The following is a 57,242-nucleotide window of genomic DNA, read 5'->3' on the forward strand; positions in this document are numbered from 1 at the left end:
TTACCTTGACCTTGCTATAGGGAGAGGGCTAAAATAGGCTTTGCCTGCTGCCCAATCCCATTCACTTTTTTGTGAATAAAATTTTGTATAAATAAAAAACCCAGAACGTTAACTTCGCTAATCTCACCGTAAAGGAAACAACAAAAACATGCGACGAACCCACACTCTTCAAAAGAAATGAAAACACCTCAGTGCGTTTTCATTAATCTTGGGAAATTTGAGATTTAACAGAATTTTTTTGGTTTAATCTCTGGGAAATTATAAAACCTTGTCATATATGGAATCTATCAGGTCGGAGGGGAAAAATCGGGGATTACTTTGCATCGGATATGATTTGAACTGCAAATAAATATAAGCAAGCATATAGACTCCCTCACCCCCCCCCCCCATATCATTTCATTTCATTTCATTATATTCATGTATTTGTATCTAATTCACATCGTTTAATTAAGGGTAGTCGGAGAAGTATTCTTTATAACTTTGTTGGCACGGAAGCGTGATTTCAAGTTACAACGTTCATCTGGTCAGCATTTTATCAGCGGAAATATCCTATTGTGAAACTGCCGGAATTTTGGCATGATATAAAAATTTAACTGGACCATGCTCAAGTGCATTCTTGTTTCACAACCCTATCATTATAATTCTACTATTATCAGAAGCTAGGATGCTACCAAGTGTTTTTTTTTTTAACCTTAAAAATCCCGAGTTTCGAGAGTAAGCCTGTGTTATATGTATTTGTAAGACACTCAATTTTACAAAAGATAAAGGTGAATGCCTTCCTAGACCGGAGTAAGTAGCGCAGGAACATATATCTTCTTCAGTTACCGGGATGACACCTTTAGTTTCACGGTAATCTGAATCGACGCACATTAAAGTGGTAAAGAAGACACCGTATCAACTGGCGCAAAACGTTTTCTTTGTAGTGCCTATATAGAAGTAGGTCTGCCGAAAACAAAACACTATTCGAGTAACAAAAATTAATGCACTCGTTTTATTTATGTTAATACAAGCGTATCTTAATTCAGAACTTTCGATATTTAACAGTATTAAGAAAGGGCAGGGTGCTTAAGGAGCAGTCTATTCTAGAAACAAATTAACAATCATGGCAGAAATGGTATGACGCCAGATTAGTTGCATAATAATTCGGTATTTATCATTCATTTAAAAGTCTTATCTCGATCTGAAGGTCTTTCCAGACTAACTCCCTTCGCACCATGGATATTCCGTATAGTGAGTCTTTTTATTATCTCCAATCTTTAAAAGTTGATTTTCTTCAAGTGTTTGCTTTAATCTGAAAACATAACACTTAATGCGAGAGTGTCCATTCAGAAAAGCCCAATCCGAGAGCCCGGTTTCTTGATAGTTGTGGGGCTATCAATTCAAGTACTAAGTTTACAAGCATTCTTAGCAGAAAACAGAATTATGGTATGCCAGTTCTGCAGGTTCACAAAATAACAAATTAAAAAATATGCTATTTATAAGAACTACACGAGAATTGGCTTAATATCATGCTTTTTTTTTAGAAGTGCAGATAATCCAGATATATGCGGTTTCAACCACTTGTGAAAAGTAGAATACAAAAGTTGTGGACACAAAGTACCTACACTAACTACAAAGTGTAGCAGGAAAATATACTCCAGCTTCGGTGAAAAGTTAACTCAACAGGAAATTCATGAATAATAATGCTTTCTAAAGAAATGTTATGATAAACTGACCAAGTCATTTCTTAGTATTCATCGACTTTTTTGCGGGTGGTTTAAATTATACCATTTCCTTAAAATATATTGGTAAAAAGCCAAACTAAACAAATGCACAGTCGAGTACCATATTTTCCGATAAAAATGAGGTCAGAGGGGTGTGACAAGTCAATCTATGTATCATTTTAAGGTTTTTATGGCACACATATCAATAAAAGTTTGAGAGAACTTTAAACAAATTGAACATAGCCTTTGTTTTGTTAGTGAATAGTTAATCTGTTTATGGGTGGTCGTTATGTTCTTCTTCCTGCTTTTAATATGTCCCCTAGACATGTCTATACATTGACAAGGTGCGACAGGTTTCAATCACTTTCTCTGATTACATCGAATTATTCAATGGAAAGCACCACGGACATGAGCAGAAAAGAATAAAAAGCACAATTTGAAACTTTGCAGAGCATCTCAAAGAGAGGCCATTTTATAGTAATCAATACAGAATTCCATCAAAGTGGTACAAACATGATTGTGATTGAAGAAGCACCGGGAATGAGGAATGCGGCACTACAGCGTGACGGACATTCCTCACATAGAAAGGTAGCCGAGCATGGCACATGGCATGAAATCTTCACTGTGTTTTCGGCACGCACCTAATTAACAGCAAAGTTAATGTACATCATGTACTACATGTTTTTAAATTAAAGCTTAGCTTCTGAAACAGATTATTTAAAAGAAAAAAAACAGCAAATAAAACATAAACATTGTCTTGACTTTGCATGATCCCCAGTGTGGCCTTGAATACGCCGGTATGTTGCACGATAGGAGTGTCTTACCTGTAAAACACCTGTCCTAAATGCTTTAGGTAATCCCAAAAGTTCTCCTTGTGTGTTTTTGTGAAGATTCACCGATAGTAACAAATTATGACGCTACGATAGTACTGTAGTTACTATATATCCAATAGTGGTCAATGAACTAATGAGATACGTAGTGCCTTAATAGAGTAACATTTCCTTATTTGGAAACTAGAGGGCGCTCTTGAAATAATATGGTGGTCTATACGGATACAAACTTGATGCTAAATTGCCGCCATGCTATAATTTTTTTTTTACTTGTCACCGCTATTTTGAATTTGAAATGCCGTACAAAAGCATTTGGAAATTTTAAATTTCTGCCAAAAAGATACATTATATATCTCTACAAGGAAGGTAACTCTAACATGTGCCCATTTACTTGCAGGTGTAAAACACATGCATTTACTCCTGGTGTCATGTTGACTGGCGTTTTTCATACAAATCATTAGGCCATTATTTTCAAGATTGTTCAAGGATTTTTACGTTCGGCCGATCATGACAAGGAGCACACGGCGGGTGGGACCGATTGACAGATGATGCTTACTCCTCCATGGTACCCGATCCCACCTCTGATGTTTTTTAGAGGTCCGTGTTTGCTATGCTCTCAATTGCAATTAGTATTGTTTCAATGGACTTTTGATTTGATTACTGTTCATTATCTTCATATTTCATGCATTTGGAAATTTTGTGTAAGTAAGTATTAAGTTTGCAATAGGCCCGTATAACGCGGGGGAAGGGGGAGGGGGCGCCCCCTTTTTTCTGAGTATAGTAATTTGCTATTGTAAATTGTCCTGTAGATGCTGGTTGCCCCCCCTCCCCCCACACTTTTTGTAGTTGTAAGATTGAGCACCAGTCTGATTAAATCAAACCTCCACTAGCTCCTTTTTATTTTGATTGTCGCTTCACGCTACAATCAAAATAAAAAGGAGCTAGTGAAGGTTTGATTTTAATCAGACTGGTTGAGCACTGGTAAATTCCAGTATTTGGGTAGTAAATTAGGTTTCTTCTTCTTATTTTTCCTTGTCAGATAATTTTGAGAAAGTTTGTCCCCCCCCCCCACTTTTGGTTAGTTTAATTTTTTTTTGCTTGTCAGATTTTTTCTAAGCATTCGGTTAATATTTGGCAGTGTGTGTGCAAGGGGGGGGGGGTTCTAATTTTCCTTCAACTTCATTTTTGTATGAACATGTACCGAGAATATCTATTTCTTTATCTGTCCTTGTAATTCCCCTTCTCTTACTACATTTATAAAAGAATAATACATTCTTTACTGGATTTCTGAGATTGATCACTGTTCGTTATCTTCAACCTTTCCATTTGAAACCACTGATACAAAAGAAGGTTGCTGCCCTTTCTAATATATGAAATGTTGCAAATTTTAAAGTTGCATAATGAGTCAAAACCATGTGTTTTTTTTTAATAAAATTGTATCACAAAGCAAAAGATTTCTGTGAAATATGAATAAAGCGAAGTTCTGACTACTCAACTGCACTGTAAAGCAAGAAAAAAACTGCAAAAAATAAGTGCCGGAAAAACAAATGTTGTATCTATCCCTTTGTTTTTATCGTTAATGTCAACAATGTAAAGGTCACGCGTCCTTTATTTTTAGCGTGAAACTTGTAAACAGCATTGAATTGGGGCAAACAGAAGTAAGGAATAAGTTATGATCATCTTTTTTGAAGATTGTATCAAAATTCTCAGTTATCCGACATTTATATTTATGGAATTGAAACCATGGTAAATTCTTCAACTTTTCAGCGCATGCGTATAATAAAGAGGAAGATTTGTGATGGGTTATACAAAGATTTTTTTACTTTTATTTTTCTCCATGAAATTAAAATTTTTTAGGTTCTGAAACCTGTAATTTTCTGAAACCTAATATCTTCAAGAACTGAACAAAATTTGCATGTGTCATGCAAAAATTCTACTGTTGTCAATTTTCTCGTTTGTCCGTCACAGTGTCACTTTAATAGAAAATTTCATTATCAATTTTACTATGCGTTCACATGGCTGTAGATTTACTCAAATGGAAAAGTAAGTTTGCACATAGTCTGACTAGATCTAAATTTTGCACTAGGAGTAAAACTACTCATGTGCATTCCTCCCCCCCTTTCACATCATGTGCGCAAACGTACACCAGGCTGCATTTGCACATTTGAAAAACCAAATGCACAAAGTTTGTCTGCCTCTTCCCCAGGATTAATATTTAGGTCAAGAAGTTAAAAAAACGATATGATGCATTCTTCAATAATTTACTCAGCCTCGCTTTCCATGGGACATGAATCCTCAACAAATGGGACATAAATTTCTTCGCTTAATAAAATCATTCAAATAAATTGCATCCAATTAAATGTCTCAGAGAAAATGGATCTCCTAACATAGTACATAATTGTACACATTCTAAAAGTATGACCCAATATTTACATCCAATGAATATTATTTCCTTTATTTCTTATGAAAACCATTGTCGTTTTTCAATCAGGAAACACCACTAAGCAAGCCACCTGCATTGAGCAACGGCTCTTCCATCGATTATGCATACATTGATATATACACATCTATAATACAATATTTAACATATTTAACTTTACTTTAAATGTTTTAACTATCAACTATAAAAATGTCTTCCTTTTGTGTTAGTACAGGAATTAATGTCGCAGCTACTGCAGAAAACAAAATGTGTTTGTGAAACACTGGTGTCTCCGTATGGCACCTAGCTTATGGCGAAGGTGAAAGTTTCTCAAATGCAAGTAAACTCCAAGGTCAAGAGATAAAAAATGTCGGTACCCATAGAAAGGTCTTGTCTCAAGGAATATACCTATGAAATATGAAAGCCCTAGCTCTAACTAATAAAAGTTATGGTCATGGTTAAAGTTTTTCAAAAGTAGGTCAAACTCCAAGGTCAAGGTCATTTGGTCAAAATTGTTGGTACCCAAGGGAAGGTCTTGTCACAAGAATTAATTAAATATAAATATGAAATATGAGAGCCCTAGCATCGACTGCTCAAAAGTTATGGCCAAGATTTAGTTTTTCAAAAGTTGGTACCCAAAGTTCGAGGTCAACGGGTCAAAATTGCTGGTATCCAAGGGAAGATCTTGTACAAGGAATACACATGTGAAATATGAATGCCTTAATACTAACTGTTCAAAAGTTATGGCCAAGATTAAAGTTTTTCAAAAGTGGGTCAAACTACAAGGTCAATGTGAAAAGGTCAAAAATATTTAAATCCAAGGAAAGGTCTTCTCACTAGAAATATATAAGTGAAATATGAATGCCCTTATATTAACTGTTAAAAAGTTATGGCCAAGGTTAAATTTTTCAAAAGTGGGTCAAACTCCAAGGTCAAGGTCAAAATATTTATTCCCAAGGAAAGGACTTCTCACTAGGAATACAATTGTGAATTATAAAACCTGTAGCACCAACCAATCAAAAGTTATGGCCACGGTTTAAAATTTATAAAAGTGGGCCAAACTCTTTGATCAAGGTCAAAAATATTAATACCCATGGAAAGGTCTTGTCACGATGAATACAAATGTGAAATATGAAAGCCCTAGCTTCAACTATATATATTCAGAAGTTATGTCCAAGGTTAAAGTTAGGTAAATTTTTGCAAAATTGGGTCAAACTACAAGGTCAAGAAGTCAAATAGGTTTGAACATAAAAAATTAAGAAATTTAAAAATTATTTATATTTTTTTCAAGAAGAAAATTGCTATAACTGACTGGCATATTGTCTGTAAAATATCACATATATAGGGTCATTCACCATCAGACATTCCTCTGGGTTTACAGAACTATATCGTTGTTAAATCAACAGAATAATTCACCGACTTTCTGATAAGTTATACACACAAACGTGTAATTATTTACTTAGAAGATTTAACAAGTGATTTGAGGTAATGTTGCAACAAGTGATTTGAGGTAATGTTGCCTGTGCTATAAATGCACATTTTTGAAGTTGTGAAGCCCTGCCCAAAAGAATTTACAAAATCAAATTCTACAAAAAAGATGAAAACCTAATGTAAATAGAACCCCAATCATTTTATATTAAACTGTAAAAGATTTTCATCTACGGTACTAAATTAAAAAATTAGTTCTTCGAACTTTATTTGTTGTTTTGTGGATGATGTCTTAAAGAATCACGTCAACCAGTTGCAGTAACTGAAAACGTGCACGTGACCTGTTGCGTTTCCAACCCAGAGTTTGCCATCACGATCTAACCCTAACGAACACGGTCGTTCTATTCCGCAATCAGTGTCAACTAGGAACTGAGAAAATTGTCCATTAGTGTCCAGCAAGGAAGCTCTTGTCACAATGAATACACACATGTGAAATATGAAAGCCATAGCTCCAACCAATAAAAAGTTATGGGCAATGTTAAAATTTTTGCGGACAATCAAATTTTTTTTCGAGTATCCTATTTCTTTAGATAAGAATAAAATCTAAGAAAGACACCATAGTGGATTACAGCGGACAGAAATGAGTCATCCGAGTGACACAGGTGACCTTAAAACAAAAGGCCCATCACTAGGACAACAATGCTGTCTCTCTTCTGTACTTTTTGTGGCCCCAGGCTAACGGCCAAATGCATTCATAATTCCACATCTCTATTTATTTTTACAATTAATTCTGCTTCTGTATTCTCCAGATTCTGTATATTCCTATTGAGAATGAAAACCTCGCTTAACACCTGGGATCATGTTTTGAAATAAATCAATCCAATAAGACTGCAAACCCATTTTAATGAATATATAAATTTCAGCATTATTTATTGCTTGAAAAAGCATTTTTTAACAAGATTTCTCCCTACATTCTTCCTTGTAAAAGTTTAATGTCATATTTAGTCATATTTACTCCTAGTGTATTTTCAGTCCAAATGAACAACAAGGACAAACGTGAATCTAATCTGAATCTAATCTGAACATGTGTCATGTTGTAAATTTTGAATTTACCGAGTGGCAGTAAATACAAAATTTACAACATGATACATGAAATGACTATGTACAGCCTTAATGCTAATGCAAAAGAGTTTTTTTTTTCTTTTTTCAAAATTCTCTCAACCCCACAAGTTTGGTCCCATGCTAACCTTTTAGGCTCAGGAGTCATGATATAAATAAAATTAGCAAATTTAACCCTTATCGTGGCCCCACACTTGCAGGAGAGGTCATGTATAAATATAACATTATTACATATTAAAGTCAGGGGCGCAGCTTGACTTTAAATTCTAGTGAGGCAAAACCATACATGTAGCAGCAAGAGGTCTGGGGTCGCAACAGGTTCCAGCAGGTGTCATGGGAGGGGGGGGGGCGGCACTCCGACAGAAATTGGAGTTGAGGTTTTTAAAATGCAATGAAATTTCATTTGCTGTACTGGTTTCTTTATTTAAAACTTCAGCATGATACTACATGTTGTAAAAGAATGTAAAAGAGTGAATAAATATGTACACTAGAACTTTTGAAACATTTAAAGGTGAAAGCGCATCTTATTTTAAAACTTTGCTTTTATTTCTTTAAAACTTCAATTCAACATTATAGAACTGCTTAAAATGTTAAAAGAAATGCGATTAATTTTACGTATTATCTTCAATGTGTTGTTGATTATGGGAACGGGTGGTGGTGGTGAAAAATCTAGTGAGGCAGTTGCCTCATTGCCACAATGGAAGCAACGCCCCTGAAAGTATATCATTGAGGGAGTCAGTAAGATCCCAGTTAACAAAGAGCAAGCGTATTTCCCGAGGTTCGCCGAGTGAAATAGGCTTGCTCTTTGAAAATTGGAATCTTGATGACTTCATCAATGATCTACTTTAACTTTTTTTAATACCAATACAAAAATTAGACCAGTTTAAACTTCTAACTGTAATCATGTATTGTACACAGTGCCATTATAAGGTGAAATGCGAAATGGAAATATTTATCACCCAGAATACAGATAAAATAAACGAATAGATTTAATAGAAAGGCGTTGTATTCAAAATGGTCAGTATGTTTGCAAAGCAATATTCTGTTTATATAAACACAATTTTCACTGATCTGTCTCTCACTACACAATTTTTCTGACTTATATAAACATAAAAAGTAAAAAATACATGCTCTGAAGTTCTTTTCAGGTAACATTCACTCCCCATTTTCACACAACTGGCGAATATATTGACGAATACAAACAAATTATCAAGGAATATAAAACAATTTTGTAGTATATATATATATATATATATATATATATATATATATATATATATATATATATATATATATATATATATATATATATATATATATATATATCAATGCCATGCAATAATTCACCATTTTATTCTTCATTAAAAAAGATTAAACAATATTTTTATTTTTCGATATATATTTGATTTATCAATTCTGTAATATGGAAATGAACTTATTGAAAAGAAATCACAATCTGAAACACACAATGACAGAGGATAATGAGTATGGATGGCAGATACATTCTTGAATAAGATAATGTAATTGAAAGCATCACAACAAAAGCTCACAATATAATGTTTATGAAAACTTGATAAATTCTGGGAAATTGCATGTTTTATGAAAACTTGTACGTACAATTAATTCTGGGAAATTGCATGTTTTATGAAAACTTGTACGTACAATTAATTCTGGGAAATTGCATGTTTTATGAAAACTTGTACGTACAATTAATTCTGGGAAATTGCATGTTTTATGAAAACTTGTACGTACGTACTAGTATGATTACAATGTTTTGTGCCGTGTACTATATACTGCAACAAGCTATATATACGTATATAGAGATTAGTTAGTTGTACATACAAGCGAATATATATATCTTCTATTGTACATTTATATATATAGTAATCACACTTTGTGCCAAAACAATTGCTACATGTATTTCAAATAATTCATAATGTACTACAAATGCCGTTATCATCAAACATAACATTTATAATTCCATTACATGGCCATAGAAACCGGGGGGGGGGCACGGGGGCTGTGCCCCCCCCCCATAATTTTGCCGATATATAGAATACTATAGAAAACATAACTACTTAATGCTTGTGCCCCCTCAATAATAACGTCTGATGACCTTTTTTTTTGTCAAGGAATTTTGGTAGTTGATAGTGCCCCCCCCCCAACTGAAAATGTATGGTTGTGCCCCCTCAAAGTGAAATTGCTTCCTACGGGCCTGCATTATGATTAGCTCACATAATACTTGTAAGACAGACATTAAAATGTTTTTTCCCCACTGTAATCCTGGCAAGTTAATGGTAACAAAAGTTAATGGTATCGACCTTCCGCCACTACTCTACTGTTGACCGTGTCATCATTTATTATACTTTTGTATATCAACATGTATTTCATTTGGAGAAAAATGCAGATGAAGAGCTATTTATCAGGATGGAACAATTATGCTTTATGTTTCATGAAAGTACATGTAATGCCTATACCCCTTAGCATCTCTGTGTGATAGGTACTGAATCAGACCTAAAACTATATGGCCTCTATGTCGAAGTATATACGGAGCATGAATTATACTCACTGGCGGATTTAGAGGGGGGGCCCAGGAGACCCCGGGCCCCCTTTTGTGTCCCAAATATACAAAATATTTAATAATTCTTGTGTGGCTGTGGGCCCCTACCCCGACCCCAAACTGGTCGGGCCCCCCTTTTCAAGATTCCTGGATCCGCCACTGATACTGTATTCTAAATTACTCCCGACTCTGCGTGGTAAATAAAATAATATAGATGGTTAATGTACTTAACATTAATATTTATCTGAGTAATTCTGTCTTTTATAAGAATTCCGGCAATAGATTTCTCAAGTATACGTGTTTACATGATACTACTATGGCCCATTATTAAACACTTAGCAGTTAGTAGTTAATTTTTTTTAAATATACCGGTATTTCCTTTAAAATCCTCTGAATTTCTTATTGTAGTCCTATCTACTTCACTTTAATGACCAGCCCCTGGCCCCGCGATAACGTTATACGTGTAAGGTCCACTTCCGTGTTAACTTGGTAATTAGACATGGCGTTAACGACAACCTCTCCTCTTTTACTGCCAGCACTCTTACTAAGGTCCACATCATTAGCGTACAGATGTCCGAAGTTCAGGACCACCAGGTACCTGTCTTGTCCTGGCTGGGTCCTGATGTAGGACAGAATTTTCTTCGGATTTTCGTCGACGTCATCCACGTCCACAAAAGTCAGATTACTGTACGTAAAAGACGACTTCTGACGTAGCTCAGCCAGTTGTTTGTAAACCTTGAGGTGAGAATATTTAGCTGATTCCTGATTCTGTAACGAAGTAATATAGAAGGTATCAAAGGCATTGAATTTTTTTTGTCGTAAAGAATATATGCTTATTTAAAAAAAAAATACTAGTAAATAAATGCATAGGGCATGACAGATAGCCTTGTTTCACTTGGACTTGGGTAAAAATATTTGGTTCAATAGTGTCTTATCCCCTATCAATTGTTTGCGGAATAGGAGATATGTACTACTGCATTGTACTTGTAAAACATTTAATATTATATTTTTATCTGAAGGAATCAAAATCTTTCACAAAATTTGCATAAATTGGTCACACATATCTCTAGAGTCATCTCATTGCCGTTGTTAATTGTTTGGAATAACACATGCTGTGTTCATTATACCAATTTTTCATGAAAAGAAAAGGTGTCTTTAAATTGATTCAATTGCTAAGTAATAATAATGTTAACGATCTTTTAAATTTTGGTAAATACTACCACATTTTTAAGAAAAAATAATATTGATATTAAACACTATTTTCTATCATGTACTTTTACATTTACACACACTCTCTCTGTATATTTTTTTTTCTTAATTACATGTATTTGTTATTCTGATGAGCCATTTGATACTTGATACTTGAATAAAACTGCAGTCATTAAAACGCAGGAACACCAGTTATAAAATTGTTGGTGAGATAACCGTTCGGTGTAAGACATTACAGAAAGTATAGTGAATGATTACAGATATTGTATAGTAGTTCCTTACCTTAACATTTATGACTTTGTAGTTACTGTTGACATGTAACCAGGGGGTTCCATTTGAAAACCCAGCATTGAAAGTGTCATTCCACTGCATCGGGGAACGCTCTGGATCTCGTGTGTGTTCCAGGTATAAAGTCTGTTATGCAAAAATAAAATGCCATGAAGTATAGAGGAAGCTCTTAATCTCTGTTCTGTTGAGTTTCTAATGAATCAAATCGGTTACTGTACACCCCCACCCCAAAAGAAAAATTAATTAAACTGTACTGCCCCAACATACCCGGGAAAGCCCCGGATGTTGGCTTGTAACAGAAACTATTATAATAGAAACCAGAAGTAGAAATGTCATGAACATTGAAAGTACTTCAAATACACCAAGCAAAGTCACTCATGGTTTAAAAAAGAAAAAATCTGTTTCCTCTTACATTTGCTCTCTCTTTTGTTACTAATTATTGTGGCACATTGAATATTATATAAATACTGCATGTAGTTGAGTATAGCATTGAAAATTGTCACCGCAAGAAAACCGTCGGTTGACAATAGTTTTCTTGGGGTGAACATTTTCAATGTTACACTCAACTACATGCATTATTTATTATATTATACTGAATTTTTATACAAATACATATTACAGTGAACCTTGTGCGCATAAATTCTGCGCACTCAATATTTTTTGGAATATCACCCGTCGTCGAGCAATGTCGACAGTTGCTATGCTGGAGGCGTGGCTTCATTATTCAGCGGGTAATAGTGTTTTTTAACAAAAGTTTCTCGACGAATCAGATTCAACTTATTTACATGAAAGTATAATGTGATTTCTTACCTCAAGTAACTCTGTGAATACTAAATTCCGTCAGGTGACTTGTAAGATGGCATGCGCATATTTTGTAAATAGTGTAATTGTGCCATACATAATAGAGAGAGAGAGAGAGAGAGAGAGAGAGAGAGAGAGAGTAATCACGTATTTTTTTATTTTTATTTTTATACATGTCATGTATTTATGCTTGTCTAATTTTAGACCCATTCTTACCATGTTAGCTCCACCTCAAAGCAGTAAGGACAAAAAAAACCCCATAGATTTATTTTATTGTATCACAGTCTTAAATCATTTTAACACTTGAATTTTGTGCCAAATTGACAGGATTCTTTGACAAATATACAAAAGTGAAATTAGTTTAAGATATGTAAAGCAACAGGAGCGACGTACAAAAATACCAATATCCCGGCATTAATTGCAGTCATCCTTTTATGTTACTATGTCATGTTGTAAATTTTGAATTTACCGGGTGGCAGGAAACAGGTAAATACCAAATTAGTTGTCATGTTTGTAAATTTCTCTGCCACCCGGGAAATTCAAAATCAACAACATGGAAACTCGGAAAGTTATATTTCAACGAAGTACTTTATACTTGCTGTAATTCGATGGAATGTTACTTTTTTATGCTGATAAACTAATAAAATTTTGTTCCTTGTTCCTTTAAAATACTGTTTTGCTTTAAGGATAAAGAAACATTCGAGCTTACTGCTTTTTGTAGTGTAAAGCTTCAAGGAAATTAAGTAATTCTACTTCTTGTAATCAGAATGATAAAAACCTCATTGAAGTTGAGACCAGCAGGGTCCTTGGTTTCACTGTACGTGTAAAAGGTGTCCCTCATTCCTATTTCCTCCCCGTAGTAGGACGTGGGGGTCCCAGGCAGGGTCAGCAGTAACATGTTAAACGCGTCTATCGTCTCTGGACCGAACTTATTGGCCACTCTGTGGTTGTCATGATTCCCAATCTTAAATTATAAATAAATAACAAAAGTATAACTACTCAACAAATTTAAAATAACTAATGCATTACAACTCAACAAATAAATAACAAAAGTATAACTACTCAACAAATAAAAAAAAAAAGAAGAACTACTCAACAAATAAAAAAAAGTATAACTACTCAACAAAAAATAAACAAAGTATTACTATACAACAAATAAACAAACCAAAGTATAACTACTCAACAAGTAAACAAACCAAAGTATAACCTGTCAACAAATAAATAACCAAAGTACATGTATAACTTTCAACAAATAAACAAACCAATGTATAACTACTCAACAAATAAATAACCAATGTATAACTATACTCAACAAACAAACAAATCAAGGTATACCTACTCAACAAATAAATAACTAATGTAAAACTACTCAAGAAATTAATAACCAATGCATTACTACTCAACAAATAAATAACCAAAGAATTACTACTCAACAAATAAATAACCAAAGTACAATAACTACTCATCAAATAAACAACCCAAAGTATAACTACTCAACAAATAAATAGCAAAGATCATAACTATCTGATTCCTCGAGATCTCTAAAATTCAGTCGGTAAATATTGAAACATTGTGCAAACCACATAGTTGGGCCAGTAGCTAGGTTTCAGGTCCGCCATTGATTCCTTGATTACAGATTTCATGCACTGTGCATCACAGCTTGCATTAAGATATTGAATCAGGGCAAAGTTAAATGGAATGGAACCAGATTCGTAGTACTTGTTTCTGACATCATGGCTAATACCGTAAGACTCAGCTATCAGAAATCTGCAAAATAAAAAAAAGAAAAATGAAGAACTGACTTACTAGCAGAGAGACAGACAGACGGAGTGATAAGGGATTCAGTTAATTAAGAGATACTGATTTTTGAGAGTATTTAATTGAGAAATAGGCGCATTTGAAAGATATAGATAAGCTGGTTATCATCTTTTTTATTAATCATAAGCCATGATTGTTTTAATTTATGAGAAGAAAAACTACATCCATAATTCTTAGCTGTTACTTTTTTATGGTTATCTATATGTTCATACGACCATACTTGTCACTGCCGTATTCCTCTAATACTTTTCGCCAAGCTTTCAGAATTCCATAAATATCCTCAAAGTTTGTTGTTAGATTGTGATTGTCCTCTTCATTCCAAGCAAATGGGTCCTAAAGATTACGATATTTATCACACTATTAGGTATCAAACACACACACACACACACTCTCACTCACGCACAGACAAACAAACAAATAGACCAAAAAAAAAAAAAACCGAAACAAACAAGCAAAACAAAGAAGATTTTATAAACAAACAAAACATCCCCAAACATGTACAGGTTATATACATTGTGTATATATATATATATATATATATATATATATATATATATATATATATATATATATATATATATATATATATAGTAAAATGTAGTCCTACACTCAACCCTGTTTCGTTCTGCGTCACATTCTTGGATTCAAACATAAACTTTAAGGCGTCTGCTCGGAATCCATCCACCCCTTTCTGTAACCAGAACCTCATCACATTCTGTCAAAATACAGATCAAGATTTATCATTAATCTGACCTTCTTAGAATAGAACATTGAAAAGGCAACTTACACGTACATGCTTAGCATTTTCATTATTGTAAGGGGTGATCTACTCCAGATTAACTTTGTTTAATTTACAAAAGACTATGAAAAAAAAATGCAAAGTACTATTAGGACTTTTTCATATATTTTTTTTTAATTAAAATTGTGGCATAAACAAATGACACAAAAGCTACAATGTGACTTTTGATTTTGTTTGGTAAATTCCAAATTTACAAAAATAAACATGTTTTATTTTTAAAAATTGTTTTTTAGACTAAGAATCAGCATGCTACGTGTATATCTGTTTCATTTAACAAGTGCATATGTTAATACCTTGATTTATACAATGACATTTTTATTTAGATGCTATTAAAAATCAATTAGGCCTACTTTCATAATTTATTCTTTCTTTGTTAAGTAATTTTAAAAGCGTACGTCTTTTGGAGATTTTGAATACTAGAATAAATAAGTAAACCAAGAGCTACAATTTGTACATACTGGCTTCCCTTTATATGCTTTTTGTGTTGACTGTCTTGCTGTTCTGCATTTTCGCCAAAAATTGAAATAAAACGTAGATTCATACTCGTTTAATTTACATATACTGTGCATGTCATGTGATGTTATACGTTTTTCGATCGTATTTTGTCATTAATATTAATGATTGATTGAATGATTGTATATTGTTTAACGCCGAGTCGGCAATATTAGCCATATTTTGGCGGAAATGACAATAACCTTTAGTTCCTCCTTCACTTCTTCATTTCTCAGATTGAGGTCAGGCTGGGAATCTAAGAAGGCGTGGTAGTAAAACTTTTGTCTTATTCCACTCCACTTCCAGGCGGATCCACCAAATACACTCAACTTATAAATAGTATAAAATACTTATGTTCACTAAGATCATCAAAATACACTCAATTATTTAATAAGTCTTACAAATTACTTATCAATACTATTTTCAAATAAATAACTCAGCTAATGAAAAAAATAATACAGTTATCTCAACACAAGTTTATTATTTTTTATGTATAAATTCTTATTTTCCAGTATTATATCTTAAATAGCTGAAGCAATATGGAGACAGTTTACCCAGTTATTTGGGGGTCGTTTGCCCCCTGTGGCTTCACATCCTGAGGAACAGTTTAAGCCGTCATTCCACACGTAATAGTCCTTGTACTTGGCATCGCCCCGCTCACTGAGGTAAAACCACTTACTATCGTTACTGGTGTGGTTAGGGACAAAATCCAGTATTACACGCAAATCTAAAATAATGAAAATTCTTACAACTGATGCTGTTTGAGAGGAGTACCATTTGGATGGGTTAAAAATTCCTAACCCTTCTCGAATTCATTGTCTATAATAAAGGAACAAAATACCTAGCAACATCAGAGATTAATTATATATTTTTGTTCCAAAAGATTAAAGAAGGTACGATTGCACACCTCCCCTTCTGACCGCCTTTAAAAAGAAGACTGTTCTCTAAGTATATTTTGTTTTGTCGATCTTCTGCTTCAGAATGGACAGGAAATGGAGTAAAGTTGACGGTATATCCCTTTATTACTCAATCGTCGAATAGTGTTTATTGACATACCATGCAGCACAAATAAAGCAAATTTGTTTGCTATCGGAGAGGGATGACCAAGAAAAATAGTGGGTTATTGGCGAGACTGGGGAATCGGGCGGGAAAAATACACAAAGCAGGCGACGAGGTCAAACAATCTTGGTTTGGATGCTGGGATCTGATTGGTCAATTTGAGGTTGCTGTTTGTAGGTGTGCAGAGGGAATGAGATCAAGCGTTTCGTGTGTAAGATACGCAATGTGATTGGACAAATCTTGGTTGTTGTATGGGTGTTCATTGGTTCTGCGTTTCGTAAGCAGAGGTCCGCTGCACCGCGTGGTACATGTACGTATATGTTGGTAGCGTGAGGTGAGTTTGTTGAATTCTTGCTTTTATTATTTAATAGCATTATTTTAGAGTTTTACACCGAGATTTATGAAACGTCACAGCTGCTGCCTTATCTGGTCTGTTTTATGCTTAGTTTGTGCTTTTGCAATAGATGTCTCCTGTAGGTATCTATAGATTAGGTATGTCAATTAAAAATGAAACTCCCGATTCTAGTGGGTGCCTCGCTGTTGTGGAGGCAGCTTTTTAACAGTGAAATCAACTATAGGTAAATATGTTTGTACAAGTAGTTTTAATTTATCTTTGAAATGCTTGAATGTTTTTAATTTATTGATAAGTAACATGCTAGTGATTTTTAAAGTTTTTTTTTTTTTTTTTGATAAAAATTGAATGGAAACATTGAATCAAACTGACGAGTTCTGTGAACATTGTCACATATATGGCGGACGTGATGATCCCTACATTGTAATTGGTATCTACATACCACTAATCAGAAGCTCGTCAAAACAGCGGGAATTTGCCACCCGCTGGGATTGACCATTAGATCAGTGCATAAAATGATACCTCGTCTAAAGGATATCAACCTATTAAATGTAACGGGGCTGAGATATGGAACGCCATAGCTGCCTTATGTGGTTATTTCATGAGATGATGGTGCTTTATTATGTTATGCTGTGGTTATTTCATGTGAAGATGGTGCTTTATTATGTTATGCTGTGGTTATTTCATGTGAAGATGGTGCTTTATTATGTTATGCTGTGGTTATTTCATGTGAAGATGGTGCTATATTATGTTATGCTGTGGATATTTCATGTGAAGGTGGTACTTTATTATTTTTTCTGCTGTGGTTATTTCATGTGAAGGTGGTTTTTTATGTGAAGGTGGTTTTTCATGTGAAGGTGGTTTTTCATGTGATGGTGGTTTTTCCATGTGAAGGTGGTTTTTTATGTGATGGTGAATTTTCATGTGAAGGTGGTTTTTCATATGATGGTGGTTTTCTCATGTGAAAGTGGTTTTTCAAGTGTTGGTGGTTTTTTTTTTATGTGAAGGTGGTTTTTTTTTATATTTAATGTGATGGTGGTCACTCGGAACTCTAATATTTTTGAAGACTGAATTTAACTGCTATTATCTTGGAATTTTGAAAGTGAAACAAATAGTCAATGTAATTAAAATCATTTTAATGCACCATTGCTAGTTCCTCTTTTTTCCATCTAGGCACTTGGGTTCAAAATGGTGTATTTTGTGTATTATGATTTTTTGTAAGTGTGTCTGAATACACTCAAAAACATAAAAATAAAAAAAAAATCACTGAAATTAGCACGTTTAAAAAGTGTCATATTAGTCTATATAGTAAGAGTGTAGGTACAACAGTTGCCATCCTCGGAAAATCTAGGGAAGTCAGAAACCACGCCAAACTTGTTCTCGTTATTCCGGGATGCCTCTACATTTTACTTGGTTAAAAATCGTCACTTCCATTGCTTTCACTTTCAGTTCTAGGTATCAGGATGTTTTTGTTTACTGCATATTTTATACGGCAAGTTCCAATTGGCAGACGATTGAAAGGCGTTATTCAATCATTTTTAAATGTAGATTTCATCCGAATTCCTGCCCGAAACTGGTAGGAAAAGTGTAGATATTGATAAATTAAAATCAATTATGAACCGAGCCGGGCACGATGTAAAATCGAAGATTGCAACTGTCGTACTTTCACTCTTTTTTTATATAAAGTAATATGACGTTTTAAAAACTTGCTTATTTCAGTGATTTTTTTTTATTCTTAGGTTATCGAGTTAATGCAGACATAGCTAGAAAAAAACATAATACACAAAATACACCATCCTGAAACCAAGCGCCTCTGGAAAAAAGAGGAACTAGCAATGGTGTATTAAAATGATTTAAATTATATTGACTATTTGTTTCACTTTCAAAATTTCAAGATTATAGCAGTTAAACTCGGTGTTAAACTCAGTCTTCAAAAGTATTTTAAAAGAGTTCCGAGTGACCACCATTACATTAAATGTAAAAAAAACACCATCACATGAAAAATCACCTTCACATGAAAAACACCATCACATAAAAAACCACCTTCACATGAAAATTCACCATCACATAAAAAAACCACTTCACATGAAAAACCACCTTCACGTGAAATAACCACAGCATAACATAATAAAGCACCACCTTCACATGAAATAACCACAGCATAACATAATAAAGCACCACCTTCACATGAAATAACCACAGCATAACATAATAAAGCACCACCTTCACATGAAATAACCACAGCATAACATAATAAAGCACCATCTTCTCATGAAATAACCACATAAGGCAGCTATGGCGTTCCATACTGAGAGATAGAGGCAGATAGTATGCAGGGATTAACGGGGGGGGGGGGGGGTCTGGTGTGGCGAGAAAGAGAGGACATGGTGGCAGTGGGTACACAAAATTTTTTAAATACATGAGGACGTTGTGTACATGCATGCATTTGTTGTGCATATGTATACCAGTATAGATGTATGGGGCTTTTTGGAGGCATAGATAATTACTCTTCGCCCATGCAGTGGCCAGTGCATGAATTATCTAAAGCGTTGGTAGGACATGGATTATCATTTGCTTGGATTATAAACTCTAATATATATTCATTATTAAATAAGAACATATAGAAATTGAGCTAATATTATTGAAAATATCTGTTTAAGCATAGATTATTAAGTATAAACTGACAAACAAGAATGAAAAGTGCTGCACAATCACTATATGCAAGTATTTCACTATACACAAAACATCACTCAATTATCTGCTAATTTAGTGTCAGATTTCAGATTATCTTATTAGAAGTAATTTTTGGAACAAGGTCTAAGGCAAGCAAAAATTGATTTAGTTTAATTCCATAAGATGGTGAAAACAACACACATGTTTCTGTCTTTTCGCGATGAAGAGGTAAATATGTATGACTTTATAAGGTAACTATCTTTGATTTGGTTACCCAGCTTCAAATATATATGCTAGTCTTGTCCCTGTTGCAAGGGATCATGGGACAACGCTAATATCCATGCTAGTTTCCTAGCAGCTGGGCTTGCATACTGGAGATCGTAGCTCCACGTACATGTTGAACTATTGTACGTTGTCACTACGATTTTGATACCATTGATAGCTCCCCTAGCGTTTGCATGCCTAATAACGACCCTCCCCCCCCCCCAAAAAAAAATAAAAATAAAAATCGGAAGTGAAAAACTCGACTTTGTGCAAAAAGGATATCCGTGGTTTTCTTTTTTAGCTCACCTGAGCCGAAGGCTCAAGTGAGCTTTTCTGATCACATTTTGTCCGTCGTCCGTCCGTCCGTCTGTCTGTCTGTCTGTCCGTCCGTAAACTTTTCACATTTTTGACTTCTTCTCAAGAACTACTGGGCCAATTTTGACCAAACTTGGTACAAAGCATCCTTGGGTGAAGGGAAATTTAAATTATTAAAATGAAAGCCAAGTCCCCTCACAAGGGGAGATAATCAAGAGAAGACAAAAATAGGGTGGGGTCATTAAAAAATCTTCTTCTCAAGAACCACAGGGCCAGTAAAGCTGAAACTTATATGGAAGCATCCTGGGGTAGTGTAGATTCTAAATTGTTCAAATCATGACCCCCGGGGGTAGGGTGGGGCCACAATGTGGAATCAATATTTTACATAGAAATATATAGGAAAAATCTTTAAAAATCTTCTTCTCAAGAACCACTGGGCCAGAAAAGCTGAAACTTATGTGGAAGCATCCTGGGGTAGTGTAGATTTTAAATTGTTCAAATCATGACCCCCGGGGATAGGGCGGGGCCACAAGAGGGAGTCCAAGTTGTACATTGAAATTAATAAGAAAAATCTTTTAAAAATCTTCTTCTCAAGAACCACTGGGCCAGAAAAGCTGAAACTTATGTGGAAGCATCCTGCGGTAGTGTAGATTCTAAATTGTTCAAATCATGACCCCCGGGGGTAGGGCGGGGCCACAATAGGGAATCCAAGTTTTACATTGAAATATATAAGAAAAATCTTAAAAAATCTTCTCAAGAACCACTGGGCCAGAAAAGCTGAAACTTATATGGAAGCATCCTGGGATAGTGTAGATTCTAAATTGTTCAAATCATGACCACTGGGGTAGGGCGGGGCCATAATAGGGAATCCAAGTTTTACATTGAAATATATAAGAAAAATCTTTAAAAATCTTCTTCTCAAGAACCACTGGGCCAGAAAAGCTGAAACTTATATGGAAGCATTCTGGGGTAGTGTGGATTCTAAATTGTTCAAATCATGATCCCCGGGGGTAGGGCGGGGCCACAATAGGGAATCCAAGTTTTACATTGAAATATATAAGAAAAATCTTAAAAAATCTTCTTCTCAAGAACCACTGGGCCAGAAAAGCTGAAACTTATATGGAAGCATCCTGGGGTAGTGTAGATTCTAAATTGTTCAGATCATGACCCCCGGGGGTAGGGCGGGGCCACAATAGGGAATCCAAGTTTTACATTGAAATATATAAGAAAAATCTTAAAAAATCTTCGTCTCAAGAACCACTGGGCCAGAAAAGCTGAAACTTATATGGAAGCATCCTGGGGTAGTGTAGATTCTAAATTGTTCAGATCATGACCCCCGGGGGTAGGGCGGGGCCACAATAGGGAATCCAAGTTTTACATTGAAATATATAAGAAAAATCTTAAAAAATCTTCTTCTCAAGAACCACTGGGCCAGAAAAGCTGAAACTTATATGGAAGCATCCTGGGGTAGTGTAGATTCTAAATTGTTCAAATCATGACCCCCGAGGGTAGGGCGGGGCCACAATAAGGAATCCAAGTTTTACATTGAAATATATAAGAAAAATCTTTAAAAATCTTCTCAAGAACCACTGGGCCAGAAAAGCTGAAACTTATGTGGAAGCATCCTGGGGTAGTGTAGATTCTACATTGTTCAAATCATGACCACTGGGGGTAGGGCGGGGCCACAATAGGGAATCCAAGTTTTACATTGAAATATATAAGAAAAATCTTAAAAAATCTTCTTCTCAAGAACCACTGGGCCAGAAAAGCTGAAACTTATATGGAAGCATCCTGGGGTAGTGTAGATTCTAAATTGTTCAAATCATGACCCCCGGGGGTAGGGCGGGGCCACAATAAGGAATCCAAGTTTTACATTGAAATACATAAGAAAAATCTTTAAAAAATCTTCTTCTCAAGAACCACTGGGCCAGAAAAGCTGAAACTTATATGGAAGCATCCTGGGGTAGTGTAGATTCTAAGTTGTTCAAATCATGACCCCCGGGGGTAGGGCGGGGCCACAATAAGGAATCCAAGTTTTACATTGAAATACATAAGAAAAATCTTAAAAAATCTTCTTCTCAAGAACCACTGGGCCAGAAAAGCTGAAACTTATATGGAAGCATCCTGGGGTAGTGTGGATTCTAAATTGTTCAAATCATGACCCCCGGGGGTAGGGCGGGGCCACAATAGGGAATCCAAGTTTTACATTGAAATATATAAGAAAAATCTTAAAAAATCTTCTTCTCAAGAACCACTGGGCCAGAAAAGCTGAAACTTATGTGGAAGCATCCTGGGGTAGTGTAGATTCTAAATTGTTCAAATCATGACCACTGGGGTAGGGCGGGGCCATAATAGGGAATCCAAGTTTTACATTGAAATATATAAGAAAAATCTTTAAAAATCTTCTTCTCAAGAACCACTGGGCCAGAAAAGCTGAAAGTTATATGGAAGCATCCTGGGGTAGTGTAGATTCTAAATTGTTCAAATCATGACCCCCGGGGGTAGGGCGGGGCCACAATAGGGAATCCAAGTTTTACATTGAAATATATAAGAAAAATCTTAAAAAATCTTCTTCTCAAGAACCACTGGGCCAGAAAAGCTGAAACTTATATATAGAAGCATCCTGGGGTAGTGTAGAATCTAAATTGTTCAAATCATGACCCCCGGGGGTAGGGTGGGGCCACAATAGGTATATTAAAAGGGGGAAATCTGGTAAAGAACAGCATGGCCAAAGTTACTCAGGTGAGCGATGTGGCCCATGGGCCTCTTGTTTTTTTTTACCGGTATTTTTTTTTTCAATGACAGTTTTCATAATGTTAATTTTTTTTTTTTAGTTTGTTTTGTTATTTTGCTTTTTTCACTTGAAAAAAAGTCAGTTTACTCCAAGTCTCTTCCATTATAAATTGTCGTAACACAGCTTATGTTTTATGTAAGGTATAATATTTATAACATCTTAAAACAAGTTACTTATAAAAGATTGGGAATCCTGGCATTTTGTCAGTGTATACTTGTTTTTTATTTAGATGTATCATTTCTAGCTAGTTTTGTCATTTTTAATGACTTTAAAGGAATTACTTTTTGCCTTTGCTTCCTTCATCAGGTCATCAAAATCCGCCATGTTTCCGAAAATAGGATCCACTTCTGTATAGTTCTGAACATCGTATCCAAAATCACGCATGGGTGACCTGAAGATGGGACTTAGCCACACAGCCCCGACCCCTAGACCCGACACGTAGCCCAAGCGCTCCTTGATTCCTGAAAATGGTCATAAAAAGGTATTTCAATAAAGACATCCATATAACGTTATTTATTCACGAATCACACTGCTGTGGTATTACTTGGTAGTGGTGGGTATTGGTATTAGAAAGATATGCTGTGTCTCAGGACATTCAGATCTACATTGTATCTGACATACATGTACATGTGCACCAGAATTATTGAAAAAGAAATCTTTAAAAAGGCCATCTGATGAAAACACCAAAAACAATTTTAATCAGATTAAATTTGGAAACATCTCCATTTTGTGTAGATTCAAGTTTGTTTAATCCTGACCTTAAGACCCAGGATTAAGGGTCAAAATTTGACCTGGGAATATGTGCAGGAAGTAATCTATACACATCTTCTTTACAAAAATAAGTAAATCAATTTATAAGCATCCCCATGTAGTTTAAATTCAATTTTGTTCAAAGCCCCTCGAGTCTGAGATTTGGACTACGATAGACAGTCAACGTTGTGCAAAGAAGTAATTCGCATGCATAAAATTTGTGTTGGCGCAATGGCGTGTTGTGAACATCGCTCCCGGCGCGTGTTGCTAACGCGCTGGTAGTAGACTTTTGCAAATGGCCTCTTCGGGACAGTATAATAAACCGTCATGTAGACATTAACCGTCCATGTAATATGAACTGAAATGTTGAGAACTTAATTGATACATGTTAGTTGTGTTAATGATTTCGATAATCTCAATTCGTAATCTTTTGACAGGAAGCGAAAGCAGGCGGTTAATGTTGCACATATGCGTCTTGTTGATGAATTTGTTACAGAATTCAAAGAGGGGTTTAAACAATTATTCCTGCAACAGACAAACAAGAGGCCCATGGGCCACATCGCTCACCTGAGTAACTTTGGCCATGCTGTTCATTACCAGACTTCCCCCATTGTAATACCTATTGTGGCCCCGCCCTACCCCCAGGGGCCATGATTTGAACAATTTAGAATCTACACTACCCCAGGATGCTTCCACATAAGTTTCAGTTTTTCTGGTCCAGTGGTTCTTGAGAAGATTTTTAAGGATTTTTCCTGTATATTTCAATGTGAAACTTGGGATTCCCTATTGTGCCCCCCCCCCCCATCCCCGGGGGTCATGATTTGAACAATTTAGAGTGTACACTACTTGAGGATGCTTCCACATAAGTTTCAGCTTTTCTGGCTCAGTAGCTCTTGCCTATATATTTCAATGTAAAACTTGTATTCCCTATTGTGGCCCCGCCCTACCCCCGGGGGTCATGATTTTAACAATTTAGAATCTACACTATCCCAGGATGCTTCCACATAAGTTTCAGCTTTTCTGGCTCAGTGGTTCTTAAGAAGAAGATTTTTCAAGATTTTTCCTATATATTTCAATGTAAAACTTGGATTCCCTATTGTGGCCCCGCCCTACCCCCGGGGGTCATAATTTTAACAATTTAGAATCTACACTACCCCAGGATGCTTCCACATAAGTTTCAGTTTTTCTGGCTCAGTGGTTCTTGAGAAGAAGATTTTTCAAGATTTTTCCTATATTTCAATGTAAAACTTGGATTCCCTATTGTGGCCCCGCCCTACCCCCGGGGGTCATGATTTTAACAATTTAGAATCTACACTATCCCAGGATGCTTCCATATAAGTTTCAGCTTTTCTGGCCCAGTGGTTCTTGAGAAAAAGATTTTTCAAGATTTTTCCTATATATTTCAATGTTAAACTTTGATTCCCTATTGTGGCCCCGCCCTACCCCCGGGGGTCATGATTTTAACAATTTAGAATCTTCACTATCCCAGGATGCTTCCATATAAGTTTCAGCTTTTCTGGCCCAGTGGTTCTTGAGAAGAAGATTTTTTTATGACCCCACCCTATTTTTGTCTTTTCTTGATTATCTCCCCTTCTAAGGGGACTTGGCCCTTTATTTTAACAATTTAAACTCCCCTTCCCCCAAGGATACTTTGTACCAAGTTTGGTTAAAATTGGCCCAGTGGTTCTTGAGAAGAAGTTGAAAATGTGAAAAGTTTACAGACGGACGGACAGACGGACAGACGGACGGACGACGGACAACGGGTGATCAGAAAAGCTCACTTGAGCTTTCAGCTCAGGTGAGCTAAAAAGGTGAGATAATGTGAATTTCCAAAAACCTAAACCGAAATAAACTTTACAAAAGCGGTCAGTGGCTAACTAGGTCTGCATAGTTTATACAAGTTTAAAATCTAACCTCTAAGATCCCCTGTCCCGTCTCCATCAGAATCCTGGAACGACCGAGGATAAATCTGGTACACGATGCTAGTCTGCCACCACTTTAGATCCGCCTTCTCGTACCTTTTCTCGCGCAAATTTTCGTCTGAGAATGTTATCACACAAATGATAGCGATCACAGCTGCCACAGTTACAAGAATAAGCAAGAGACACTTAGTGGTCTCGCAGAATTTTTTGTTGGACGACATTATAGCAGTAAATTGTCCAGTTGATTATTAATTTAGAACTTTTTTTAATTATATGCAAGGTGTGTTCCTATTAATGGTATCCTGGTCGAGCGGTCCTGATAACGTTGTGTACACTGTCCCGTGTATACGCTCCTAAGATACATTGGAATTTTACATACTATATATACATGTATGAGCAGGAACTACCAAATAAATAATAAAGGGAACTTATGTTAGCTAAAAAGTCTGTTTAGCACGAAGAAATTAATTTATATGCCAAGAATTAAGAAAACTTCAATTTAACCCAGCGTCATCAACATAAATCTGGTTCCGGGATATATTTTTGTTCATATACTCTTTTAATTAAAAAAAGTAAAAACAAATAACAACCTGAATATAAATGAATGAAAAAAAGTGTTGATCATTATCAAGATTGAAAAATAAACTTGTTATATAAATGAGCTAACATCTTTGAAAAGTTTTGGACATATGAATGTAGGTTCAGTACATCTTATATTGTGATTGAGTTTTAGCAAGGTTCTAGTTAAATTCTGAAAGAAGAGAGATTGAAGAGTTATCCTGATCAGGATATTCTGTAGGAGTTGACCTGGTTAGCTTCCCTCTTGCTGCTTTGCTGGACATGAAATATTCGAGATACTACGATACATCTGTTGATAATGATATCAAGATGATCTCGATTGGGTGTTTTATCCTTGTGGTCTGCTAGTATGAAATGTCCAAGATCAAGTTATCACAAAAATGTCATGAAAAACCTTGACAGACTGTCACCATTTTAAATCAAGGAAGTGGATGGATGATTGTCTGTGTTGTCTAAATGCTTGTTACGGAGCAGTTGCTGAAATATTTTAAATAAGCTAAATCCTTAAAGCAATATGAGCTTCATTTTTGAGAATTTTATTTTGCTGTTATAATGTGTTATTGTGATAAAATTGTATACAATTTAAACCTTTTTGATCAATTAGACAGAAATAAAGTATCAAATTGTTTCAGAATAAAGGATTCTGTACAATCAAATATATAGTGTTATATAAGAAATCAATATTGTACAGGACAACAATAATGTAATTTTGCTTTATTCAAATTAAAGCTTTTAAATATTTCTTCCAAGGGGGGGGGGGGGCTCCCCCAAAAAATCTGACAAGCAAAATAAAAAAAACTTTTCAAAAAAAGAAGGTAATTTCCCAATATAGTCTTACAAGCAATCCCCCCCCCCCCCAAAAAAAAAAGGGGACAGCATCTAAAGGTAAATTTACTATAGCGAAACTCGGAAAAAGTGGGGGGAGGGGGATCCCCCGCGTTCTACGGGCCTGATCTTGCTGTAATGACTATGTCTTCGCAATGAATTGTGGCCCAAGAAACCAACTGCATGTGGCCAGTTTTAGATATGCAGAGCTCAATATGTTTTAATATTGTGAGAATTTGCAAATGGAAGTGTCTGTTCGAGTGATATGGTGCATTATGGGAGGGGGGATAAAAGGTAAATTTCAATCTAAAAGGGATTAGAGACAGGCGCAAGACGATGACATCGATGACCGAATTTTGTGGTTCCATACAGTTCCAGTGTGCTGCGACAGTATCTTCAAGACCGACCACCAATCTCAGGACTTTTTTTTCCCTGGGCTATGATCTTGCGATCTTGACCAAACTCTGTAATAAAAGTGTGGCCCATCGTTTCAAGCCACGGTCCGGAGTCTGCATATAGCTCTGAATGGGAGAGGATCGTACATTTTGGCCGTGGTTTGCGACGATAAGTGTGACCATAGGTTTGACTTGTTAAAGCGGAAGAAAAAAAAAAAAAAAAAAAGCAATGCCCCGGGTGAGGATCGAACTCACGACCTTCAGATCGCTCAGTGATATATGTGATTATGAGACTGACGCGCTACCTACTGCGCTACCGAGGCCTATACATTCTTCGGTGTTGAAAAATTACCTATCATTGGACTTTAATTTCACTCGGAACATATCGTTTTTTTCTATAAGCATAAGTGAAAATTGCAAGCTATTTCATCATCCAGACAGCAGAATCTAAATTTAGATTAGGGACTTTTATATAAAGCTGTATAAAGTGCTTACATACAGTATTTATACAAAATGTACTGAGGAAGGAGAAGGCTAAAGTGCTTACATACAGTATTTATACAAAATGTACTGAGGAAGGAGAAGGCTAACATGATGTGAAACTCGTTTTCGTTCACGCACATAGTGCGTTCGTTTTCTTTAAAAAAATGTTTATTCAGAAGAAACTCGGACCGTCTTGTATTTATAGAAATCATGGGGACAACGCACAGGATAACAAAAGATTTCCATCGTTTGGCGAGGACTATAGAGAGCTTCTCAGGTAAGAATTTCTTCAAGTTTTGAGCATTTTCAATTTTGATGTCTGTGCTAACCAAGCACCTGACCACGTCACACGTGTCTAAGGAGCCCATTGTATGCAATGCGAGACAACTCTTGCTAAAAAAAAATGCTTTGAACTTTGTGAGCGGAAAAAAAAAAAGAAAGAACATTACATAGCTAAAATAAATTTATCATATTTAAAAGTTCAGAGGGAAAACAAATCCAGAATGAACCTGTAAGCTTATATAACAGTCGCCGTTTTCTAAAATGCAGTTATTTTTAAATATACTTGTCTTCATTATCTGAATATTATTTTGTGTTTATGCTTTAGTATAATCTCTTAATTAATAAATTATTTTATCTACACTCTATAGATGGTCAAGCCAAGGTTGTTCTGGGGAATGACGACGAGAACGATAGAGTTGAGACAATCTTTAGATTTGAGGTGGACATTATGCCCAACGGCGGTCCATATCAAGGAGGCACTTTCAGGTTTGAGGTACATCAGTAATAATAAAGAATCGCGCAGAACAAATACCAATTTAATTTTTAATTCTTTAATTTGAAAAGAATGTATTTTTTTTGTTGCATATTTTTTACAGAGATTTAGCATAAACTGTAATATCCATATTTTCATTGTTAGACATGTTATAACATCTTCTTACGAATGTTCATGTTCACTCATTTTTGTTTCAGTTTTGTGTAGAAAATGAATGTCAGTGGCCAAGGGAACCTCCCATCATACGATGCCTAACAGATATTTACCATCCTAACATTGACCACCTGGATAGAGATAACTGCTCCAATGTTTGTGTCAGTGTCCTAGACCGTGGCATGTGGTCTTACCAATTTGACTTTGAGACCTGTGTCCAGGCATTACTCTTTCTGTTCTACGAGCCAAATTTTGATGATGCCCTGAGCCCGATCTGTTGTTCTGATGAGGATTTTCAGGAACTGGTTCAAATTTCATTGAAAGGAGGAACAATAGATGGATTTCAGTTTAGTCCAAATATAGGAAGGATAAACAATGTCCTACAGGAAATAACATGACATTATACATGTTTTTATAAATTTGTTAACTCCTAAGAATAAATTTTAAAAATCTTAGCCAGTTTTTGTCTTATTTGTTGAGACCTTGAGAGCAGATATTTTTTGGAAGGCATCTCAACCATTCATTGATCTAAATTGGAACAATTAGTTCAAATGTTTGAAAAACAGGATTCAGTGTGCAGTGAACTGTTGTTGAATGCACATGTTTCAAAAGTTTAATATGTACCTTGGTTTCCATCTTTGGGGGGATGAGTTTTATTTTCTGAACGTTGCATTTGACATTGTAATAAATTGTTTGCATCTTATTTATTATGTTGATTGTCCCAAGAACAGGGCTACCCATACATTGTTAAAAAAAAAAAGTTACACAAAAATTGTTGGCAGCTTGTCCAGATGAATTTTTGATAGCATTAAGAGAAATATTGTTTTGACCTTTCAATAGACCCCACAAAGGGACTTAATTTACTTTTGCAAGGTGTGGATTGGACTGTTGCAATGTTTTGATTGAATTAAAAAGCAGACTGAACTAGATTTTAGTTTTTGATGACACATGTGTCTTTAAAGGGTTTTTATCACGTCTCAAAATTTTTGATATGACAAAGTTTACATGTTATTAAAATCATATATTTAAAAATCTTTGCTAAAAAGTTAATATTGTTGATGTTTCAGCGAATCAAAGTTTAACAACATAAACTCTTTCACATTCAGTTGAAAAGTTTATAGTTTGTGTATCAGTCATATCGTGATAAAAAATTGATATTGACAGGTCATCAAGGCCAATGTTTTTTACGAAATTTTATGGGGTAGACAGCTGGTTAACTTTACTTTTTTTGGGTATAATCCATCTGGTCCATAAAATTCCTCGCTGCATAAACTGCGCAAAAAATGTGTGCTAGTCACCATTAGGTCACTGCGCCCCAAAACACGCCTGCTAATCGATCAGTTGCATAACCAGCAGTTATGTATAATAATCGAAAGAATCGATTTCCGGTTATGCATTTGATATGAATAATTTCAATACACAGATGGTAAGTTGACCCGATGCGGCCATTAATTGAAATTTTAATTAAAATATAAGAATGTGATTCCATGAGCAATTTATTTTTCTTTTATTTTACACCCTTATAAAATGCAAGAATTGTCGATTAGCGACGATATTTGTTTTGAAGCAAGGGCTGGTAGAGCGAAAACGTTGATTGAAAACAGAATTGCCGACTGGAATTCGTGATAATCTCAACTAACTTTAAATATCCAATGTTCACCATTAGTTTGCATCAATTACATCTTATCCATCCAAATTTGGACCTTGATATGTGTATTATTTGGCAAATATTCGAGGTAAATAACGTTGCCTATGCATGCGATACTTGAGTTGTGAAAGAGATTTCGGGTTATGCATGAGAAAAAGGACAAAAAAAATTTAAAAGTTTTTATACGATCTCCATAATTCACTTCTTAGACTTTTTACTCTTGTTAATGATTATCAAATTTTAAATATTGGCTGTAACATGAAGACGTTGCATCATATTTGCAAGCACATTTTGATTTTTTTATGCCAGAGAAGGAAAACAGAATACTGCATTGTTTTATATTCAATACTTTTTAAATACTAGTACGTTTAATCATTTATGAAATTATCAAACGTTATTTAAAGTATATTTATTTTGTGGTTTTTTTTTTTAAATACTTACGCTAGTAAAGATTATTTCTTTTTAACAAATATTAAAGTATATCCGTTTTTTCGTGTGTCACAAACTTTTTATATGCATGCTTTAGACAATTCCTGCGACTTTGAAAAAAAATCTTAGTACATTTAGTGGATGTATATTTTTGCATGTTTTATTTTTTGCGATCTCAAACTGATCGCAAAAATATTCCAAAAAAAAAAAAAAATATTGGATATACGGTAAATTAAATGTTGTTGATACCCCCCCCCCCCCCCCAACGGAAATAACTCTTACTATCTCTTTATACATTCACTTATGATGTATGAATTGAGGCTTGAGAATTATAAAACTCAAAGAGATATTGGTAAAATATTCTTTCCTACAATTTCACTGACTCTGATTGCAATTAATTTATTCTTTTACGCTTCTTCATAATTTGAACTTCTTATTATACACTATAGCAACATGCATCTATAACCGATTTTATGGTGTGCAAACCATTTTCTTTCTCTTGCTTCTTTTCGTGAAATGGACGATCTTCAAATCCTAATGGATTGACATCACCACCACGCTTTACCTTTTTACCATCAAACATGAGAATATAAGATGAGGCGTTGTTATCTTGTGCCTTTTCCAGCTCGATAACAGAATTCAATATATCCGGCTTCAGAACATAAGGAAATGCTTCACCCATGGGATTTATTCAATAAAGAATATTTGTTTTACACTGTTGTGGATGTAGCATATTTTGCCCAAACAAAACGTCTGTTCCATTTTTTAGACAAAACATAAATCTAATGAATTTTTCACCAAATAAATTCTAACCTATACCCAGAACGCAAGGAAGGGGGGGGGGCACTTTTTTTCTGAGGATAGAAATTTGCTTTAGTAAATTTTACTTTAAATGCGCTGCCTCCCTTTTTTGATGTGAGGTCGAGCACTGGCAAATTCCAGAATTTGGACGGTAAATTGTTTTCTTTTCTTTCTTTTTTTTTTTGCTTGTCAGAAAATTTTGGGAAGTAGGCCCCCACTTTTGGTCAGTTTAGGGTTTTTTTTTTCTTTTTCTTTTGCTTGTCAGATTTTTTGGGGTAAGTTGACCCCCCCCCCCCCCCCCCCACACACACACACTTTTGAAACCATTGCTACGGGCCTGTTAACAATGCCTTGGGTTTTAAAACTGAAAAAATATACACACACAATAATGTGATGTAAATAGTTCTATGTGTGAAGAAATAGAGACTTAATGTTAGTGCAATTATTTTTAAAATAGTTTGTACTGATTGTAACTGCCCCCCCCCCCCCCCAACAGATTTACTTCAACAATTAACAAATCTTTTTTTTTTTAAAAAAATCATCTTGTTTGCAGGAAAATCCTTTACTTTTATTTTTAAAATTTTGGAAGACTAGGTTAAAATTACATCATGTTTAATTTTAATTATAAAGTTTGAAACTGTTTGTCCTTTATCTCATGCATAACCCGAAATTGCTTTCACAACTCAAGTATCGCATGCATAGGCAACGTTATTTACCTCGAATATTTGCCAAATAATGCACATATCAAAGTCCAAATTAGGATGGATAAGATGTAATTGATGCAAACTAATGGTGAACATTGGATATTTAAAGTTAGTTGAGATAATCACGAATTCCAGTCGGCAATTCTGTTTTCAATCAGCGTTTTCGCTCTAACAGCCCTTGCTTCAAAACAAATATCGTCGCTAATAGACAATTCTTGCATTTTATAAGGGTGTAAAATAAAAGAAAAATAAATTGCTCATGGAATCACATTCTAATATTTTAATTAAAATTTCATTATTGCCTGCATCGGGTCAACTTACCATCTGTGTATTGAAATTATTCGTATCAAATGCATAACCGGAAATCGATCTCTTTCGATTATTATACATAACTGCTGGTTATGCAACTGATCGATTAGCAGGCGTGCAAAACCAGAACAGAACAGAACAGAACATTTATTTTCTAATTTAGAGCCCATAACAGACAAGTATGAAATTATTACAATAATAAAGAAAAGATATGCCAATGGATAGTATAACAACTTGTAAATGACATTACTCATTTCAACAATAATATTGTACTATTTCAGTTAAAGGGAATACTATATATAAAACTGTATGACTACTACAACATGTTATCATTTATGAATTTGCCCACAGAATTAAGAGTTTCTTTGTCTTCAGTATTGAGTAACCAAAAAAGTTTTTGTTCATCATCTAATGCCGAGAAATTGGGAAATTTACTTTTAATTGATTTAAAAATTTCTTTTCTTTGATGATCATATTTTTTACATGTTATGAGAAAATGAGTTTCATCATCTACACTGTTAGAGTTACATCTATTGCATAATCGATCTTCACGAGGGATGTTGGTAAATCTTCCCACTTCAATTTGCAATCTGTGACAAGAAATTCTTAATTTACATAGAGATTTTCTGTGATGAAAATTTTTAACTACTGATAAATAATTCTCATAACCCCAATTTTGTTTGAGTTTTACATATGTGCTTAATTTACCATCAGTATAACTTTGTTGACTTGTATACCAATTTTTTATATAATAATCTAATATGGTTTTATGACAGAGTGACTTAAATTTATGCTTCCCATAACAAATTACTTCATCTTTGATATTCAGTATATTTCTTAATTTCTGTACAAATGCGAACCATGAGTTCTTTCCATGTACATAAAGATTTTTACTACATTCATATGCATCTTTAAGTAAAGGAAATTCTGTGGACAAATTTTCAAATCTATACCAACTTTTGATTAACAATTTGACAATATCATAATGCAGGGGGAACCTTCCCAATTCAGACAATACTGCAAAATTTGTACTTTTCTTATGAACACCAAGAATATATTTACAGAATTTAAGGTGTATTCTTTCACAAAGTAGATTTCTGAAACAGTCTTCAACTTCTAACTTTTGGCATTTTAGGAATCTTTTAGTATTGATATTACTTGCACCCCACACCTCTGCATTATACAAAAGAATTGGTTTAATAGTAGAGTCAAATACATGTATACTCGTTTTAATCCCAGGATTCAAATTTATAAAATCATTTCTCAGTTTATAATATGCTTTTAACGCCTTTTTATAAAGCTCTGATCTTGCTACATGAAAACTTCCAGATGCAGTTAGGTGAACTCCAAGATATTTGTACCTAGATACACAGTCTATCCTATTATTTTGAAACATTAGTTTTTGCGTGAAATTACGACCAGCTTTATTAAAGATCATGACTTTAGTTTTTTGAATGTTTACCTTTAAACACCAATCAGAGCAATACTTTTCAAGTTTAGAAAGTCTTGCTTGTATACCTTGAGCTGATGCTGATAAAATAACAATGTCATCTGCATACATTAAACAGTTAACAGTTTTTGTCTGAAGTGATACTTCATCAATACATGAATCTAAATATGATGGAAAATCATTTATAAATATTTTAAATAAAGAAGGGCTCAAGTTATCCCCTTGACGGACACCTATAGCTATTGGAAATGGATCCGAGAAGAACCTTCCAATTTTCACACATGCCTGACTATTCTTATATATATTACTTATAATATTATAAAATTTAGATCCAACATTCATGTGAAGTAATTTGAGCTTTAATCCTGTGTGGATAACACTGTCAAAAGCTTTATGAAAGTCAATAAAACAAGCATATAGTCTTCCTTCTTTTAAGCTACAGTATTTATCAATTAAACACCTTAGCACAAATAGATGATCAGATGTTCTTGCATCTTTGGTAAAACCCATTTGAGATTGGTGAATTAGATTATGTTCTTTAAGAAATTTATCTAATCTAGAGTTCAGAATGCTGTTGAATAACTTGCCAAGTGTGCTGGTAATTGTAATACCCCTATAATTTGCAGGGTTGTTTGGATCCTCAGACTTAAAAATTGGACTTATGTACCCGTTACTCCAAGTTTGAGGATAAATACCATATGTGAAACAACTATTAAAGAGCTTATGTATACAGGAGAGTAAATAGGACTGACTATGTTTTAACATTTCATTAGATATCAAATCAAGCCCCTTGGCTTTTCCATATTTTAAATTTGCTATTGCATCTACAATTTCCTTATGTGAAATCTTGAAATCCAGTTCATTAAAGGATGGATTTTTCTCCATGTCAGCCAAAATTGAATCTAGCTCTTGTATCCTTGATTTAAAAGAGTTATCACAAACAGAATGAAGGTTGCGAAAATGATTTACCCACGTTTCAGAATCTATGTTTGCAGCAGAATTGTCTTTATTATTATCTTTTAGGTCATTAATTAATTTCCAATATTGTTTTGGTTGTTTATTTTGAAGTGCATCAAGTTGATTTAGAATGGAGTTTTGGAAATTTTTACGCTTAAATTTTCTTAATTTATTGTACTCTCTAAGAAGTCTGTAGTAATGATTCTTAACAACTGGATCCTTTGGAAATATGCTATAAATTTTTCCATGCGCAATCAATCTACGGCGCATTGTTTGCAAGTCTGAATCAAACCACTTTTTATTTTTATGCTTTTTAATATTCTTACTTTTATGACCTGGCTTATTTAATGACATGTTAGCAGCAGTTATGATAATGTCATTGAATTCTTCTGCCTTTTTCTCGATATCAGTAGAAGTAATTTCTGTAATAAAAGAATCTAAAAAAGACTTGATTTTTTCTTGTATCCTATCTGAACTTAGAGCCATCTGAAATTTAATAGGGGAATCTTCATTCCATTTAAAATTTTGAGGGGCGGGATGCAAGGTTCTGGCATTAGTAGCATTTGAATTAATTTCCTTAAATTTTGCTAAAACTTCCCATGATATTTTACAGTGACAATCAGAAAGAGTTGGGATAAAATTTGATACCCTAAAATATAGAATTTGTTTAACTAAGTGTTCACTTGCAACAAGGTAGTCAACTGTGCTTTGACCATGTGTGTTAAAACATGTGTAATCACCAAAAATATCCCCCATACATCTACCATTAATAATTCTCAACTGATTACTAATACAAAAATCAATCAATTCTTTACCTCTTTCATTTAAAATGACATCACGATTACTACGTTTACAAAAATTATCATCAATCTTATATGTTTTACAAAGAGGAAGGTACCTTACATCATCATGTTCTATAAAATCATCTGATGAAGCAGTGCGTGCATTCATATCCCCACAAATCATAATTTCCCCCTTATACTTAAACTTATTAACATCTTTCTCAATAATTTCAATAACATCATAATTTAACTTTTGAAAGTAAGTTGAATTCGAAGGTGGAATGTAACATGCACAAAGATAAATATCATTTTGAAGATTAAAAAACCTTTTTTCTATCTTAATCCACTGAAAATCTTTCTGGGTACCTGGTAATAACTTAATATGTTCCTTAATACAATTTTTACGAAAAATGCCAATTCCCCCATAAAATCTTCCATTTGCAGACATGTCCCTACATACAGGGACGTATGTAAAACCATCAATAAAAAGATTGGTATTATACCCAACATGTGTTTCACTTAATATAATAATATCATAGTTTTTCACCTCCTTCAAAAATAATTTGTCATTTAGTTTATTCTCACCCTGTGTAAAAATTCCTCCAACATTCCAATAACAAATTTTTATGCTATTTTTATACATATACTTGTCCATTTTGGACCCTTAACTGTATTCTACTGTGATAAAATTTATACAAATAAAGAAAATTAACTAAGTTATAATTTTAAGGTTCACCAGTTTCAGATCTACAGAACAACTTGAATTACAATTAACCACCCTTGTGTTGATGGCCCTTTCCATGCTCAACGAAAATAGTTCGGACTTTTTCTAAGTTGGCGGTTATAATTATCGTCCTGGTACTGATGATTCCAGCTTAAACTGCTCCTATAGTAATTGTTACGGTTATTCGCCTGGAAATGCTTTTCCTGGTTGTTGTAGTTCGACCTATTTCGATACTTATTTGTATATCCCTTGGAGTTGTTGCCGATTTTTAATACGGTGTGCATTGCTCTCTTCATGTTGGACGCTAATATGGATGTTCCCTTCGGAGACAAGTGAAATTTGTCATTGGGATTCAGTAGTTCGATTGTAGGTAGATGTCCATGCCACATGTTTTCGTTGTCAGAAATATAAACTCCAGGATACTCCATGTAGTCTCTCTTTATTATCCCATCCAGGATCTCACAGTTTACCTTGTGCAAGGAGTTGTCTTCTCTTGGTGTGGTTAGAGATATGATGGTGTGAACGTCCTTCCACTTCTGTTTAATAACCTCAACCACCCCTTGTAGTTTCTCGGCACATTTTTCAGGACTAATATTTCTAACATCATTTGTTAGAGAATGAAGAACTACTACATCAGGTATGCACGAAGAGTTAATGATAACATTCTTTGTTTCATCCAGAGTAAAAGCTGTTACTTTAGTAACGTTTACGTCTGATGTAAGTTTATCCTCTTTTATGCCATTCACGTTAGAAGTACCTATTAACAGGGCCATTGGTTTTTTATTCTTCCCAGCACTGACTACCAGGTCTGTCATCTCTTTTGCCCTGCTGGTTTCAGTGTCCTTTCCACCACTCATGAACATGCTAGAGAGCTGAGATTTAAGGGACAAAATTTCATTGAACTGGTTATCAACATTTTTTCTCAGTGATTTATTTTCATCCATGAGTTGATCATTTTCCTCATTTTTTGTGTTAAGTTTTTCAGACAAGTGTTCATTTTCATGTTTCAAATTCTTGACTTCTCTTCTCAATGTCTCATCCATGGTGTTGTTTCTTGCTTTTTCTGCTTTCAGCAGGGATTCCAATCTCGCATTTTCTACTGTTAAGTTGTATTTATCTGTGCGTGTCTGATATAATTGTTTTTCAATATCAGCTATATGAAACTGAAGTTTATCTGAGTTTGTGTCATTGGTCTGCTTATCCTTCAAAGATTTCATTGTATTGAACTGGGTCTGCAAATTGTTTACAGTTCTGGTCACTTTCTGTAATGAATCAGACAGATTTTTCTCCACCCTCGATACTAGTGTTGTTTGTGTTTCAGTCAACTTGGACAATGATTCAACAAAAATTTCCTGTAATTTTTCGAAATCCTTGTATGTAACTTGGGGAGTTTCAGTATTATCTGAGGATGACAAACCTGTTTCTTCCATTTGGTCCTTTGACATAGCTTCGTTTGTTGTTTTTAATAAGGTTTCATCATCAGTGTCCTCAAACACATTGTCAGCTACCTCATTGTGAACAGCTCTAGTAGATCTTTCATAGTCGCAAATAGCATTGACCAGGGAAAGAAGCATTGGGAAATCATTGCATGCAAAGATCTCGTGTTGTAACCCTTGTGCTTGGATTACTCCTGTGTTAACAAACAAAGTAACTTTGTACAGTAAATGTGGTTCTTTCAACAATCCAATGCAGATTGATTTGTTACCTTCGTCAAGCCATTCATTTGGTTCGTCATACCAGTCTACTAAGTATGATCCTTCCATCTTTCCATAATGTTCATAATACAATACACCAGTCTAGACGAACTCCAAAAATGGCGTGAACCCTGAAAACGAAGTCTTTGGCTCCATCATGCATTGCGGTAAAATGGCGTCCGATGTAAACAAACGATGGATTGTCGTTCGCTTTCTATAATATACGGCTGCATAATGGCTGTATTTAGTGCATTGTGACTTTATTTTAATTTTTGTTGAATGGATACATTTTAAATTATTTTGTGGATACTGACTTACGTATCTATCGCTTCAAACTCTTGCATAATAGTAAATTGGATATACGACATCGAATTCAATACTGCCAGTAAGAATTATTTTCTTATTTGATTTATTGTCCCCTTGATTTAAATTTTATGTAGTTCCTAAAATAAAGGTGCTTTTATTTGTTTTTGAAGACACTCAGCTTGTGTTTATTTTAATCAGAAAATGCGCATTTTACACAGGTTCATTTTTAGAAGACATGTTGTGAGCTTAATTTGTATAAGAGTGGTTTTTAAAGTTTTCATATTGATAGATTATAGTTAAAAAAATGTTTTCACAATAATATTTGTTCGTATGTGATAAAAAATCGGTAAATAACGATAGTAAGAACTTACGTGTTCAATTCAGATATCGTACACAAATAAAACACCGGATTGCTAATCTATGTGTAAAATTCAGTCAAGTTTTTAACAGTAACAATATATATTGTTCCATTTTGCATATATATCCCTTTTATCATGCATATTTACTTCTCAAACGTATCATTTTATCTGTAATTGATCTGACTTCAAGCGTCAACTTTGAAAGTAAATATCTTCTTTTTTGCAAATAAAATAAAAAATCTGACAAATACGATCTCTTCCCAAGTCTTTTATTTAGCATTTCTGAGTACTGTCATAATTGCCATACTTTCCAAAACTTTGCACAGACAGTTTTTGTAGACTCATCATTTTTGCCGAAAAATCGCCATTTTTTGTATGGGTGCGCATGCGCGGACTCTTTTTTCGGAGTCTTTTTCAGTCTCAATTTCTTACTTCCGGAAACGCTGTTTTTGGAGTTCGTCTAGACTGTACACCCAGAGCTCTTATCCATGCTTCCAATCTCTCCCTCGTAATCCGAAACGCCACCATGTGCGCTGACGGTTCATATAACGAAGTGTCTATCTTTTCATATTCAAGTTTCTTTGCTTTAGGTCCTGATGGATTTTTAAAATTGTCAGGTAAGCACTGTTGTGGGTATTCCTTGTATATACTTCTCACAGACAAGTCCACCTCATCTAGATTAACTTTAAAAGGTAAACTTCTCACCCCCGCCATTTTGATTTTGGCGCCATCTCTGTCCTCGATATCGTTAATGTTTATAGATTTAACACTTTCACCCATATTGAACTTCAATCTACTGTATGTAAATTTGTACGCAAGGTAGAATCTCTGTATTATTAAATACCTTTATACCAATCTACATTCATTCCACAGAAAGGGACAAACAACGCTGGCTAGTTTTTCACCAACCATGCATCCATAACCGGAACCGGAATAAGCACTTGAGTTGAAACCTCAAGTGAGCTTTTATGATCACATTTGTTCGGCGTCAGTCTGTATATACTTTTTACATTGGATGGAAGGGAAATTCTTCAAAAAAAAAAAAAAAAAAAAAGTGCATCCCCGGCGGGATTCGAACCCGCGACCTCTGGATTAGAAGTCCAGCGCGCTATCCGCTGCGCTACGGGGACTTGTGAGGTTTCTCGTGGTTAATGTTTTTTAAATCACTTGTTACCTGTTTTAGCTCCGATGAGGTGTGACACAAACAACATTAATACGGAACCCCAGTTGGATACGCTTAGAAATCTAGATTGATAATATTAATGCCCCTCTTTTTATGTTATAATATTAATAAAATTAATAAGTTTTATATCATTCACTGCAGTCATATATGGGCATCCCCCAGCTTAATTTTTGAAATACATATACATGTATATCTATTATACAATATACATATTAAACAAGGCATTAAACTAGCCTCCATGTTGTGCTTACGGGCACGTTCTGACTAACATATAGCGAGGATTTCTCGACCAAGTCGGACTTTCCTCAGACATTGGAAGCTGTCATTCATTAAAATAAAATCACACGTGTTCTAAGAACGTTGTTTTTCATAACAACGAATGAATCGTGACATAAATATGTGTACATCAGGCCATCATTAAAAATATCTTTGTTTCCCCTAACCCGACCCTAAAATCTCATGTTGGGTAGGTAGGTAGGTAAATTATTTTTTTTTTCTGACAGCGGTTTTGAAAATACATTCTGAAAAATTGAATAATATTTTTATAAATAAGAAAGAGCAAAAAAAAAAAAAAAACCAAAAAAACCAAAAAAAAAAAAAAAAAACCCCAAAAAAAGAAAAAACCATACAATTGAATATCAAAAAGCAACATCATGGTACATTAATTCACAAATATTATTATTTCGAACTTATCTCATCGTGAAATATCTCACGCCAGAGTAAATTTATTGAAATCGAATATTCAACCTATTTTCATCTTCAAGTATACACAGACAATGTAATTTTTCAAGGGCCTTGCGTGGCGCAGTCTTCTAACGCTTTTCGTTTTGGAGTCACTACATAATTTAGGAGCTTATTCGAAATCACAGGTTCCAAAGTGGGATGTGGAGACTGGTCATTCGATTTAGACCCTAAAAACGTAGTTACAGTGTCGTAGTAGATGCTGGCACGAAAAAGAACCCTTTATATGAGGCGCCGTTTTGGTATTTACTGCCAAAAAGTGATATCACCTATTCGAATAAGTGATATCACCTATTCGAATAGGTGATATCACCTATTCGCATTTTTTACAACAACAAATAATGAATGCTCCCTTCCTCAAGATTATCTAGATTTTCATTGGAACCAAGCAAATTCGGGCTGCGTTAGGGTCTGTAAGTCTCGTCACGTGACTCGCGAGATTTTTCGATAATATTAACTTCCAGGTACCTCACACATGGAGATGTGTATTGGGTTATGCATGTTTATGGTTTACACAAAGCGTATAAGGAAAGTTTAAGCAGTTGTACGAAGCCGAAGGGTTCTCCGACTTACGATGGATAAATTGAGGGTCGTAAAAGCTTGGGTGCGAGCAAGTAAGAAGGAGAATTTCGATCGAAGTATAGGTAAACAAGTCAGAGAGTGTCACCTGCTTCTTGGGTATTCTTGGGTAAAATAGAAGTCTTATATTATACATTTGTATCTGATTAGAATAGTTTTGTTATCATCATTCCAACTAATTTATTAACAGATTTTTCTTGAATTCGAGGATAATGATGTTATTACCAGCTGATTAAGGAGGAGTAGTGTAAGTGTCAGATGGGTGTACACGAACATCATCTTGTGACAGCATCACCTTTGTTTGGGTAAATAATTTGTTCAGAATACGCTTCATTTATCAACAAAAATTTAGCTGCTGCATGTCAGTAGGTCTAGTTTTTTAAGTATTCAATGTTTGAAAGCACTTATCAGGTCCAGTACAATCTTTTGATTTAGCTATATATATAGCTTTATTAAGCTGTTCAGAATAGCTTAATTTAGCTATTTTATCACACTTTTTCTTAAAATTAATGTATACTTTTCTCAGCATGCACAAAAAGTCGCACCTTGGTGCAGTGATGATACTCAACCTTGAACTCATCTGAAATTGATGCATTTAAAACTCACTCATTAAAATCTCCTTGCATACATGTGATAATTTTTAGGCCCAAATACTGTACAGCAGTCCTCAAAATACAGGAATTTGGGTGAAAATACTGTACATTGTTCATCAAAAAACTATACAAAAAACTGTAAAAAAAATATTGACCGAAAGTCAATGTAAGAGGTTCATTTTTTAAGCTCTTCTTAGCCAAAGGCCCAAAGAACTAATGCTATGGCCATTTGGTATCCAGTCAACTCGTACCCAAACCGACTCATACCCAAACCCAGAGTCAACTCGTACCCAAAGCTTAAATGTCAAAAATTAAATCATAAAAAGAAACAATTAATTGTTTTCAAGGATAAATATATAAGTTTGTATGATTCTTGTATTTTATTTCTTAATGTGTATTGTTAATGACTATATAAATAGTTCTATTTTCTCTGATTTGTCACACTATAAGATAACAAAAACATAAACACAACAACACACAAACAACAAATTGTGAAACATAAATTTTACTTTTTAAAAATCTTTTTTTCAGGAAAGTAATAAACATTATGGATATAACCGTAATAAACTTTACAAACTTTATGGCATCATGTCGTATGGCATTATATAGTGTTGACTCTTTGGGTACGATTCGGTTTGGGTACGACTCGGTTTGGGTACGAGTTGACTGTAAATCGGCCATTTGTGCGGTGTGCGTAAACTTTTTAGAATATAGGCCATAACTCAAGAACCCTTTGGCCAATTATTGTCAAATTTGTCACAGGGTATCCTTGGGCCAAGGGCTTCCGTTTATACTAAAACTAGGGTTGTGACCCTTAAACAAGGGGAGATAATTAGGAAAATAGAAACAAAAGAGACTTTGTACTCAAAGTTCTAAAAGTTTTTGGGCTACATATGCAATTGATACAGTTACTTCTTCAGTGAATTTATAAAGGAGGCCAATTATGGTCAACAAGATAATTGATTAATTCAGTACATTCAATGAGAAGCAATCATACTTATCCATGCCTCAATGCACACAAGGTAGTGGACAGTTACTCAAATAATAGAAATTTATCTTTTGCTTAAAAGTAATCAAAAGTTGCAAAGTTGGAGCTATCTTTGATTTTGCTTGTTGTTTCGATAGCCCATAGCACATATATGAATAGTCAAATACATGCAACTTTCTGTCTATTTCTTACCAAAATAATTTTTGTGAAAAACTGCATATAAATAGCTAAATCAAGCTATTTTGAATAGCTTAATAAAGCTAAATAGCTATTTCAAGCTATATAGCTAAATTAAGAGATTGTACTAGACCTGCTTATTTCCCAATCCCAATGATAAAACTTTCTTTATATATTCTGCAAATTCTCTCTGCATTTATCATTGAACAAAATTCATATGACTGCAATTATATGACCATATTCTTCAGTTTAGAGAGCATGTTACAGAGGATATTTTGGTTAAAGTTTTGGTCTGTTTCATGTAGTGTTTGAAATATTCTTTCATCTTACACAATTGTATACATTAAGATTTATTTTATAGATAAAGTACAAGAGAACTGCAGCATTTAAGACTACATGTACATCGACTTTGAATAATCTACCCGGTATATCCTCAAAAAGGCAACTCAAATACAGGTATGAAATTGATGTCAGAAAATAAGTTTTTGGACTTACATTTACTCTTATAATTCATATACATATAAAGCATATAAAAAATAAAAATAGAAAAGAATTAAAGGTTCATCAGGTGACAGCTCAATCATGTATGGAATATTATTAGGCCAAATTAAAAAATATGTGTGGTTCCCATTACCTGACCGTCCCTATTTTAGATCCCCGACCCTAAACTTTATTTCGGCAATATTCATATTTATTTTTCGGAATTTTCCGCAATTTCCGTCATCCACTTCGGTATTAGTTTTAGTTCCAGCAATGGCGGCCTCCATGCAAAAATCGTTTCAACACGTAGTGCAAGTGTTTGGTGCTGTTAAATCTAAAGCAAACTAGCATTGCGTGGCAGTATACCTTTTTCCAGCGCCATGTTTTTTTGTTTGTTTGTTTTTTGGTTGCCAAAATTAAATAAATATGCCCAAGAGTGGCGAGATTCAGTTAGTTGCTCTGTTTACAGCTGGTTTATAACAAGTGCATGCTGATTAGCCCCTTTATTATTTAACTTCTCGCTTGAAAGCACACAGACAGCTGGCCAGGTAACGTTTTTTGGAGTTAGGGGGAAGATAACATGAGAAAACATTTATTTGATTGCATTGATTACGCAAGAATTAGCCCAATGTGTAAGATAGATTAACTTGTAAACTATTAAATAATTTATATCAGGATCATTTCTTTTAAACCGAAAGTAGAAAAAAAAACAGTTTATGAGGAAAAGTGAAAAAGAAGACTGCTGATTTTACATGAATAAAGTCAACTTGCAAAACACCAATATATATGAGAAATGAGCTTGGAAGTATGAAGTCTTCAATGAGGCAAAAAGGTTTCATGAAAGGATTTAAAATTTTAATAATATTAAATATTTGTAATTCTGACAAATTTGAATGATTCTATGTCATCTTGCTTAGGTGATTTATTTTGTTTTAAACATTACTGTACAAAGTATAGGTGTCACATTCTTTTCCTCCGACAGCTCTTAGCAGAACTCTCATGTCCGTTTTCTAGTTTATAGTTCAGAATTTATTATTAAGTAAAATAAGAACTGTTCTGGATAAAAGTAATTAATTAATTTCATTTATAAACACTGATTTTAAAAAAAGGATGTTCACTTTGAACTTTATTTTTTACAAAAAGAAAAGATTGTGTTTTCATTATTTTTGATTTAAAAATATTTGTTTCATATTCATAACTAGGGTGCCCCCTGCCAATGTTGAGTAGTATATTTAACGCCACATCGAAATGCCACTTATTTTCTCCTTCACTCTGTTCACCCACAAATAAAACATTTCTTTTCTGAACCATAGTTGGAAAAGACTGAATTCAAAATAAACAAAACATTTATTAGTTATGAGTTATATACTCAGCTCTTCACAAAATATTTCTGTTTTTTCGCATTCTATAATGTACAATTTTAGATTTTATATACCTGTATAAAGACTTCCGCAGCAGATTCCGATAGAGAAATCATGATCTATATTTAAGATTTAATGTATAATGCTTAAGATATCCATTAATTTTACTTATAATATACAAATCTGAAATTAATATCATCCTTTAAAAACAAGGATAGCACATATCATCTTCGTAAACACTTAACATTCTAAAAAAAGAAAATATAATATCCAAATAACAGTTAAATAATTCAATTTGCTCATGCTGATTTTCTTCAAACATTGTATTTTCTAGATGAGTATGAACTCGAATGAATAGAATCAGCAAACAACTGTTTAAATACCCAAGACATTTTATTCACACATTAAAGCACATATCTAATCCATATGCTTAAGAGAAAACATATCTAACACTCTACACATAAAATAGTTCACTTATGCTAACGAAAAGAAATAGGTATTATTTAGAAAAATTAAGAAAATCATTTTGTACAAAAAAAAAAAAAAAAAAAAAAAAATCCCTACCTACCCTATTTTTTTGGAGGTGTAACCGGAACCACACATATTTTTTTGTTTGGCTTTAATGCTGAGTTTCCAAATGCAAAATTAAGGGTATTCGATATATTCCATACAAGTTGTCAATCATTTATTAGTGATTTATACAGAGGTTCATTTGCATATAAATGTTGATAACATTGTTTTACTGTCTTTATTAACTTTTAATACTAAATTTTATAAATTGACAAATTCATTCTTTTTAGAAAGTGCATATAATTTGGAAAAGAGACCATCAATCCACTGGGGGCTATCGCATGAAAGCAATGATTATAGAATATTGTAAGGCTGGAGGAGTTATAGTACAGCAGGCAGGCAAGTAATGGTACTTTGTTCTGGAAATTTTTCGCCCCAGTTTTATTTTTCTCATTCTGCCCTCCTTACAAGTAGATGAATTTAAAACGGGACAAATTCGAAGAAGGCAGCATATATCTTTTAAACACAAATGTGTCTGATCAAATTTGAAAAGGGCAAAATTGTTTTCAAGGGTGAAAGAGTGAATATTTTAAAAATTAGAATGGGGTGAAAATATCCAATAATACAGGTTATATGTATTAACACAGTACATATGCATTTCTCTTTTCTTTATAATGAAAATAATTTGTTCTGTAAAAGGGCAAATTTTGTTCTGATTTGTATCAAATAAATAAATATGTGCCAGATTTATTATTTTGCAGGCACCTAAGTTACCATCAGTTGTGTGTCAAGCTGTGCAAAAATTCTATGTCATGTTACAGAATCTTTCTTAAATACAGGTATATGTCTGCTCATCTGGCAATCTTAGGACATCACTGGATGGTTTTGCTTAAAAAGATTACAGAGTTAACACACACTTCCAGCATGAAGACCAGCCAGTTGCCTCACCTGTCCTGACATTGTTAAAGGTAAATAGTCCTTTCAGAAAAAGATCTGACAATGCAAAGGCTTGCTAATCAATTAAAGATTTCTCTTTACTAATAGGTAATTAATTTGAATTTCTGTAGCTTAAAAATTTAATGATATAAATTTAAAAAAATATTTTAATCAAAATTATTTTTATTTCAGTACTTTGTGACAGTGAAAAGACATGGCTTTAAATTACTGTATCAGAGATCAATCCAGGTTATAAATCTGAGGAAAACAATAAAGCATCCACTTCAAGCTACTTATATCACTGCCTTAATAAGATGTCTGCATGTGTAACTAACAAAGGACAGTGACCAGTTGTAGCTATGATATCAGAGGGCATCCTGAAAAACACTCATCACTAAGAATAGAAAACTTCAAATGACTTTTGTATCAATCCTTTTGAATTTCATCTGGCTTGGAATTTCAGTAGCCTTTAGCATCCTTCAAGCATTTCATGAAGTACATGTACCAATTTGCAGGCATAAAATGTTTGAAACAGATTGCTTGTCCCAAATAAAAAAAAAATATTTTCTCTGCCAATTAACAGTGTCATAAGCAGTTGATTGATATCACAGTTCCACTGGCATAGTATTTGTGGTTGAATGGTGCCATTTTTAAGAAAACTTTTCACAAAAACCTGGAAAACATCAGATGGAAAGGAGCATCTACAAGAAAAACAGTTAACACTTTCTTGAATATTAACAATGATATATCATGCCCATTTACATCCTTTATATAAACTAATTAACCTAATCATGGAGAATTATATACAAATTTGTCCTTTTGTGTATTTATAGTGTATTAAATTGATTTTACTAATTTATAAATATTTATGTTTTTCACAGTCATTAACATTTACAAATAGAAGTGCATATAACATAAAAATATTACACGTTTATTAGGATAACGTGAAATTGTTATACCACAAAAACCATCGCTGACCTCGCCTCGGTCAGCAATGGTTTTTAAGGGGTAAGAATTTTACATCACCCAAAATAAACAGGTAATATTTTTCTTGTCATAAAATGCATTTTAAAGAAAACATCAAGGTGAAACGAATGTGCAAACATTTTGCACAGTTAACATTTTTTATTACTGTATATACTGTTACCCGTAGTCATGCATTTTCAACCGTTTGGCATACAGTATGGTAATAGTACTTGTTAACAAATGTTTTTTAAACCAATCAAATTTGACTATTTAACATGAAAGTGTATCATAACAAATTTATCTAGCATAATGTTGCTGTAAGTAACCATGGAATGTGAGCTTGTGTGAACTTGATCCTGAATTATTAAGTTTTGATATTGTAAAAAAGAATTGTGCAGCCTAAACTTTAACTTGTACCTGATTTAAATGGAGTTCCGTCATTAACAACTTGGAAGTTGGAAGATGTCACACTCTTCATGAGTATAATAACTGGGGGATCTGCTTCATTTGCAGATACATGGATAACACATTCACTCAAAGCACTGTCCCTTTTTCAGTACCTTGTGCAGCCCTGTAATATATAATGACAAATGGAGAAAAATGCCTATTTCAAGAAAAAAAAGTCTGTCTCATAATTGTAGGAGTATTGGCAAGGGGGGGGGGGGGGGTCATGAAACTTGGCGGTTAATACAGTTTGTATGTGTAAATGAAAAAATGCCTTCTTCTTTGTAGAATAAAAAATAATTATTTTTTGAGTGTGTGTGACCATTTTTATTTCCGAATAGACAGGGTAGCTTATAGCCTACAGAATGAGCTGACCATTTTTATTTATTGTAGTAATTTAAAAAAAAAAGAATGTGTTTTCTACAAAGATCATATGTTATAGACGTGGTATTCAACTTTGTATTCCCATGGTCGATGCATTTGGGTACATCTGATCTATTTTTTTATTTGCTTTCAATGACATCGCATTCAATATCCCAAACTCATGTATACCTGTCCAATACTCCAAATTATACCACTGTAAGCTAAGTCAATGCTTTAAATTTATGAAACCAATCTGTAGATAAGCGTACCTTTTGAATACAGACGATTTTAGCATAAAAACGATTTAATTTTCCCTTTTTGCTTAAGTATGTTGGCTAATCTTGGCCCCCTCGGAATAGCTTGTGTTTACGTTATGTAATGAAAAAAGAAAGCAATTAAACGCTATTTACCTGCATCTATCAATTCACTTTCTCCTCTTCTTTGCAACAATCGGGGAGCAAAACAAACTACAAGTTTAATAATTCCACTGCGATGCTTACAACTTAAGTAATCCATTGTCTCCAAGAACGCTCAGGTACCCGGGAGGTATAAAACGAAAGTGAAAGTCAACGAGACTTACAGACCCTTTGAATTTTCCTATAGTATACATGATAGATAAGTGTAATAAATATAATTTATGAGCAAAACAAACAACACATTCTACTGGGGTGCTTAAAACTAAATGCGAAGCTGTAATCCATTGTCTGCAAGAATGGTAAGTTATAAAACGAAAGTGAAAGTAAATGAGAATAAAAGCTATAGTCTTGGGAGCAGTTGTTATTTCATAAATAATTTGAATAGGTGATATCACCTATTCGAATAAGTGATATCACCTATTCTAAATGATTAAGTGATATCACCTATTCGAATAAGTGATATCACCTATTCGAATAGGTGATATCACCTATTTGATTCGAATAGGTGATATCACCTATTCGAATAAGTGATATCACCTATTCAAAAGGAATAAGTGATATCACCTATTTGAATGGGTGATATCACCTATTCGAATAAGTGATATCACCTATTCGAATAAGTGATATCACCTATTCGAATAGGTGATATCACTTATTCGAAAAGGTGATATCACCTATTCGAATAGGTGATATCACCTATTCAGAAGCTGAATAGGTGATATCACTTATTCGAATAGGTGATATCACCAATTGAATAGGTGATATCACCTATTCAAATAGGTGATATCACTTTTTGGCAGTAAATACCAAAATGGCGCCTCATACCTTTATGATCAGTGGTTATAAGCGCCAAGTAAAAGTCTAAATTTAAAGCCCCCACCAGGCAAATGTTTAAATAAAGGAATGAAGCAACGACGTTTGAATTGTATTTATCAGGATGAAATAATCATGCAAAGACATATTAGAACTGCTATGGTCCAACATAATAAAAATGAGATCATACATGAACTGGTAATTAGATCAAAACAAATGAAATGCCGTGAAATGTATTTATATATGGAACATTCAAATGTGAAATAAGTTTCGTCTTCTATCAAGTTCGATCTTCAACAGGAATATATATCTGACTAGTTCAATCGCTAATTTATGAGAACTTGCACGAAAATTTGTGAAGCATCTGAGTACATGTACATCTTGTCTTTTTATAACTGCAAAGCATTCCTCTCTATATATAGTCTTGTCTTAAATAAAGCATATGTTCGTAATTTACACGATCAGTATGAAGTCGCACCCCCCCCCCCCCATCTCACAAAACAGGTAATAACATTGTGTTTGTTTGTAAGGCTCCTTATTTTAAATGTATTTAGAGGAACTAGAATTTAATTATGCAAGTGGTAATCCAACTTATTCCCATAGCTCCCTTTCTAAGGAGGAAATTCTTCAAAACCATCTGTCAGTCTTAACTATTTTTAATATTCACAACAATCAAAATGAATTTTAAATTACCATACCTATACTGGATTCCAAAACTCCGTAAAGATCCTTACAAGGAAAGATTCACAGCGGGTTCCAGTAAATGTTCTACCAAGCCTCTTTCTTTACTTACCCCACTAAAATATTTACAGCAATGAAGTAGAAACTTCAGGAGTACTGTACAACATGCGGTATATTCGAGAAGTGGTTTAAATCAGATGTGGATACTTAAAAATTCCAAGGAACTGTGAGAAAAATTGAAAATTTTAACAATTTAAATAAGATCAAACCGTTCGACTTTTCAACACTTTATACAATCATTCCCCACCATAAATTAAAGTCCAGGCTTTTTGAAATCATAGACAGCTGCTTTTTCAATAAAAATGGAACTCGTAAATATACTTACCTTGTCATTGGTCATCTGCAAATTTATTGTGTTAAAAAACATTCTGATTGTACACACAAGTACTCTGAAGTTGATAATAAACAGATGCTCGGGTTTCTGATTGACAATATCTATGTAGTTTTTGGAGATCAGGTCTTCCAACAATCTGTTGAAATTCCCATGGGTACCAATTGCTCCCCCTTATTAGCAGACCCATTTTTATATTCACACGAAGCAGAATTTATTTAAAAAATACTTGCTGACTTAAGACATACTAATAAGAAAATACTTCTTGTGGCCTTGAACTCGGCATCTAAATATATCGACGATATATTATCAATTAACAATAGTTACTTCCATTCATATGTCGACTCAATATATCCCAGTAAGCTTGAAATAAAAGATAACACAGAGACTGACACATCTGTTTCATATTTGGACATTTTACTAGAAAAAACATTAAAGGGAACCTAACAACAAAACTTTAGATGACTTCAATCTTTCAATCGTCAACTTCCTTTACTTATGTAACAATATACCCTTAACACCTGCATATGGAGTTTTTGTCTCCCAGTTGATTTGATACGCAAGAGCATGTTCTGCGTACGAACAATTTCTAAAACGAGGCAAGCTGTTGGCAAACAAGTTGATGAAACAAGGACATCAACAGTCTCGTTTGAAGTCATCATTTTGCAAGTTTTATGGTCGATACATTGACCTTGTCAGCAAATACAACCTATAATTAAGTCAAATGCAGACTGACGTTTTTCATACTAATTATTAGGCCGTCATTTTCATCTGAATTGTCTACAGATTTTTCCTTTTTATACGCCCGTCTTTAGACGGGACGTATTATGTTATGGCGTTCATGTCCGTCCGTCTGTCTGTCTGTTAGCTTTTCTTGTGTCCGGCTCATAACTTTAATACTATTAGGCCTAGGATTATCAAACTTTGTCAGCTGATACTTCTTGGGTAGAAGGTGTGTCGCGCACTAAAAGTAGGTCGTTCTGACCTTTAATTAAGATGCTATGGCCAAATATGGAAAAATCCTGTCCGGCTCATAACTAGAAAACTATTAGACTTAGAATCATCAAACTTGGCCAGTTTATGCGTCTTAGGTAGAAGGTGTGTCGCGACCTATTTCAAGGTCACTGTGACCTTTAATTTAAGTGCAATTTTAAAAAAAAACTGTCTTTTTACTATTAAATTACACAATCCCAAAAAATGTAAAAGTGTTGCAGTATCCTTATTAAAAAGATGTTAAAATCAAGAAATACTTATTTTTTTCATTATATACTTTACAGCAATCTATAACAAATATAATGTTACAAGAGAAATTCCACCTCTGTCATGGGTGTAATTATCAAGCACTGGTCAAGGAGAATTTTGATAACAGAAAATTGCATGTCAAATTAGAGAGAAATTAATGAGTTTAGTGTGAGGAGCTAACTGGTAGAGCATCTCTGATCAAGCAGGTGTTATTTATAGGTATCACACCGGTAATTGTTTTCACTATGTAATTCTATATAGAATAAAAAATCATTAAAAATCAGGTATTCGAATTCATGAAAAAATATTTAGCAGGAAGTGTTAAACGTTACCAGTCACATCAGCTGACACCCAAAAATAGGGTACCTACACGGCATTTTCTGATTTTTTCCATCCGCAAACAGGAATACCCTCAAAACCACGTGTATTCAATGTGTTTATAAACATCCTGTGTGCACCCCAGGAAGTGGCCTCCTATGCCCCGAAAGAAATAGTTCCTGTCAAAAACCTTTAATATTTTACAAAGTACATAAAATATCCTAAGCACAGATACCAAAAATGTAAAAATAGAATAAGGGAAAATATAAAATTTCTCACAATAAAAAAAATATTTCTTTATTTTATATGGAACTACAATTGACTAAGTTCATTTTGATTGGTCAATTACCGGTGTGATACCTATATCTTTTTGGAATTGGGCAGAGGAGTCAGCCATGTTGGATTAAATAGTTTTTGTGGGCTAGCCTAACTTTTAAAATGAATTTGGTGAAAAATAATTAAAACTAATTTGATATTGTATAATAAACTAATTTGATATCGTATAATAAACTAATTAATTAAAACTAATTATACTGGGGGGGGGGGGGTGATATTGGAATTGGAATTAGCATGCCCATTGTCCATATGAATTGCAGCTTAAAACCAGTGTGACATTGAATCTAAAAAAAAAAACAACAATTATTTTTAAAAAAAAATAATTAATTATGGTAGATAGTCCCTACAAATCTAAGAGTCAAGCAGAAACCTTATTAAAAATGTTGCATCAAGATTACAATTTTTTTCTTTTTATAAATCTTTGTAACAAATTAAAAAAAAAAAATCTTTGTTTTCAAATTTAATTTCAGAATGACAGAAATATGCATTTTAATTGCACTACCAAGCAGATAGCACAGATCCATTCATCCCTTGGGAGTAATGAGTGGACATGCATCTAGTTAAAGATTAATTAACGAGTTCAGTGTAGGAAGGCTAGCTGTCTCAATCATTTCTGTTAGAGCATCTCTGATCAAGCAGTTCTTATCTGTATCCTTTGGGAATTAGACAGAACTGCTGGTCAGTTTATAGCATATGTCATTTGATGGCCAGTCTTTTATTTTAAAATTAAATTGGTATAGGAATAAGTTGTTAAGACTAAATTGATATTGTTTAATATGATATTTTTATTTAATTTTTTTGAAAATATCAACTAGTAAATTTCAGAGCATCATGTCTCACAAATATGAAAGATGTGTGTGTGTGTGTGTGTGTCACAGTGTGTGTGTGTGTGGGGGGGGGGGGGCTGCAGTTGGGCATTTGTCAAGCTCTAACACTACCAGTTGAGGATCTATAATGTAATATTTGTTATAATGCCTACACCACATGAAATGTATAAACAAAAATTATAAGAAATGGAAAAATCTTGGAAATCATTGTATCAAGGTTGACTTGATTTTCTTGCACTCTAAACTGTTCGTGATAATTGAACAATATTTGACGGGCGTATCATGCTGTGGCGGGGCACTTTATTCCCGATTATGACAAGGAGCACACGGCGGATGAGACCGGTCGGCTCACTCCTCCATGGCACATGATCCCACCTGTGATGTTTTTGGAATTTGGAGGTCCGTGTTTACTCTGCTTGAAATCTGTATTGTCTTAATGGACTTTGAGCTTGAATATTGTTCATTATCTACATAATTTTTAGAAATATTAGCATGACTTTTACCTTGGTCATAACCTTTGAATGAGAAGAGATAAGGGCTTTAATATTTCACACGTACATTGCCTGTGACAAAACCTTTCCAAATATATTATGAATTTTGACCCCGTTACCTTGACCTTCAAGTTTGACCTAATTTTCAAAAAAATTAACATTGGTGATAACTTTTGAATGAGATAGGATAGGGCGTTTATATTTGACAAGTGCATTACCGATGAAAAGACGTTTCCAAATGTGCTATGATATTTGACACAGTGACCTTGACCGTTCAAGTTGACCTTATTTAAAAAAAAATATCATTGCTGATAACTTTTGAAGGAGAGAAGATAAGGCCATTTATAACTGACATGCGTATTACTTGTAACAAGACATATGGATCCAAATGATACTATGATTTTTAACCCCATGACCTTGATCTTGAAGTATGACCTAACTTTTCAAAAAAAAAAAAAAATAATATCACTGATAACTTTTGAATGAGAGAAGATGGGACATTTATATTTGACATTTGCATTAAAATATATATGCTATTATATAAATAGTGCACGTTTTTGAGGGTAACAGTTGAAATTGACACCCAAGGAAAACCATTGTCAACCGACGCGTCAGCGGAGGTTGACAATGGTTTTCCGAGGGGTGTCAATTTCAACTGTTACCCTCAAAAACGTGCACTATTTATTTTATTATACTGAATGTCTTATTGATTTCGGATGTCAAAAGAAAAATTCGGAGATCGTTGAGTTCACGCTTAGAAAGCTTTCAGACTCCCCGCTTCTATTTTTCTCAATAAGAAAGCTTCGGAAAAGATTAACCAACCTTTTTATTGTTTGTTTGCTACTCAAAAAGTCCTTTATCGTCTAAAGTTTGCATTCGCAAGGATGTTTCGTCTGTCGTTTGTTGTTTTCAAGTAAGCTACATCGGACGCAAGCTTTTATTGACGTCGTTTATTCGGCTTCTTTCAAACGCACAACTGACGCTTTGAGAATTCTACGGTGAACCGTACGCGCATGATTTGAACGCATGTGATATTTTCGTAATGTTACCCGTTGTTAAGTGTGTTGCTAACGCTGAGGGTAACATTATATAAATAGTGCACGTTTTTGAGGGTAACAGTTGAAATTGACACCCCAAGGAAAACCATTGTCAACCGACGCGTCAGCGGAGGTTGACAATGGTTTTCCGAGGGGTGTCAATTTCAACTGTTACCCTCAAAAACGTGCACTATTTATTTTATTATACTGAATGTCTTATTGATTTCGGGTGTCAAAAGAAAAATTCGGAGATCGTCGTTAAGTTCACGCTTAGAAAGCTTTCAAACTCCCCGCTTCTATTTTTCTCAATAAGAAAGCTTCGGAAAAGATTAACCAACCTCTTTATTGTTTGTTTGCTATCAAAAAGTCCTTTGTCATCTAAAGTTTGCACTCGCAGGGATGTTTCGTCTGTCGTTTGTTGTTTTCAAGTAAGCTACATCGGATGCAAGCTTTTATTGACGTCGTTTATTCGGCTTCTTTCAAACGCACAACCGACGCTTTAACAATTCTACGGTGAACCGTACGCGCATGATTTGAACGCATGTGATATTTTCGTAATGTTACCCGTTGTCAAGTGTGTTGCTAACGCTGAGGGTAACATTACGGATTGTTAAATGCGTCTAAACCAATCAGATTTTAGTATTTAACATGAAAGTATAATAATACGGATTGTTAAATGCGTGTAAACCAATCAGATATTAGTATTTAACATGAAAGTATAATAATCCGTAATGTTACCCTCAGCGTTAGCAACACACTTAACAACGGGTAACATTACGAAAATATCACATGCGTTCAAATCATGCGCGTACGGTTCACCGTAGAATTCTCAAAGCGTCAGTTGTGCGTTTGAAAGAAGCCGAATAAACGACGTCAATAAAAGCTTGCGTCCGATGTAGCTTACTTGAAAACAACAAACGACAGACGAAACATCCTTGCGAATGCAAACTTTAGACGATAAAGGACTTTTTGAGTAGCAAACAAACAATAAAAAGGTTGGTAAATCTTTTCCGAAGCTTTCTTATTGAGAAAAATAGAAGCGGGGAGTCTGAAAGCTTTCTAAGCGTGAACTTAACGATCTCCGAATTTTTCTTTTGACATCCGAAATCAATAAGACATTCAGTATAATAAAATAAATAGTGCACGTTTTTGAGGGTAACAGTTGAAATTGACACCCCTCGGAAAACCATTGTCAACCTCCGCTGACGCGTCGGTTGACAATGGTTTTCCTTGGGTGTCAATTTCAACTGTTACCCTCAAAAACGTGCACTATTTATATATTGTTAAATGCGTGTAAACCAATCAGATATTAGTATTTAACATGAAAGTATAATAAAAATAATTGCATCCCAACACTAAGACTCCGGAAGTGGGGGACCACAATTCTTTGAATTTGCTTTCTTCTGAAAAAGCTCAACATTTTGAAATGTGATATTCATCACTTTTTTTTTCATTGTTACAAAGTGAACATTGATTTGTAAATCTGTTTTCACAGGTAGATGATGATTTGATGTACGACTGAGAATAAGGGGGGAAACTAATATAGGACTGACTATAAATTATTTGGTTCATTGAGAAATAAATCAATAAAAAGGATTCGCACACTTTATAAAAATATGCCCGTCCTATTGCAACCATACAGACTTTTTGAGGTCAATACATGTCTTAAGTTTGAAATCAAATTCTGGAAAGAATCTTGCTTATTGATACACACTAGTGCATGCATATACAACCTGTTAGTCCCTTCACCCCCTTAATTACATGAAGAGAAATACAAATAATGGAAATGCAGAATAACAGAAAGTTCATATTATGAAAATCTCATTCTAAAGTCCCTTTTAATGTAAGCCATATAATACATGTAAGTCTTTGCTATTATATTCACGTATATGCTACGTAAAATTTTCTTTTGAAACTTTTGAAATTTCACAGTTGTCTATCTCCCTATCTCTCTGTTACAGTTAATTCATATTCCCAATCTAACCCAGTCAAGTTGTTTGCATATATTGCAGTATAAGGATAAAAAAAAATTATTTTGATTTAGTTTTCTCTCAAAATATATATACAGTGTATTTTCATTTATTAAACATTAAGAAGAACGCTGACAACTCCACTCAGAGTGTGGTCACTTTGTTTTACTTTTTTTCAGGAATCATCGAAACTGATTTAATTTATAGAGTTGTCAACTTGTTCATGATAGATTTTGCTACCATGTATACTGAAATCGTAAATACTGTTAATTAACATAATTTTTAATGAACCGTGGTCTCTCGTCCATTTCAATATTTGAGGTCCCCTTCCCCGCCCCTCTTCCCATAGAAAGGGGGAATTTCTTCTTTTAAAGATGACAAGGAAAAATAATTAAAGAATAATGAGTGTCTTTATTCTTGTAGATTTTTTT

At 34.2% G+C, this 57,242-nt stretch overlaps 3 protein-coding genes and 2 non-coding genes across 5 annotated transcripts in view; 1 reads left to right on the forward strand and 4 right to left on the reverse strand.

Moving 5' to 3' along the window:
• LOC133173088 (myophilin-like) overlaps positions 1–2,721 on the reverse strand; it is an 8,326-nt gene extending 5,605 nt beyond the window's left edge. The window contains exon 1 of the mRNA XM_061308009.1: positions 2,528–2,721. The gene's annotated coding sequence lies outside the window, so the exon portion shown is untranslated. The remainder of the gene's footprint in view (positions 1–2,527) is intronic.
• A 7,752-nt stretch (positions 2,722–10,473) lies between these two features.
• LOC133173624 (maltase A3-like) lies at positions 10,474–25,823 on the reverse strand. Its single transcript, XM_061308602.1, has 10 exons — positions 25,588–25,823; positions 23,205–23,384; positions 16,021–16,193; positions 15,670–15,795; positions 14,783–14,890; positions 14,396–14,508; positions 13,938–14,124; positions 13,136–13,321; positions 11,551–11,682; positions 10,474–10,827 (listed from the first exon to the last, which is right to left on the reverse strand). The coding sequence occupies exons 1-10, from the start codon at positions 25,814–25,816 to the stop codon at positions 10,474–10,476; spliced, it is 1,788 nt and encodes a 595-aa protein (XP_061164586.1). The 5' UTR covers positions 25,817–25,823.
• A 1,801-nt stretch (positions 25,824–27,624) lies between these two features.
• Positions 27,625–27,717, reverse strand: Trnam-cau (transfer RNA methionine (anticodon CAU)). Its single transcript has 2 exons — positions 27,681–27,717; positions 27,625–27,660 (listed from the first exon to the last, which is right to left on the reverse strand). It is a non-coding gene; the product is annotated as a tRNA-Met (tRNA).
• Positions 27,718–27,969: 252 nt separating this feature from the next.
• On the forward strand, positions 27,970–29,260 carry LOC133173274 (uncharacterized). The gene is made up of 3 exons (XM_061308259.1): positions 27,970–28,154; positions 28,528–28,652; positions 28,850–29,260. The coding sequence occupies exons 1-3, from the start codon at positions 28,088–28,090 to the stop codon at positions 29,201–29,203; spliced, it is 546 nt and encodes a 181-aa protein (XP_061164243.1). The 5' UTR covers positions 27,970–28,087; the 3' UTR covers positions 29,204–29,260.
• Positions 29,261–40,025: 10,765 nt separating this feature from the next.
• Trnar-ucu (transfer RNA arginine (anticodon UCU)) lies at positions 40,026–40,098 on the reverse strand. The gene has a single exon. It is a non-coding gene; the product is annotated as a tRNA-Arg (tRNA).
• Between the last annotated feature and the right edge of the window lie 17,144 nt (positions 40,099–57,242).

This window comes from Saccostrea echinata, unplaced genomic scaffold (assembly GCF_033153115.1).
Source record: "Saccostrea echinata isolate AGI-Se365-2 ecotype Australia unplaced genomic scaffold, CSIRO_AGI_Sech_v1 ptg000056l, whole genome shotgun sequence".
Classification (NCBI taxonomy): domain Eukaryota; kingdom Metazoa; phylum Mollusca; class Bivalvia; order Ostreida; family Ostreidae; genus Saccostrea; species Saccostrea echinata.

Bases quoted from the DNA above. Each gene is read 5' to 3' on its own strand.
- LOC133173624 (XM_061308602.1), bottom strand. From the start codon at position 25,816: ATGTCGTCCAACAAAAAATTCTGCGAGACCACTAAGTGTCTCTTGCTT. The intron at 15,796-16,020 runs GTAAACTGTCTC...ACTATTTATAAG, and splicing joins AACGACCCCCAAATAACTGG to TTGAGTGTATTTGGTGGATC. The intron at 14,891-15,669 runs GTTATTGTCATT...GTATTTTGACAG, and splicing joins AAGTGAAGGAGGAACTAAAG to AATGTGATGAGGTTCTGGTT.
- LOC133173274 (XM_061308259.1), top strand. From the start codon at position 28,088: ATGGGGACAACGCACAGGATAACAAAAGATTTCCATCGTTTGGCGAGG. The intron at 28,155-28,527 runs GTAAGAATTTCT...TACACTCTATAG, and splicing joins GACTATAGAGAGCTTCTCAG to ATGGTCAAGCCAAGGTTGTT. The intron at 28,653-28,849 runs GTACATCAGTAA...TTTTTGTTTCAG, and splicing joins GAGGCACTTTCAGGTTTGAG to TTTTGTGTAGAAAATGAATG.